Source organism: Pelodiscus sinensis, chromosome 6 (assembly GCF_049634645.1).
Source record: "Pelodiscus sinensis isolate JC-2024 chromosome 6, ASM4963464v1, whole genome shotgun sequence".
Taxonomy (NCBI): domain Eukaryota; kingdom Metazoa; phylum Chordata; order Testudines; family Trionychidae; genus Pelodiscus; species Pelodiscus sinensis.
In genome coordinates this window covers 67,822,859-67,894,947 of record NC_134716.1, presented here as the reverse complement: position 1 = coordinate 67,894,947, position 72,089 = coordinate 67,822,859, and the positions used below count along the sequence as shown (strand labels likewise).

Genomic DNA, 72,089 nt, shown 5'->3' with positions numbered 1-72,089 from the left:
CAACTAAAGTTGCAAATGAAGCCCGGGATTTAAATTTCCCGGGCTTCATTTGCATCTTGCCGGGTGCCGCCATTTTTAAATGTTCGCTAGTTCGGACTCCGTGCCCGCGGCTACACGCGGCACGAACTAGGTAGTTCGGATTAAGCGGGCACGGAGTCCGAACTAGCGGACATTTAAAAATGGCGGCACCGGGCAAGATGCAAATGAAGCCCAGGAAATTCAAATCCTGGGCTTCATTTGCAACTTCAGTTGCCTACATTAACCATCCTAGTTCGAACTAGGGTGGTAGTGTAGACATACCCCAAGAGAGGCTTTCACTGCCTAATTGCACTTCTACCTGGCAAGCCCAGGCCAGTAACATGAAAGAGAACCTTATCTTTGGAGACGACCCTCAGTAACCAACCATCCATGTAAGCACAGATGTAAATACCCATTTTTCCTCCAGTCATGCATTAGCAAACACATGTAGAACTATTAGGAGTTCTGTAGCTCCTTGCAGATTTATATGGGCATAAGCTTTTGTGGGTGAAAACCCACTTCATCAGATGCATGCCAATTCCTTCCCCCTTCCCCTTCCCCTTTCCCTTTCCCTTTCCCTTTCTCTTTCCCTTTCCCTTTCCTTTTCCCTTTCCTGATACAGGCTAAGATGGTACCCTCTGATACTTGTCACATGTAGGACTGAGGACAGGACAGAAGTGAGTCTTGTATATTAATAATGTTGCCTTGCCACTATAAATCTTAAATTTTGCGAGAACTGGGGGAATCACCACATATAAATAGGCATTTGCAAGATCAAGAGCAGCAAAACAGGCATAGTGAAGAGCAATGTGGGGAGCATAGTAGCCAGAATAATCATGGGGAATCTCATTCATTGGGTATATTTTTTGAGATCACGAAGATTGAGAATAAGTCTCACACCTCCCATGGACTCAAGGATCAGAATCTCTTTCCTAAATGATGATGAGGGATCTTCTCTGAAGGCCCCAGAGTACAGAGTCAGGACCTGCTGAAGAAGAAGGTCCCTGAAAAATACCTGGGGTGGGGAGGAAGTATTCTGGTAATGTAAATATATTTTCATACTTCCATGGAAAATGAAAATACATTATTTTACCAAGATCAAGTTCATAGAAAATTTAGGGAATAGAATTCATACATTTTTCACTTCAAACACAAGCTACCTTGCTGCTTTTATATATGTGTGTGTGTGTGTGTGTGTGTGTGTGTGTGTGTGTGTGTGTGTGTGTGTGTGAAATATAGTAGCTGTTGAATTTGGAAAATGCAAGTATTATTTAAATAAAATTCAAGAATTATAGTAGCACATAGGCAGCTGCAGTCTGAAAAATAGGACTTTATGAAACAGAAGGAAAAGGTAGTTTGTGTGACATAGATTTTTGGTCCCAAGGTGATGGCAGCATAATGGGATTTTCTTGGGGTCATTTCAAGCAATTACAAGAGTACACATGCTTCCAAACAGCATCTTACAAGAGAGTCTACTGTTTGATTTACTGCAAATGTGGCATCTGTCTAGGTTTCACTTCTACAGTCCAGGGTTGCTTATCCGCAGTCATAAACTTTTAGCTTTTTCCAACATTGCTACAATTCTATAATAATCAGTGACTGCACATTTCTTTTCACTGTGACCACTAACTGAAGCTAGATATCAGGGCCAGATTCTACTCTCTGAAGTGAAAGACTCATTGTAGAATAACAAATACTCAACCATTGTTCTCTTGTAGGAGGACAGTTTTGTTGGTGGTAGTGGTGTTGGTGATCTTAACTTAAAGTTAATTGTAGATGTGGAACTTGGCTTAAAAATGAATCTTTGATTTTAATTGATTATGTTATAATTTTTTACTATTTCTTAAATCAGTTAGACAAAGGAATTAGGATTACTACTACTTTGTCTTTCCACATCACACAGCCATCGTTACAGTTGGATAAAGTCATTTGTTTTGTAACTACAATAAATATTTTATAGATAACATTTTGTAATGTCTACATTTTAAAAAAATGAAACTTACATCAAAGCAAATAATCAGCTAAATCGCAAATATTTTACATAGGCAAAACTTTCATTGAAATTCAAAAGTAAAGATTTTAGCATTTGTCCCAATGACTTTTGCCTCACACCACTAGGGTGCGTCTAGACTACATGGCTCCATCGACGGAGCCATGTAGTCTAGACGCACCCCTAGTGAGATTTTTCAAGTACTGTTGTTCCCATTTTGGAGATAAGAAAAAAGAGACACACAACAATTCAGTGAATTGCTCAAGGTCAATAGACAATCTTCCTCATAACAATGTTACTCATCTCAATAACATATCCGAGAAAGCTGAAAAAGCTAAAATAATACCATTCATCTCATACTCAGGCATAATTTATCCTGCAAATACCTGGAAATATCTGAAGAATCATAGCAAATTTTAATTTATAAAAATCAGATTTGATCAAACTTTGTGGTTTAACCCATCATGATTTTTCATCTCTGTATCCTCACTTAGTTTTACTGATTTTAAAGACAGACAGGACCACTAGATGATCTAGCTTGATAGACCATAATATTTCATCAAGTGACTTTGCATCAGGGCTGTAAATTCTGTCTGGGCTAGAACATCTCCCTCTGAAAGACATCTAATCTTGCTCCATCTGTTTTGGCACTTTAGTCTGCTATTCATGACAGAACCAAGTTTTACAATTCATCTGTGCCCAGTCTTTGGGCAAGGTAAGCAGGCAGTTGCCTTGGGTCCTGCGCCTTCAGGGCTCTGAGCTGTGCTGAGCCTAATTACAAGGGGCTGAATCTGGAGTTGAGACTAGACAAGCTGGTCACCTGTGTTGCCGGGGGGCTGCCGCCGCTGCTCATCTCGCTGGGCTTCACTCAGGAGATCTCCCTCAGTACCTGCCTGGCCAGCCTGTCCCCCTGCCACTGCCCCAGCTGGGGTTCTCCTCACCTCTTTAGGGTTACCAGATTATTTCAAAAACATACTGGACACACTTGATCTCAGATGGGGGAAGAGGAGGTGGCCAGGAGGGGAGTGGTGCTGTCCTGGAGAGGTCAAGGGGAGTGGGGCTGGCCTGGGGAGATCGGGGGAGGGGGACAGTGGGGCTGGTCCAGGCGCACACAGATCCCGGGGTGCTGCCCGTCCCACGCATGGGACGGCCCTGGGGATTCCATCCTGCTCTGGCCCCACCTCCACTCCCCTCCTCTCTACTGCATAGTTGCATACTGCCTGGCTCATGCAGTGTGAACGTGTCTACCAGACAGGCAGTATGCAACTACATACTGGTACTCATGATAATAATAAAACTTAATTAGAAAATACCGGACAGAAAATACAGCTTTAGGCTGTATTTGCTCCTAGTGAGCTGGGATGCGGCCCCGAGCACTTGCCTTTCTCCCCGTCTGCCGTAGACCGTGTTTTATCTGTATGGAGGGGAGAATCACACAGGTCAGCAAAGAATCTGACTTGGCCAGTGTGTTGTGGAATACATCCAGTGAACAACTTGTGCTTCCTGGGCTGGACTCTGTAACCCCTCAATTGGGTTTGACTTAAACTAGAGCATCCACTGCCTTGGGCCCTGCAAACTCTTTGGCCAGGCCTGAATTCATCTGAAATTTCTGTTCCATATAGAGAAATCTAATCTGATGATGATGGTTCTTCTATAAACCAGAAGAAGGGGAAGCACCTCATATAAAGAGGCATTATCTGATTCTGCAGTGATAGTAGTATCTGTTAGTTGAATGATGGAATGTTTGATGATTAACAGTCATCAGAAAAATGACTCTGATACCTGAAGACCTGACAAGGTGATTGTTGATATATGCAGAGTGCAGGAGACATGGAGGCTTGGTAGAATCTGAACACTAAAGGCACAACTCTAACTCGTAGTGTTTAGATGTGCAACTATTGCATGCCTGTGATGGGCATGCTGATGTTATTCTGGTTTTGTCCCCAGGGGTCTATTCTACACTAGTGACTTGTGTAACCCTTCTGCCAGGTAGGCCTGGCAGTAACCAGGGCTGGGTTCAATATCTTGGGGTCAATCTCACAAAGAACCGGCTCGAGCCCCCACCCAGTGATCTGGGAAATTCACACACCCCTGGGTGCCTCTGAGAGGCAATGCTTCCCCACTCGCAAGCACATAGTGTGAGTGTAGGAAAAGAACATTTAATGAAACAGAGAGAGAATTCATACGGCATTAGCTTGGGGAAAACACCACAAACAGAGTTCATATCCCAAACATGAGCCAAGCCCCCACCCCAGCCAAGATTCGCCCGAAGTCCACCGACTCCCCAAAAGTCTCTGTCCCCACAAGTCTCTGTGCCACCAAGAGTCCCAAAGTTCACCCGCAGGGTTTCACCTCCCAACCTGGGTAGAAATGGGGGTGGGGAGATAGATAGGGGGCACCTTATACAAAACTCCGCCACGCTTCACCAGCTGTCTCGTCCCACACCTCTGGACGCTCCGCTGGGCACCTGTCGCCGCTTCTCGCCTGCAGCCGCTCCACACCATGCCGCTGGTCGCCGCTCCTCGCCTGCCGCTGCTCCACGCCACGCCGCTGGTCGCCGCTCCTCGCCTGCCGCCGCTCCACACCACACCGCTGATGGCCGCTCCTCATCCGCCGTCGCTCCACGCCACACCGCTGATGGCTGCTCTTCGCCTGCCGCCGCGCCACGCCAGGCCACTGGTCGCCGCCACTTTACTGGCTGCAGTAGGTCTGGCTCTCAGCCAAACCAGTGATTTCAGCTCAGTGATTTCAACTCTCAGCCAAACCAGTGATTTCAGCTCTCAAATGAATCCAGCTTTCACTGGACTAGCAAACAAAAAGACTCCTCAGGGAGTCTGCTTTAGGTCTGTCCTTAAAACAAAGGGGGAAAGGTGCAGGCTGGGCCAGTCTTATAGCTCACACCTGGTAGGTGTGAAGCAGGCTGACTCAAGTTCTTTAACCCTTTCCCCCAGCTCTATCCACTCAACTCTGGAAGGGGGGAGGCTTGTTCTTCCGAGACCTCTTACCATGATGGTGGTGTCTCTCCTGCAAGCACTGGTGGCATGTTTTACAATTCCCACATTTAGGGGTAGCATGATTAGTTACCCCCACAACAGTCCCAAATTATATACAATTCTCCACATTCCATTCCAACACTGACCCTCCATCAGCCCTGGCTGAATGGGATTTACATAGCCACACCTTGGATTCTCTCCTGAGTAGTATTTACAAGTCAACAGTTAACAGTTAATTACCTTGTAGAGCTAAACAACTGTAGTGGGTACACCCACCCCACCTTTTAGCTGGCTGACAGCAAGTAGCAGTTCAGCCCCTGCTTACACTTGGAAGGCTTATTCTCCATGCCTGAGAGCTGCCATTTTCAGTTTGAAGGTAGGACATGTGCTGGTTATTAGCATTTATGCTCCGCATGGTGCAAGGCCTGATACTGAAAAAGATTATTTTATGCCGTGTTACATGACACTATATCTAGTTCTTCTTCCCATCTCATCTTAGGAGATATAAATGCAAAACTTGACCATGATAGAATTGGATTTGAACTGAAACCACACAGCTTACTTGAAATAGAGAGCAGAGAGTTGTTTGCATCCATATGTGGTCTATTTTTAATGGCTACTTGGTTTCAGCACAAGAATTACCATATGTGTATATTTTGATATCCATCAAGTGATTACATGGTCTTAGATCACATTCTAGCTTGGAAACCCTTGAATAAACTAATGTATGTTGTACATACATTAAGAATGCTGATCTTGCTGCAGAATCTGATCATGTACTCCTAATAGCAACAATGATGTTCCACTTAATAATGTTCCAGAGACTTTATTTTATCAAAATGCTTCAGTGCTGATGACCACAAAGTGATTGCTAATAGTTATGTGGTAGTGATTTCCAACTAATATTTATATGAGATGACTAATTGTCTACTATGGAGTGTTGCACTTCCTCAGAGCTGCTGAGGAACAAACCTGGACAAACAATACTGCTGATGCAGTATTGCTTTTGGGGTTGTTTACTGGTACAGATTCTTAAGAGTAAAGTGATACTCACACCCAGACATCACATTCATGCTGGCATTTTGGAGGCAGGCTGCAAGTGCGGTGTAGATAACTTTTGATTTCACTGGTGGCTGGAGTGCTGGCCTCAGCTTCCTGGAGACTCGACAGTGATGTTCCTTGGGAGATCCCTCCAGATATGCAGGAGGCTTTACTTCCTCCGGGCCAGTTCCAGGTTTCTGAAGTAATGTTACATCTTGTCCAAGAGGAGAGGAAGTTTTTAAGGCTACTTCTCAGTTAATTTATCTGCTTGAAGGGTATTTGTCTGCCTTAAAAGGTCACAGATCCCAAACTTCCTTTTTGGTTGGGTATTTCTCATTCACACCTCACATGCATTCCATGGGTTACATGCATATTCATAAGCAATATGGTTTCTAAGCAAAGTTGGAGCCTCATGGTCTTGAATATGAAAAATTGCATTGTACTACAAGTAACATATCAAAGGCATGATAAAAAGCTTAAGAAATTATAACTTTTGTTATAGAAATCCAAGGTCAGGGAAGAAGGGAGAAGCAGAGGAGTATGTCTGGTCAGCTAGACACCAGTGAAGAGAAAGGACGGAGGCCGTGTTCGACTGGTTACATGGAGGAAGATAACTTCATTTTGAGATTCTAAGCACAGAGAATAACTGGGACTAAATAGAATGCAAACATTAACATTAGATAACCTATGAGACCATCAAAATATCACAAAGAAATGAAGAGATGCAGTTCAGAATGGATGTACTAGAAGCTGCAAGTCAGTGAAGAGAAGAAGAAATGGAAAACAGACAAAATGTCATGAACATGCAGTAAAGAGCAGTACAAGCAGTAAAGTAGTAAGTGATCCAGTGATAAAGTAGTATGGGAAGAAAATTGATCATGAGACCAACCACAAATGAAGATGGAAGATGCAATTATGAGTGATTTAAAAAGCCTAAATCCTCCCCTACTGACTCTTGCTGAAAGACGACTTGCAAGGGACCATTCAAGATGGAAGTCCATTCTATACACCATCACAGCCACATCATAGCTATATGAATCTGCTGAAATAGTCTAGTCTTCCTACAACACTTATCACATCAAGAATTTCCTATTCAATCTTCTTGTGCCACAAGCTGGCTGATCTAGAACATGTAAGAAATGCTAGTGGCTTTCTGGAGTGGAATCTTATAAAGAAGCCTTAGCAGAAGCCAGCGAGTCAAAGAAAGGGACAACAGAATTCATTACATTGTATTAATACAATAAGTCACATGTGTTATCTCAGAAATCACAGCAGTGGTACAAAACCAATTCCCTCCTCATGCTATATGCCACCCGTTTTTGTGAGGCATCCTACTATTCTTGCTGTGGTTCTGTTTCTTGACACTTGTAAACTCTGATTTGGTTTGGTAGCAATGTATTTTCTCGACGACTATGATGAGTTAAAATCAAGTATTTTATAACAACTGATGGTCAGTAAGAATGTGATAATGTACAGATTTAAACAGTTAACCAATAAGCCTGGGCAGCAGTGCAGGGGGGGAACAGAAGGGAGCCAGTGCTTGTGGGGATCCAGCTTTTAAATAGGCTCCTGGTGAGCACTGGTTCCCAGGGAACCACTTGCAGCCCCTCCCTCACTCTGCTGCCTCTAATACAGAGGCAGAAGCACAGGGGTGAGGGGCAAGTGGGAGCCCCCCAGGGAGGTACCAGCTCCAGGGGACCCACCTCCGTCCTCCCTCATGTAAATGTGTAACCGCAGAAAATTTCAGCGCTTACACATTTACCCAAAAACCCGCATTTCAACATCCATAATTATCAGTTTCTCTATCTCTATTGGGATTAATCTTTCTGTTTCATTTTACAAGTGGACTACCATGAAGTTAAACATGCACCACAAGATCATACAAAGCTGATAGTTAACGTTTCTTTTTTGTATATTCATTTAACTGATTTTGGTATCCTAGTACATTTTTGATTACTGGTCCACCACTTGGAAATTGTGGCAAATCCATGTGATAAACGTAATGTCTCTAATAGAAGACTGAGCACTTCTGATTTGCCAAAAGGAATAAACACCTTCTGCCTATAGAATTTTTTTATTTCAGTGTGTATCTTTGAGTATTGATAGTGTGTCATACTTCGTGTCCTTTGTATTTTTAACAGAGGTTCCAAAGACCCAGAGGGACTCATTCGTGTTTAGTAAAAGATCTAAATTAGCAGGCACAAATCAGCATGGTAGATCTTTGTGTGCCCTCAATTCTGTAAAACTTTTATAGTGACAGCACTTTCTAAAAGATTTTTGTTGCTCATTTTTGATATTGGATGAGTTTCATCCATCTCTAGTGAGAACTGACATGTCCCATTTTCCAGTAATAAAAAAACAAATATCCTCACCAATCATATGCATAACTGAACACTGGACTTCCTTTACACGGCCAGTTAATGATTCTGGAAGGACAACCCTTTATTTCATCTACAGAACATGAACAGAACGGACAACCGCAAACTTCCCCAACCTTGCTCTTGACGAACCACTTCTAGGGATGAAGAGCAATTCATGCCGCTTCGGTTTTTTGGTTGAAACTGCTACCAAGCTTTCTAATTTTGCTGGTGCTTTTGTGATGTTGACTATGAACCAGACCACTCATATATTTGTATTTGTTCAGAGCCAACAATCTGTTGGTGATAAAATATATTTGACTCTTCCAACCTACGACATTCTTAAATAAATATTTAATATGCTTCATCCAATAAGAAAATAAATAAACCAAACAGACTAGTCTGCCTCATCCTAAATAAATCTCTTGTAGTTCTAAAATTTTGAAATGGATCATTTGACTCAATATTAGCTCATTCTCATGGAGCCAAGAAATGTGACCTAATACCCACTAATTAAAATACTTTCCATTATGAGATTATCCTGTTTAGCTCTGCTTGATCAGTCCCTTTCTATAACCAAACACTTATTACCTTATATATGTCACTTTGCAATGCCTGGTTTCCAAGGTTATATTTATAATAAGGCTGACATTGCACTAGAAATGCTGCTCTAATCGAAAGGATGTATTTTTCATTTTCCCAGAGAAAGTCTTTACAGATCATTTGGCAAATCCCTGAAATAATGAAGAAGCATTTAATGTAGTTAGGTTTTTTTTAAAGTGAGGCATTGCAAACTCTTATTCAGCTGAAATAGATTTATACCAGTCACTAAAGGGTTATTATGAAGTAGCAAGGCAAAACTTTAATAAACAGCCTGATGTTGCAGTAGTCTTTACTCAGCCTAAATTCTAACAGATTTCAATGGGACTATAAAAAGAGCAAAACCAAGAATAAAATACATAGTAAAATAAAAGTGAAGAAGTGACTGAAGAACGCAAGTCATTGTGGGAGGATATTGCATAGAGGGGGCAAAGGAGAGGAGAACAGTATAAGAATTAACTAATGAAATAAAGTATGTGGTTTTTGGGGGAGGCTTTTTGTTTGTTTGTTTTGCAAAGAACAAGAGATCAGAGACAGAAAGCGAGAGAGCATATGTGGCCTTATTCTGATCTCCTCTCTTTTTTACCCTCCTTGGTCTGACACCCTCAGGACCTGACCCGGTCCCAAATGAGGGAATTTGCTGGACCAGGGAAAGACCCCTGCCATTTCCTCCTCTCTGCTGCTGGCTTTTTCTGGCCCATGTTCAGTCTTGTTGCTTCTGGGCTCAGGTTCTGGCTTGACCCCAGTCCCACTGCCACTGTCCTGGCTGGGACTCCCCAAGGCCATGTTATGCTTAAAAGAAACATACAGGATCTTTTTCAGGGGAATAAAGGCAACATGCTGCATTTATTGATAATATAACAAAATAGCATATGCATTCACACACACACACACACGTCCTGTTGATGTAATAGTTCCCAGTCTGTTGCTCAGCCCCACCTATTGGCCAGATAGGTCAAGTACGAGGAAGGAAATGGGTTCTTGTCAGTCCAGACTGATGCTCCACAGTCGTAGCAGGATGGAACCCGAACACCCATACAAGACACCCCATCCTTTGTAGGATTTTCCTTCCATGCGAATTTCCTTCCATGCATTTTGCCTTCTCAGGCCTTAATCAGTCACTCAGCATCACAATCAGTCTTTCTATGACATATGTTTTGTTTTTTCAGCCATCTGCTAGCAGTATGCTGATGACCCCTCATGGACGTTGTCTTCTGGTGAAAGTTACTATCAGTTCCCTATCAGAGGGTGCTTGTCACTAACTTCAGGGCTCATCAATCTGCCTTGGTCCAGTCTGCATCTTCATTGTACTTTAGCTTAGTTGATAATTATTTGGTGTTTCTGAGTCTCGGCCCTTCCTCTGACCATCTGGGCATGCGATGGCCTTCACACTTATCTCTCCTAAAACATTCTCTCTCTCATTCACACAAGCAATACATGTACATAATTGCAGCATGGAACAAAGGGTACTTTTAGTCACTTTAACAAAGTTACAAAGTCTTTCAACATTTAACTTCTTTCTATCTATTACAAGGCTTTATCTAATGCTGACATCTCTATGTATTACAATATTCCATCCCTTCACTTTAACATCAGAACATACTAACATCAAACAGAGCTGGAGCTAAGTTAACAAAGCTGCCTGGCCAGTCTGAGTCCTACATCTTTTGTTTAAGTCTCTTAAAATACAATCCTAACATTATGCTATAACATATATTCATTATAACTAACTAACTTAATTATTATGTACAAGCCAGAGTTCCCCGGCTGCCACCAGCCACAGCCAGTGTGGCCAGAGCTCCCTAACCACTGAAGCCAAAGATTCATGGCCACTGCCAGCCCACTGCCCCACCCACCCTTCCGCCATGGGGCTCTCACTGAGTTGCTGCTGTCCTCCCCACCCCCTATCCACTGTGCTCCCAGCTCCACCCACCAGACCTCCTTGACCCTGTTCTCAGTAGTCCTGGAACATCCATGACCCTTCCAGAACATGGATATTGCCAGACCAGAGAGTCCTGGTTTAGGAAGGTACAACCTGTACTTCAACAGAATTATTCCTGAATTATACTGGTAGGATATCAAAACAAAGTCATTTATTTACCTAAAATAATCATCAAATTTTATAAGCTAAATTGTGTGACCTTTTTTGCTGAATCACATGAATAGTATCATTGGCCTGAATCGAACTTGGAATAAGAGTTCACCAGTGAGAGTCAGGCTTGCACAATTAAACCTTAAGGATCTACCTTAGAGTTCTGTATGCAAACACCATAACATCTAAACATATTTTTAAAATTAACTAGACTTGAGTCATACTTATGCCAAATATATTTGAAAACATATACTGAGGTTTTATATCTTATCATATGTATTTTGCATATCACTGCTCAATTATTAAATTTGTGTGTGGAAAAACTTTTTAAAAAATGTACTAGAAATGTGAAAAAATTAATGTGAAATCCGGCTCCAAATGAAGTCAATGCAAAATTTCCATTTACTATATTCACCTTGAAGAGTTGAATGTTTGTCTACAAAAGTAGCTAATGTCAGCAGGATTTGCTTTCCTGAAGACAGAGATTTTCCAAAGGGAGAAACAGATGGCCCCATGCACTGAAAAGAATGTCAGTGGCTAGCTAGTTGAACACTTGTAAAAAGGGTCTTTGGCATTCACTGAAGCATGGTGCTTTGTAAGGACATTAAAGAAAGATCCTCCTTTTACTGGTATTATGATGCTTCAGTGGAAGAATACTAAAGAAGTTGTGAGGCTGGTCACAGTGCAGAAACTGGCCTTCAGATACAAAAACCTATGCTCTTCTGCACTATTGCACAGCAGAACTAAAATAACTCTCCAAGCTCATTGAAAACAAATTAGGTATTCAAAGTTTGACAATGATGAGTAAAGTGTGTCCACCTCTCTGACAAGTGCTGCCAACGAAATCCTGATGAACCATTTGGTGTGATATTCACAGCCTCTGAACACAGAGGTCTGACCAATCTCAGAATGAATTCTATCAGCTCTTCATCATTAGTCCTTTCTCCTTGCAAGTCACATCAAGACTTTCATCTCTTGCTCAAGTTGTAATGATGAAAGTGCTTTCGCGTAAGAAGTAGCAATTAGAACAAAGGTGTGTTTGGGCTGAAACAAAATGGAATTCTCGCCACCTTCCACCAGCTGCCTGGAGAAACTCAGGAGATTCATGTTGATTGACAAGAATAACAGCATTATAGTGCATTATTAAAAATATGAGAAGATTATGAGGAAAAGCCAGTCAGAACTATTCATTGTTATAAACACAGGAATAAGAGAAAAATCACACAATGTCTCTATTCATGTTTACAGTATTCTTGCCATTTAATGCTGGTGAAATCTGATGAATATTTTAACATCTGTACCGTGTTCACAAAATATCAATAAGTATAAATTGCAAGGAAAGAGTAAAAGCACGTGTATTTTCTTTCTTTCTTTCTCTCTCTGTGACAATAGGAACACACACAGATTTTTAGGACACTGTTAACCTATACATATAGGGTTGATAGCAAGGATGGTCTTGGAGATAGGACACACAGATCAGGATTATTTTGCCCATAAATCACCAACAGCCAATAAGACCTTGAGAAAGTCACTGAATTTGCCCCATGATTTAGTTTTGTATTAATTCATAGATCCCAAGGCCAGGCAGAACCATTCTGATCATCTTCTCTGATTTCCTGTATAACACAGGAACTTCCACAAAATATTTCATGGAATATATCAATTTCCTCATCTGTAGAATGGGAATAATGTGTTCTCTACATCTCAGGATAAAATCCATTAAAGTAAAGATTACGAGGCAATCAGAGACTTTAGTGATAAAGGCCATATAAGATGGTAGATACTCAGATGTGTAAGAGTTTCTAGGAGCTGGTCTCTAGCATAGACTAAATGCTGTAATTTCTCCATATATATTACTAGAGCTCTATGAAGAACTCTTGAAAGATCAAAAAATGCCATGAAAAATAAAATAAAGAGAATGTGAGCCTTGGCATACATAACACTATCACAATTTTATTTATTTCACGACTTTTAAATATTGTCAGATATTTTAAAGTGCAGTTGCTAACTTATGACAAAAGTATTTTTAATCTACTTTTTTCATAGGTTAAAAAAAAAGATGTCTTGCAATGGCAAAGTTAAGTCACAAAGTGGAACAGCCACCTTGGGATTTTATTTTATTTTTATTTTCAGTTGGACACTTTTAAATTCTAGGGACCTAGTCAACCTCCATAGGGTAAGAGTAACTCAGCTAAACATATTTTTCAACATGATCTATTTTCCAGTCTTGGCTGGGCCTTTGGCACCTCCATGAAGTGGTTAGATTTTCTTACGTGAAAGGCATCCAGCAACCTCCTCAGAGAATAATGTTGAGTAGTGGTAAATATTTTTGAAAATCTGGTCACTACTTACTTACTGCAAGCTGTCACCTAAGAATGGCATTCTCAAGGAGGACTCAAGATTTGTAATGCTGAATACTCAGCTGCCTGATGTAGTTCACAATCTTGAGACGGGAACCCAGGATCTTTATATGATACATGGGGAGAGTTAGGCACTTGAAGGGATTCCCAAAAACCAGCATCAAGAGCTTTCTAATTTAGCCAGTAGGAAATGCCAAGAAGTGGGGTGTGATCTAAGGTGCACTCCTGTTAGAAAAGAGACCATGTTCAATTGGTTCTCCCCTTTAAAGAGGGCTCGTATTGTCACCTTCTTCACCTTGAGCCATTTTGTGTGGGGTTAACTGTGCACAGAGTACATGGCCCAGATCAGGCCTAAATGCAAGATGTCTGGGAAAGATTTAGTTTGCAAATTCTGTGAGGCTTAGACATGCATTAGGCATCAAACTGCGGGTTTTGGTCTCCTGAGGGACTTAAATGGTGGAAACTTATGTGCCCTGGGATTTTAGGCACCTACAGGTTAAGAAGTTAAGAAGAAGATTTGTGAATACGAGTGGTATCTAAACAGGCCCACTGACAGGGGGGAGGAAAAGAGGACAATTGCCCTGGGGTCCAGTAATTCAAAAGGGCCCAGGGTCCTCAGGATGCTGCCACTGTGGCAGCAGCATCACCCAGAACCCTTTAAATCAATGTGGGAGTGCTATGCAGAAAGCTCTGGGCAGCTCTAAGAGGGAGAGGGCATGGTCCAGGCAGCCCTGAGGAATGGCTGCCCCAACCCTGCCCCTTCCTCCTGAGGTGCTACGCCTTTCGAGAGTGCAGAGCCAAGGCTCCCTCGCCTTTCCCATGGGCACAGCAAGGCTATCAGCTCCTCTGCATCTAAATGTTGAATATAGCATCCAGCTACCACTTTAGTTGTCTAAGTTTCCCTTGTGAATTCCACTCTGTGTTCCTAACACTCTAAAGCACATACTCTGACATGGTCACTGCAGCTACTATATATTAAACTGATACCAGTGCTCATCTTTAATGTACAAGCCATGTAATGTATAATTAATACAATATTGTCACAGTCTCCAAAATTTCAGTACTTTAAATAAGAAGTGGTCTATTACCTAAAAAAAGAGAACGGTATCCTGTCAGCACCTCATGTACTTTACCTGGTATTAAGAAATTAATTTTGATCACTCAAGTTTTTTATATTTAAACTATATAATTCATTCTTTAATGGGCTAGAACAAACACATTGATTTAAAACTTTTATCCCTTCCTCCGATATACAGTAGTTGTGCTCAATTTTAAATTAGTTTTAAATTTTATTTTACAGTATTGTTAAGGCTTTCTTAATTTTTTTACCCTCACTCCACACATTTATCCATGACATAATCAGCATGCTTCTAGTCGCCAAGTCCAGATTTTTAAATGCTTTTACTGCTCTGAATTTAAATAGAATAATTACTAGCTATTGTCAGCAACAGATTCTTTTATTATATAAAGTGGGACAAATTCTAGTTCAAGTTACACACATATAAAAATGGAGTAGCACAACCAAAGCAAAGGGAAATACAAGCATGAATTTGGTGTATCAGTATAAGAACCATATCTGGCTAGATATATTTTTTTAAAAACATGCTTAAGAGAAATCAAGATTCTCTCTTAAATGTTTAAAAAGCCCTTGGGGTATGTTGAAATTATATTCCTTGGAATCTAATAAATCTGTTTTTGACACTGGGTAAATATACGGTAGCATGTGACTATATTTACAGTTATGGCTTACTACAGCACTTGCCATCTATATTTACGAACAAGACTCATTTCTTGTTTAATTCACTTAAGGCAATTCACTTAGGGTGTGTCTAGACTACATGTCTCCTTCGACGGAGGCATGTAGATTAGCCAGATCGGAAGAGGGAAATGAAGCCGCGATTAAAATAATCGCGGCTTCATTTAAATTTAAATGGCTGCCCCGATCTGCCGATCAGCTGTTTGTCGGCAGATCGGGGGAGTCTGGACGCGATGCCCCGACAAAGAAGCCTTTCTTCATCGACACAGGTAAACCTGGTTTCACGAGGCTTACCTGTGTCGATGAAGAAAGGCTTCTTTGTCGGGGCATCGCGTCCAGACTCCCCCGATCTGCCGACAAACAGCTGATCGGCAGATCGGGGCAGCCATTTAAATTTAAATGAAGCCGCGATTATTTTAATCGCGGCTTCATTTCCCTCTTCCGATCTCGCTAATCTACATGCCTCCGTCGAAGGAGGCATGTAGTCTAGACACACCCTTAGGGTATGTCTACACAGCAACATTATTTCAAAATACAGTAAACTTCCGATACTCCGGCACCTTTAGGACTCAGGGGGTGCCGGATTATCAGATTTGCCAGGACTATCGGAAGGGGGGGGCTATGAGGGGTCTGAAGTGGGATGCTTCCCCAGACTCCTCATAGCCCCCCCTTCCGATAGTCCGGCTCTGCCCCAGGTGACCCCGATTCAGCCGCTGCTGGTCAGTTTCAGCAGCGGCTGAATTGGGGACGCCTGCAGCAGAGCGGCTGGAGTACTGTCGGGTTGGTACGGTAGCGCCGACCCTTGGCGCAGCAAGACCGACCTGGCAGCACCCCAGGTGCTCTTGGGGATGCCTGGGGCAGAGCAGCTGGGTTACTGCCGGTTTGGTCCCACAGCGCCGCTCCTCGGTGCCACTGGACCAACCCGACCGCACCCCAGATACTCTGCCCCAGGTGTCCCCAAGTCAGCCGCTGCTGATACTGATCAGTGGCTGACTCCAGGAAGCCTGAGGCAGAGCAGCTCTGCCTCGGGCTTCCTGGAGTCAGCCGCTGATCAGTTTCAGCAATGGCTGACTTGGGGACACCTGGGGCAGATCAGCTGGGGCACTGCCGGGTTGGTCTGGTAGCGCCAACCCTTGGCGCTGTGAGACCAACCCGGCAGCATTCCAGCTGCTCTGTCCCAGGTGTACCCAAGTCAGCCGCTGCTGAAACTGACCAGCGGCTGACTCCAGGAAGCCCGGGGCAGAGCAGCTCTGCCTCGGGCTTCCTGGAGTCAGCCGCTGATCAGTTTCAGCAACGGCTGACTTGGGGACGCCTGGGGCAGAGCAGCTGGGGCGCTGCCGGGTTGGTCCAGTAGTGCCGCTCCTCGGCGCTGTGGGACCAACCCGGCAGCCCCCCAGCTGCTCTGCCCCAGGCGTCCTGATTCAGACACTGCTGAAATTGATCAGGGGCTGATTCCCGGAAGCCCGGGGCATAGCTGCTCTGCCTCGGGCTTCCTGGAGTCAGCCTCTGGTCAGTTTCAGCAGCGGCTGAATCGGGGACAGCTGGGGTGCTGCCGGGTTGGTCCCGCAGCCCCAAGGGGCAGCGCTACAGGACCAACCCGGCAGCACTCCAGCTGCTCTGCCCCTGGCTTCCCTGATTCAGTTGCTGGTCAGTTTTAGCAGTGGCTGAATCGGGGAAGCTGAGGGCAGGGCAGCTCCAATGGTCTGGCTGCCCGAAGCACTTCCGGGTTCCTGATGGTGCCGGACCATCAGAAGTGCCGGACCATCAGAGTTTTACTGTAACTAGTGCTATTCTGAAATAACTTACTTCTCGTCTACATAGCAGGCAGTTATTTCAAAATAATGTTGAAATACCGTCAAGCTGGAGGACTTTTTACTCTAACTCCTGTAACCCTCATTTTATGAGGAGTAAGTGAAGTCAGAGGAAGAGTGTTCTATTTCAAAATAAGTGCTGTGTAGACGTTCCCAATTTTGAAATAAGCTACACAATTAACACAGCAGGGCTTAACTCGAAATAACCTATGTTAATTGAGCTATATAGGTGCACCCTTAGATTCTAGATTGAACAGAGATCTAGTTTTGAGCTAAAATATATTTAACACGTTACAGTTGAAGTGCAACTTATTTTTCTCTTGTATAATTACACAGCTGCTAACAAAGATTCCTTAGGAAAGGGAACCAGCATATTGATTTAATTCCCCTCTTAATATAGCTCTAACAGGATATCGTTTGTCTGTCAAACACATTCTATATTAATGTTGTCAGAAGCAAATGACTTGTTAAAAGCATTGCCTTTGTCAACAAAGGGTTTTCCGGACACATATAAGGGAGCTTTAAGATATTGTTAAGTAATTTTTCTTATTTTACATTGAATATAACTCAAGTTTTCCATATTTCTTGTATCAGTCTTACTTCCTCCCTTATTCACTTGCTTAGCGGGACCAGATCTACCATTTTTTTTAGTTTTATAACTGGCATAAATCCATATTTAATTTAATCAGGAGGAACAGTTGTATTTCAATGTACCTTTTTGCCCATAAATGCCATGATAAAGAAAAATGGAAAGTGTCTATAGACTCCAGTGCAAGCCAAATGATTTCATCTGCAGTCTCTCTCCCTCACACATGTATGCCGGTGTGTGCGCGTGCGCTCACACACACACACACACACACACACACGCACACACAGAGCTTCTACTGTATTAGAGAAATACCACCCAACCTCCTGCTTTCCAGCAGATAGAGAGCTACAGATTCATAAGAATGGAGGTGGCCAACTAAGGATTGAGGCATGCAAGAAACATGGCTAACATTTTGGTTTGTCCCTTCCTATAAAGTGGTAAACTGTCACTACACAGAGGCATCCAGTAACTTTTCTTACTTCTCTACCCAAGCTGATGATGCATCAGGTATGTGGAATTTCATTCTCAGCACATGATTAACAAACCGATATAGTCAACCCATAGAGAAGATAGAAAATAGTAACAAAAATGATTAAGGGGCTTGATGGATAAATTTGGGAAGAAGAATTAAAATACTAAATGCACTTGGACAAATATTAACTATGAAGGTTATGAAGAGTGTAAATATTAGATACAAGTAAAAGGTGGGGGGGGAAAGGGGATATTTAGCATGGTAGCAAACCTACATTAGGTATGTAGGGATGATATATTAAGAAATAGAAAGTTCTGGCTAAATTTCAGAGACAAACGAGAAGTATGACTGGCAATAGTTAGTAAAGATTTGTTAAAAATCAAATGATTGTGCCACTATAATCATTAAACAGCAGAAACCTATACAATACACCCAATATGGCAAGCTTATAAACATGTTTCATGTTTATGCTCTAAAAGATGGGGAAAATCTGGGGACAAAAAACTGAATACCTTCAGAAGGCCACAAAACCATTGCAAGTAGTTCAGAGCCCAAGAGAACCCAAGGAAAGAGAACCAGCTAGGTGTGGTCTTTTATACTCCATGTTATGCAGATGTCACAGATGCATACCCATATTTGTTCTGGTTCCCCAATTACCAGTTACGGTTAATGGTGGGGGCTGGAGCAGCTCCCTGCTCACCATGGAGCTGCTTCAGCCCCATGGGGCCCACTGAAGAAGAAGGACACTCCAGGATGTAAAGAGCAGCCCCCGTCCATGGCAGGCCTGGCCTGGCACACTGCAGCAGGGACGCTGCAGCCCAACTGCCCTTATTTCACCTGTAGCATTCTGGGTGTTCATAATAAGTATGTAAAATCCTGTTTAGTTAGTTAACCTATTCAACAGGGATGGGGGGGGGGGGGGGGTGGCAGTGCTCCTAGAAGGCTCTCCTGAAGCTGGGCTGGAGTGACTTCCCTTCCCCATCGTGGATGAGGGCTACCCTGGTTGGTCACCCCACCGTTAACCATAACCGGTAAGCCTCATACATTAAGGGCGAGGCTTACTGGTTTACAGATAACACCCCTAGTCCATAATTAACCATAGTAATTTCTATTAAGCATTTGGATAAATTTTCTCAAATGATTTCCTAATGATTCTGAGAGTTAATATTTCCTATCTTTTCAGCTGGTGTCTAACAACCTAACTGTAAATAAATCCCCACATTCACCTCTTATGGATATTACAGTATCCTGTCCCTTTTGTAGTCTTTTGTTTACCTTCCATGACTGAAAGTGCAAAATTATGACCTATAGCTTTATTCCTTCAGGCCTGTACAGTTTGATGCTAAAGACTGAGTTTCATTTAACTTCTGCCAATAAGCCTCATACTCATACAAGAAATTCTTATCACAGCAAGCTTGATAACCTAATTACTTGTCTCCATGCATGCTTCAAATAATCATAACATCAAAGTCAGTCATATACTATATCATTACACTTATCTCAAACAGCAAATGCAGGAGAAGTAGGGAAAAGGTCATAGGTAAATAAGGATCAGGTTTAGGAGATACTTTGCTATTATGCCATAACTCCAGGGAGCAAGGAGAAGTTCTGGAGAAGTTCTGATAAAGCAATCACTGGAAAACCTTGCTTTTTATTTATGAAAACAAATGATGTCACTGCTGATTAGTGGAACTTAGCTAAAACTATATACACACTTTAGAGCTGAATCCTGCTATCATCAAGTTTTTTTCTTATCTCACTTTGCCATATTAGTGGACTAAGCATTTCTTTAAAATAAACTGAACAAACCAATTTTTACTGCTGCTGCTATCATTAATCATGTTCTCTTTGTTTTTCTTACCTCAGCCCAAGCCCTAAATTAAATAATGCTGCTATTCCCAGGATCACTATAATTTAACCAAACAAAAAAAATTCTTCTCTCTCATGAGTTCATTCTTGTTGGTCACATGCTTTTGGGCCCATCACTCATGCTAATATCCAAACAATTTAAAGCCCAGACCTAATGTGGGCCTATGTTAATAATCTCACCCAATAAACATAAAACATCACCTCAAAAACAAACAAGTCCTTTGGTAAAGACAAAAGGAGAGTCTGATTCTTTATGGGGACAAACTGTTGGAGAAAAGATGGATGCAAAGGAAGGACAGCTGTGATGTGTTTGGCTTGTTAGCTGGCAAATATAAAAGCTAGTGTCTGTGTCAGATATAAAATGCTACATGAGCATTGCTCTTGAGGCCACAACCCAGGCCCCTTGTTTGTCTGAAGTTGTACTAGAACTCAGGATGAGGGATCCATTACAGACAGATCTGGAGAAAGAAACCATTTTTAGTACATATTTAGATATCTGTATGACTGTAGCGGGTGAGTCCGATGCTGAGCTCTCCTGCCCCGAGTTTGGGCGGTGGCCCAGGGCCCTGCCTGCCTTATGTTCCCCGAAAACCTGTGCGTTCTCTGCTCCCTCGTCCCCTCTGAAGTATAATACTTGTGAGAGTAGCACTATGGGTGCCGCAGCAGCGTACTGGCCGACCCGGACAACTGCTTCGAAGGGAGGGGGAAAGGAGACCCAGGCCCTCCCTCACCACCGGGTCCCAGCCTGGGCCCTTAAGGTGTAGGGGTTTACAACTCCCTACCTAGCTGACGGGGTGTCCCCCTGAAACTCATCAGCCCATGGGCACCAAAATGGCCCTGCCCCGGGCTACTTCCTTCTCCTCCCACTGTCCGGCGTCTCCGGATCTCTAACACATATTCCTACTGGGCTCCTTGCCGGACTGTCCCGTGTGGCTGCCGAAATCTGTTCCGAGCCTCACTCCTCTCAGGTCTGCTCCGGCTTGTCCTCTCCAGACACTCCTTAGGAAGTTCCTCCCAAATCACGGGCCCCCTGTCCTTGCCAGCCGAGTGTCCTTTTGAAAGGACCCACCGGCTTTGGTGCCACCCCTCGCCAGCATCCTGATGTGGTCAGGCATCCTGACGTGGGCTGGTGTTGCCCCCTGAGCGCCCCACCCCTTCTCCTCCACCCCTGCTTGCAGGCTGGTGGCAGGGCTTCTCCCGCTGGCCCGTCGCCGGCGGCAGCACAGGGTTTCCCCTGTTTCCCTGAAAAGCGGCGGGGGGTTCGCCACTCACCATGCCACTCCTCGCTGACCCTCCTCTCCCCGCCAGATACAGTGCAAGTCCCGGCAGACCCGTCACAATGATATTTGACTTTTTATAGCATATTATGAGTAGTAAAATACAACAAAAATCAATATGGTACTGTCGAGGGGCCAGCCCCCTCAACGGTCTGGAAGCCCTAAAGTCGGGATATGTGCCTGCTTTCCACAGGGCAAAGATGGCCCTGCAGGCTCAGTCCAAAGTACAGTCCCCTCTGTTAGGGTAAATACCGCCTTGAAGGCCTCGTCAGAAACACACTCCCCTTTCTCAAGGTCACAATGGCCTAGCGGCCAAACTGCCTGCTTGGCGGGGATGCCTCCAAAACGTGCTGAGCTCCTGGAGGACAATCCTCCACCCTGGGCCACTTCCTACCATTCCTGGCACATGTTTAGGTCTTGAGGCGTCGCTTGGCGAGTCAGACCCTTGCAGATGTCTTGCCTGGCAGAGGCAGCTGCTGCTGCTGCTGCTGCTGCTGCTAGGGTTGCCAAGTGTCCAGTTTTGAACCAGACAGTCCAGTAATTGAGCTTTCTGTTTGGGAAACAAATTGAGAAAATATAAATGAGAAAATATAAATGTCAGATTTTCTAAATAAGGTGTAATATAGATTGTGATGTAATGTCAAGTGTGTCCGGTATTTTTGTTGAATCCATCTATCAACCCTAGCTGCTGCTGCTGGGGCTGATCAGGAGTTCCACCCTGAGCCCCTTCACCTCTGGCGGTCCACCCTTACTGAGTGGCTCCCTGGGCTTTTATACCCGGTCTCTCTCTCGATCATGCCCATCAGGGCTGTAGGGGTGGTGCCTTCTCGGCCAGCTGCACCACAGCAAATCCCTGCTCCTCAGTGTGGGGTGGATACACCCCGTCGCAGGTACATATAAACTAGATTAAAAACAGGCTAATTGATAGATGCCATTGTAAAAAGGAAATCATTACTGAGCAGATGTGCTTCTAGCAGACTCCTGCAGAGATTGGCTCTTGGTACTACGCTATTTAGCATTTTTCTCAATCACTTGAAGGTAACAGAGATTGTGACTGATGAAGTTTGCAGATGATTCAGGTTAGGAGAGCTGTAAAGAATGACATGAATCATTGGTAAACTTGGCACAGGTGAGCAATTCATTTTTTAATATGGCAAAATGTAGGAACAAAGACTATATGTGTGGGAACAAAGAATGTAGGACATGCTCTGAAGGTGGGAGAGTCTATTCTGGGAAGCAATTATTCTGAAAAGACTTTGGGATCATGGAGGACAAGCGGCTGTATTTGAGTTCCCAAATGGCCAAAAGGGCTTATATGAACACTCGATGCATTAACAGAAGACTACTAAGTAGGTGTATAAAAGTTATATTTAGAGCCCTGCATGTATATAAAAATATTGACCCATATCTGATCTACTTACTCTGAAAATAACATGCATTCAAAATGCAGGCTGCTCCCCCCCTTCACGTGTATTTGTGTCCACATCCATGCCTCAGCAACAGCAAGCAGTCTCATCTGTGTGGGTGAATGCGTATCCCAGGACTGCTTGTCCCATTCTGCCCTGCCAGGCACTCCTACTAGGGAATGGGACAAGCATCCTGCCCTGAACATGCTCCTCCACAGGATTGCCCCAACCATGCTCCTTGTTGATCACCAAGCAGGGCACTACTGCTATACTGTTCTGGTATCCACAGTTTAAAAAAGACATTGATAAATAGGAGAGAGTTCTAAAAGGATCCATGAGAATGATTAAAAGAACGGGAAACATGCCTTACAGTGCAAGATTAAAGGCTCTCAATCTTTTTAAAGAAACAAAATGAAGGTTAAGTGGAGACTTGATTCCAGTCTGAAAGTGCCTACATGTCTACTAGACAGTGATAGCAAGATCCAATGGCTAGAAGTTGAAGTTGGACAAATTCAGACTAGAAATAGGGCACAACTGTTTACAATTGATGGCAGTTAAACCCTAGATCCATTTACCAATCAATCGTAGTGGATTATCTATCATGGAAAATCTTCAAATTAAGCTTGGATGTTTTTCTAAAGATATGCTCTATTTCAAACAAGAGTTACTTCCTGTGATGTACCGGGCCGTGTCTGGGCACAGGGCGAATTGCTCAACTTTGGGGCTCCTTACAGCCCCCAGACTGGTGACCTCTCCAAACAGGCCACAAACCAGTCACACAGAGCGCTTCAGCAGCCTGCCTGAAGCCTCAAGAGCAAACCCCTCCGACACCCCAGCAATATCCGTGCCCCAGATGGCCATGGGCCTCATATACAGGTGGGAGGGTCTTAGAACCCAATCCCATCTACCCTGAATGAGTTCTGTCTGGTTCCAAGAAACCAGCCACAGATCCCTCAATTTACCCTCTGGACCTTACCCACAAATCACACTGAGCCAATCGTTTAGAATCTATCCTCTAAAGGTTTTTTATCACAAGAAAGAAAAGCATGAGAGGATGTTGTTAAAGCATCATACATTACATGCATCAAATCTCCCAGTTCTCGATGCAGGCTCTAGCAGAGATGTTACAGCTGCTGGCTTAAGAGTCCTTGTTGCACATCCTAGAATCAGGATGGCTCCACAGTTCTTTCCGACTCTTCGATCCCTGCATTGCTGCCTCTGGGATGAAGTGCTGAGCTAAGAACCAAAGATGGAGTCAACCACATGGACCTTTATACATCCTTCCTGGTCTCTTCTTGGCTGCAGCAGGTCACCTGGCCAGCGGCCTAACCCTGTGTTCCCTGCTGGCAGCCCTCAGGTGTCAGCCCTCATTCTTTAGGTGTGTCCTTGGCCCATTGAGTGCCATTGTCCCACAGGGCCTCGCTAATTAGCATGTCCATAGGCCGGGCTCTGCCCAATGCTCAACCACATGCAGAGAAATATTCAGTACCCACACAGATTACAGATTTCTAACTACACACACAGACATTATACAATCAGATGACTAGCGTACACAGGATTAGCAGATAGTAAGCTTCTATTCAACACCCCACATGGCCCCCTTTTATACCATTTTTGGGGCCAACACCCCCACCTATGGGTGCAGCAGCGATCTGGCTGCTTCCCTCAAATTCAGTAACATGACACTTCCAAGAAATCCTTTAGCCTATATGCTATGCAGGAGGTCTGTCTAGATGATCATAAAGGTTCCATCTCCCTTTATATTCTATGAGTCACAATTAAAAAGCTTTGGATTTTGTTTTTGCACATAGCCTCTTCTCCTGGATATATAAATGGTTGGATTGGGGTATAAATGGGGTAAACTGGGATATGTAGCTCCACTGAAAATTAAATGCTTCATGTAACCAGGTTGATTTCACTGGAATTTCATTTAGAAAAATATAAAAAATTTCAGATAGTATGAAAGCATCCTACTTGGACATTTTTTTAATTAAACACTTCAGTTTCTCATTGTGGAATGCCTTTCATTTTTTTCTAATTCTATGTAACAGGTAACCCAAAATAGAAATTGAACAAAACATTATTGATTTTTTAAACAAATGTTTGAATGATCCCATTTTTTTTGCCAAATCATTTGAACAAATCATTGAAATATTTATTTCAAAGAATACAAAAAAATAATTTCAATGGGGTAAAGGTGTGGCAGGAGTTGGATTTTCCTTCATAGAATACCATTTTTTTCTGTTTTCCTCTGATTTGGAACAAAGCCAAATTTACTAACTCAAAATTCTTGGCAAATAGGAATTTCCATCCTATGCACAACTTTAGCTGAAATACTTTATCCTTTTTCATGATATTGTTTGATGTTGGTGCTCAGTATGAATTGAAATGAACACACAGAGTGGGGCTTTATAGGTATGTTTAAACTACATCCCTCTTTCGAAAGAGGGATGTAAATTAGACATATCAAAATTGCAAATGATGCCAGGATTTGAATTTCCCATGTTTCATTTGCATAATCACATAATCTCCTCATTTTTTGAGGAGTACAGGATCTTTCAAAAAAGGCTTTTCTTTTTTAAAGAACTGTGTCTAGACCGCAGTTTCACTTTTGAAATAGTGTTTTTTGAAAAAACACTGTGATGCAATTATGCAAATGAAGTGCAGGAAATTCAAATCCTGGCTTCATTTGCAATTTCAATATGTCTAATTTACAGTCCTCTTCCAAAAGAGGGATGTAGTCTAGAAATAGCCTAAGACGGGAGCTACTGAACCCTCAGGCTGTACTTTCCAAAGGCATTGTTATGGTTTGTATACCAAGATATCTGGGCTGCCTGGACATTTCAATATCTACCCATAATAAATAATATATGCACACTATTTTGTGATAGGCATGGTATGTAAGATCGAACCTTCCTTTATAGTATACTACATAGTTTTTAATTGAAAGGATATTCTATCAGAAGTCAGCAGTGGTTTGTAAAAGGTTAAAAAAATGTTGATGCATATGATATAATGTATTATCGATTGCATGATGTCTGTCTGTATCTATAATCTATAACTGGTTACCTGAGGTGTTTGTACACTAAAGCAAGAAGCCTGGGCAACAAACAGGAAGAACAGGAGGCCCTGGCCCAGTGCAAGAAATATTATTTAACTGGGATAACAGACACTTGGTGGGATGACTCACATGACTGGAGCGATGTCATGGAAGGGTATAGACTGTTCAGGAAGAACAGGCAGGGGAGAAAAGGAGGAGGAGTTGCACTATATGTAAGAGAGCACTATGATTGCTCTGAACTCCAGTATAAAGAGGGAGAAAAACCTGTTGAGAGTCTATGGGTTAAGTTTACAGGAGCAAACAACAGCAGTGATGTTGTGGTTGGTGTCTGCTACAGGCCACCGAATCAGGTAGATGAGGCTTTCTTCGGACAACTGAGCGAAGCTTCCAGATCGCAGGCCCTGGTTCTCGTGGGGGACTTTAATTACCCTGACATCTGTTTGGAAACCAATATGGCAGTACACAGGCTATCTAGGAAGTTTTTGGAGAATGTTGGGGATAACTTCTTGACACAAGTGCTGAAGGATCCGACCAGGGGCCGTGCGCAGCTTGACCTTCTGCTCACAAACAGGGAGGAACTAATAGGGGAAGTAGAGGTGGGTGACAACCACGAAAGCAATGATCATGAGATGGTAGATTTCAGGATCCTGACCAAAGGAAGAAAAGAGAATAGTAAAATACACACCTTGGACTTCAAAAAAGCAGATTTTGACTCCCTGAGAGACCTCATGGGCAGAATCCTCTGAGATGCTAACATGAAGGGGAAAGGAGTCCAGGACAGCAGGCAGTATTTTAAAGACGCATTATTGAAGACACAGAAAGAAACCATCCCGATGTGTAGCAAGAGAGGCAAACATGGTAGGAGACTGGATTGTCTTACAGGGGAAATCCTTGGTGAACTTAAGCACAAAAAGGAAGCTTACAAAAAGTGGAAACTTGGACAAATGACCAGGGAGAGGTTAAAATTTATAGCTCGAGAATGCTGGGGGGTTATCAGGAAGGCAAAAGCGCAAATGGAATTGCGACTGGCTAAGGATGTGAAGGATAACAAAAAATGTTTCTACAGGCATGTTAAGAAGAAGGTGATCAGAGCGGGTGTGGGGCCCCTACTGGATGAAGGAGGTAACCTAGTGACAGATGATGTGGGGAAATCTGAAGTACTCAATGTTTTCTTTGCCTCTGTATTCACAGACAAGGTGGGCTCCCAGACTACTGCGCTAAGTGACACAAGATGGGATGAAGATGGACAGCCCTTGAAGGGTAAAGAACAGGTTAGGAACTATTTAGAAAAGCTAAACGTACACAAATCCATGGGTCCGGACTTAATGCATCCGAGGGTACTGAGGGAGTTGGCAAATGTCATTGAGGAGCCTTTGGTCATTACCTTTGAAAAGTCATGCAGATCAGGAGAAATCCCAGATGATTGGAAAAAGGCAAATGTAGTGCCCATCTTCAAAAAAGGGAAGAAGGATGATCCAGGGAACTATAGGCCAGTCAGTTTTTACCTCGGTTCCTGGAAAAATCATGAAAGGGATCCTTAAGGAATCCATTTTGAGGCACTTGGAAGAGAGGAAAGTGATTAGGAATAGTCAGCATGGATTCACAAAGGGCAAGGCGTGCCTGACCAATCTGATTAGCTTCTATGATGACGTAACTGGCTCTGTGGACATGAGAAAGTTAGTGGATGTGATATATCTTGACTTTATCAAGGCTTTTGATACGGTCTCCCACAATATTCTTGCCAGTAAGTTAAGGGAATGTGGATTGGATAAATGGACAGTAAGATGGATAGAAAGATGGCTAGAAGGCCGGGCCCAGCGGGTAGTGATCCATGGCTCGATGTCAGGATGGCAGCCGGTTTCTAAAGGAGTGCCCCAAGGTTCGGTTCTAGGACCAGTTTTGTTCAATATCTTTATTAATGACCTGAATGAGGAGATGTATTGCACCCTCAGTAAGTTTGCGGATGACACTGAGCTAGGGGGAGAGGTAGATACGCTGGAGGGCAGAGATAGGGTCCAGACTGACTTAGACAAATTGGAGGATTGGGCCACAAGAAATCTGATGAGGTTCAACAAGGACAAGTGCAGAGTCCTGCACTTGGGACAGAAGAATCCCAAGCATAGTTACAAGCTGAGGACCAACCAGTTAAGTAGTAGTTCTGCAGAAAAGGACCTGGGGTTACAGTGCATGAGAAGCTGGATATGAGTCAACAGTGTGCCCTTGTAGCCAAGAAGGCTAAAGGCATATTAGGTTGCATTAAGAAGAGCATTGCCAGCAGATCCAGAGATGTCATTATGCCCCTTTATTCGGCTTTCGTGAGGCCACATCTGGAGTATTGTGTCCAGTTCTGGGCCCCCCACTACAAAAAGGATGTGGATGCACTGGAATAGGTTATCTAGGGAAGTAGTGGAGTCTCCATCCCTAGAGGTGTTTAAGTCTTGGCTTGACAAAGCCCTGGCCGGGTTGATTTAGTTGGGATTGGTCCTGCCTAGAGCAGGGGGCTGGACTTGATGACCTTCTGAGGTCTCATCCAGCTCTGTGGTTCTATGATTCTATGATAATCCAAATGAAAGCTCCATTTTCTTTTGTGAACATAATTTTGACCATACTATTCCTTCTCTGTTGTCTTTTTCCTTCCATCTGGATTCCTGGCCATGTTCATAAATGTAGAACAATCTAGGATTGTTAACTTGGAGTGTGTCCTTTTCAAATAGAAGCAGACTTGGACTATGAGTTAGCCAATGCCCAGAGGAAACTATTCTTTCAGATGAGCTGATAAGCACTAGGCCACCTGTCAGGGATCTTGAAGTCAGCAAGGGTGGTCACCTGACAAAGGACAATAAAAAGAGGGCCACAGCTGACATGGAATTTGTCAGCTAGGGTGTGATTTTTTACAAAAAATCCTGATACTTATATCAGTACAAATGTGGTTATATCAACACAAAAAAGCTTGAACAACTATAGTTATTCCCTTTCCCTTCTAGGAACAAGCTATGGTATAAGCCACCCTTATAACAACATAACTGCATTCACATAAAAGGAGGAGATTGCACTACTTTATTATGGTCTGGTTTATATATTCCTATGGTTTACATGTACACATTTTCTATGCAGACTAGCCCTAAAGTGAAAATAGATTCCTGTTCACTTTAAAATTTAACTAGGCTTGGCAGAATTTGATATTAATTTTTATAACTTTGACAGATAGCTATGTTTAAGCATTTTTCCTAATTTTTAAATATTAATTTTTTTAACAGTTGTGCAAAATGTTGTGGGGGGTCACACAATAATTAAATGACAGTGGACACAAATATTCAAAAAGTTAAAGCTTACAATGGTAAAAACACCAAACTGTCACCACTGTGACAGGTTCAGGGAGACCCGCACTTGGGATAGACTCACCCCTCCCATGCTGCCGGGGGCTGGGAGAGCCCGACAGTGGCAAGCCATAGTGGAGGCGCAGCTGGGATGGGGCCTCAGGCGCATGGCCTACCCGAGGGAAAGGAAGGAGCGGAGTAGGGGACGGGGCATGGTGGAGTGTCAGGATACTCCTGACATAGGATGTCAGGCTGTCCCCAGCAGCAGTGGGCACTTTCAAAAGGGATGCCCACCATGGCAAGAGGGGGAGACGTCCTCCAAGCTGGCACAGGGGAGAAGCGGTGTGGATCAAGGGCCGCTCAGCACCAGCGCCAGAGAGAGCTCCAGGGCGCAGGATGAGGGCTCTATGCAGCCGAAGGGGCGAGGAGACACTCCACTCCTGGTAGGGCCAAGGACGAGGAGAGTAGCAGAGAGGGATGAGTTGGAGGGTAAGAAGCAGCCCAGGGCAGGGTGTTATTGGCGCCCATGGGCTGGCGTGTTTTGGGGAGCATCCCCACCAGCCGTGTAGAGGGATTGGACCACTTAAAGGCCCTGGACAGGGACCCAGAGGAGAGGGTGTTCCCAGGTTCCCCTAATCTCCCCTCCCCCCACACACTCAATACTCCAAACAGAGAGCAGTCAAGGGGGACATGCCCCAAAGGCGATCAGACCAGGAAGCCAGCCATGCTAGGAAGTCGAGCAGCGACACTGCGGACGTTTGGTCCCTGTGGGCACACTAGCTATATGGGGGCGGAAAGGTAGGCAGATGGGGGGGGGGGAAGAGGGAGTCCCGGAGTGGGGACTTTGACAGAATGCACCCCCTATCACACAACCATATTATTAAAATTTGAGCCTTAAATCAAGCCTCAAGTAGCATTTTTCTCACATTGCATACATGTAAAGTATGAGTATATGTCTATGTATGTGTTTAGTAAAACTGATGTTTATTGACCTTTATCAATAACAATGTAATCCTTCTGTGCCTAACCTTAACACAATGTTGAATTTTGAAAGTTTTTCATTGCATGCTGGCTTTACAGAAGGCAGAGAAGCAGGAGAGAGGCAAATAAGAACATATCACACAGCTTATTCCTAAATAGGAGTTCTCTTTGCCATCTACATTAAAATGTATTATGGAAGGCAAGGTAGAGACTTGCCTCCCCTGTTTTCAATCAGATATATGATCTTTATCTGCTACTGTTGTAAATTGACTTTGAGTGTATCTCTGTGCCAGTTCTCACCTATTCACTTTCAGATGTCACAAGTAGAAACTATTATACAAGTATCTACTTGCCACAAGAAGTTTAGATAACTCAGTAAGAGGGCAACATTGTATTTTGAGGACAATATGTATTCAATACATGGAATATGAAATAGAATTGCAGTTCAATATTCTTTTCCTTCAGGCTGTTATTGGTAAATTTTGTCTCAGGACTGACTTACTGATCCCTATTTATAATAAAGATCTAAGCTGGTTACAAATTGCAAATATGAATAAAATTGTTTTCCGCATTTTTACATTGTGTATTATCGTAGCAAAATCTAAAATCAAGTCTAGCTAGGTTTCTTTTTAGCTATTTCAATAGTGGCATATGTAGTTCCACATTTAAGGAAGGTTTCATTAAATGGAATCACTCAGGGCTGAAACTGAAGACAAGGTGTACCAGAAGCCATCCAAGCTGCTTCTTTGTTCTCCAGGACTGAAGAATTCATTTAATAAAACTAGATGTTATGATTGCTGAGAGACTTGAAAACATGAACTGAATGTAACTGAGGCAATGAAATCTGCCTGAAATTCCAAAGTGAAAAACTTGCCCTGAGGGATGAATTGCCCCTTTGGCCGCAATGGTTGTTCACTCAGATGCCCAATGAAGGTAGCTAACAATGCTGGTATTTAATGTATTTCATTGATCAAACCATACATGAAAGGAGAAGAAGAATGTGCAGATCTGAATAATACCTGTCTTCTGAGAACAGCAATACTTTGAGCACCAGTTCCCCACCCCACCTCCATCCCCTTTCAGGTCCAAGGACCTTAGAAGATCTCAGTAGGACTTCTGACCTCCCCTTTTAGCAAGAGGAACCAAGCCCAAGAAGTCCATCAGAGTATTTCACGTCCATCCTAAGGGGACCTAAGCCCAAGGAACACAGTGGAGATAATAAAGCACACAATTGTGTTATTAATATCATGGGTTGTGTTGATCTTATTTTGTGGGCAGAGATTGTATGGGTACCACTACTTTTTCCTCTTCCATTTGAGCTCTTACATAACTGTTCTACCTTGTTTGTTTCTGATTTTTTTTACTGTTTAATAAAACACATTTCAATGTATTAAGATGTGAGGTGATGAGGAACTGGCATTAATAAAAATGAGACTATTTCCACTGGGTCATACTCTAATCCTAATAGTAGCTACTGACGATTCTCATAGGTAGAACATCACTTCTTGATGCTATTTGTCAGCTCAAAAGACAGACTGTGTATGAATATCCATATCTGGTATATGCTTTATACAAAATGCAGCATGTAACCTTTCACTGAAAATCTTGTAATCTGCTGAATGTGTATATTCTATGTATGGGCATATATCATTCTTGTATGTGAAGTTACAAATATAAAAGGTACACCTGCTTATTAATCATGCCCTAAGGAAATTCTATATAAGGGAGAGGGTGCAAACAATGTAGGTCTTAAGATGGCTTTTTAAACTGCCTCCTCACCCTAGAATATCTAGAAAAGAAAAGAACTGTACAAGGAGGTGAAGGATGATGGCCTGGCCCAGGTCAAAGAAAAAGATCAGCTCTGGCTTGTGACTAACTGCACATGAAATAAGAACTAGGGTGAGGAATATGATTTGTAACAACTTCTCTCAGACTATTAGACTTAGCTGATGAATTTTGTTTTATATCTGCTTAGTAACTAACTTTGATCTGTCCATTTTCATTTGCAATCATTCAAATCCTACTTTTTATACTTAATAATGTTAATTTGTTTATTATCAAACCCAGTATAAATAATTCTTAGCAGGGGGGAGGGGCAACAATTATGCATCTCTCTCTAACATTGATAAAGAGGGCAAACTTTATGAGCTTTTTATGTGTGAAACTTTTATACAGAATAAGAAGGATTTATTTGGGAATTTGGTCCTATTTAGGGCTGTACTCCTGGGTGCTAATAAGTCTTGATAACTGAGCCCTCCCAGAGCTGAGCTATTATCATTATGAGCTAACATTCATAGGTGCTACACTAGCACTCCGCTAGTTCGAATTTGAATCGAACTAGCGGAGCGCTTAGTTCGAACTAGGAAAACCTCATTTTACGAGGATTAAGCCTAGTTCGGACTTCCCAGTTCGAATTAAGGGGTGTGTAGCCCCTTAATTTGAACTAGTGGGAGGCTAGTCCTCCCCAGGTTTCCCTTGTGGCCACTCTGGCTAACACCAGGGAAACTCTATGCCCCCCTCCTGGCCCCGGACCCCTTAAAGGGGCACGGGCTGGCTACGGTACTCGTGCCAGGTGCAAGCCTGCCAGCACCCAGCCAGCAGACCCTGCACCTGGCACGACACAGAGCCACCCACCCGATGTCCCCCAGCCCACCCCTTCTTCCCGGGACCAGGCTGGCAGCTCCCGGGAGCTTGCCCGGGACTGCAAGAGGCGGGCACCTTCCTGGGCTAGTGCGGACATCGTGGACCTCGTCCACGATCTCCGCACTAGGCACAGGAAAGTGGCCGTCTAGGGCAGGAGAGCTGCCAGCCTGGCCACCCAGGACCAGGTGTGCATGAAAATCAAGGGGGTCCACTGAGACCCCCGACCCTGAGCCCTGAGCTTACAATGGCCATCCTGGGTCAGACCAAAGGTCCATTTAGCCCAGTAGCCTGTCTGCCGACAGCGGCCAACCCTAGGGACCCTGGAGGGGATGGACCGAAGACAGTGACCAAGCCATTTGTCTCGTGCCATCCCTCTCCAGCCTTCCACAAACTTTGGGCAGGGACACCACTCCTACCCCCTGGCTAAGACTACTCCATGGACCCAACCTCCATGACTTGATCTCACTTCCCTTTAAACTCTGTTCTAGTTCTAGCCTTCACAGCCTCCTGCAGCAAGGAGTTCCACAGGTTGACTCTTTGCTTTGTGAAGAACAACTTTCTCTTACTAGTTTGAAGCTTGCTACCCATTCCTTTCCTTTGGTGTCCTCTAGTCCTTCTTTATGGGAACTCATGAAGAACTTTTCTGTATGCACCCTCTCCACCCAACCCCTGCTTTTAGAGACCTCTATCCTGTCCCCGCTCCATCTCCTCTTTTCTAAGCTGAACAGTCCCAGTCTCTGTAGCCTCTCTTCATCTGGGACCTGTTCCCAACCCCTGATCATGTTAGTTGCCCTCCCCTCTTCCAGCCTTTCTCTTCCCCCCTCCCACCTCCTTTTCCCAGTCTCCCCCAGTTTTGTTCAATAAAGACAGAGTCAATGTTGGAAGAAACGTTTTCTTTATTTTGTACATCAGGAAGGGGGGCTAGGGAAGGGTAAGTGGAAGGAGGTGAGGGAGGAATGGGGTACGAGCCCCCGATGGGGAGGACTGGGCTGGCTCTGCGGGCTTCTGGGGGTGGAAGCTCTCCTGCAGCCCCCCAATTGTCCCCTCTCCCCAGATGGCAGCCTGAGGCAAGTGCAGCCGGTCTGATGGCCGAGTGCTGTAATGTGCCCAGTGTGGGCACTCCAGGCACTCCAAGCCAGGACTGGTTTTCAAGCGGGGCACCCCTTAGAACTGTCTGTCCAGGGTGGGGGTCGGGTCCCTTTAAGTGCAGCCCTCGGCTAGCCTGAGACAGCATCTCCACGCTCTAAGTCCTCCTCTGATGCCCTGCCGGCACTGCTTCCGGCCATCCTTAAGCCCTGTTCAGGGTCCACTCAATGTGGACTTGCTAGTTCGAATTAGCAAAACGCTAATTCGAACTAGTTTTTAGTTCTAGACGCGTTAGTTCGAATTAGCTTAGTTCGAATTAACTAATTCGAACTAAGTTAGTTCGAACTAACTCTGTAGTGTAGACATACCCTGTGTTACTCTGCTGGGGGAAACCAACGTTGTGCTTTTGCTGGGGGAGACCAAAGCTTCTGGCTCAGCAAGACACGATGGTGGGGTGCCGCAGAGGGAAGGTAAGTGGGCTCAGTGGTAGTACAGCACACCCAGTGACAGTCTTAAGGAGATCTCAGTGATCCAACCTATCACTCTATAATATTTCTTTCTTCTCTTTTTTAAAAATATCAGCAATGGCACATAAAAACATGGGGTTTCAAACTTGTACTTTTGAGGGAATTTTATTTGTAAATTCTTAATAAACATTATTACTGAGCTACTTTTCTAAAAATAAACCAAGATGAAAGCTAAACATATTCAAACTACAAAGTTATCTATTTAGAATGACATCTTTTATCAATACCAATTTGCTTGTTCAGCATCAAGGGACAAATTGTTTGTTTGTATAAGTTCATTTAGTTAATTACCTAAATTATAAAAGGACATTGTCTTTATCTGATCAGTGTTATTTTTTTTAGATCTATACCCATTAAGACAATGGACTCTATATCATTCTTTCCTAACCTTTTCCAGTCTAAGGTACACTTTCTTCAGTAAAAGATTTATGCAGCATGTTGTCCCAGGTACTAACATTACTGAAACAAAACTTACTGTTTAAGAGAAATTTGTGTTAAGATAAATAAGAATTTTTTTCCTCACAAGTAACTTTTCCAGAATCATGAGTGGCATACCCCTTTGTGCCTCATGACATTTGGATTGGGAAAACTTTTCTATATATTATTCCTTCAAAGTAGAAGGACAAGATACATTGCCTTCATTGGCCATTAGATTAGACCTTGTATATCCCAATCTAATTCCCACTAAAGTATTCACATTAGACTGAAATAGGTCTATACTTGTGTATTAGTGGCCTATAAACTTGAAGAGTTCAGCTGAAACTTTAAAAGTAATTCAGGAAAACTTTTTCTCATAAAATACAACCAACTCCAGCTTGAATTTGCTATTTTAAATGTGCAATTTAATAATGCACTCAGATTCAAAGAGAGTCTGAAAGGTATTGAATATCTTGAAGAAAAGTAATACATAAAGAATGTTACAGTTCAGGGCAACTGCATCTGTAGTCCCCTTACCACCACTTGTGAGCACGTACTGTATGTTACCAGTTCTTCAGCTATCACTTCTCTTGGGCACAGACCAAGTTTCTTTTCCCCTTAGCCAGGGAATTTTCCAAGCTGTACAGTTCCCTTCTTACACTGTAAGGGCATGTCTATACCAAGAAATGATTTTGAAATAACTTATTTCAAAATAATAACTCCCAAAATAACTATTTCAAAATAGCATATCCACCCTAGAGGGAAGCCTTGAAATTAGCATGTTGATATTAAGGAGCCTGCCTCAGGCTCTCCGGACTTAGAGCTCCAGGAAGCACTGGGGAGTAATTACTTTGAATGACTCTGGGGAATAGTTAGTTAAAATACTACCACTATTTTGAAATATGTATTTTCAAATAAGCATTAGTCTTCATGGGAAGCAGGAGTTATTATTTAGAAATAACCAGCCCCTTATTTCAAAATAATGGGCTTGGTAGTGTGAACATTCCACTTGTTATTTTGAAACAAGGGGAGTTATTTTGAAATAACTTTCTCGTGTATACCAGGGCTAATATTTGCAGCAAGCTGCACTCCCTGAACAGGCCAGGATTTGTGCTTTGCTTTCCTACTGATGTCATATGAATAGCATATGAATAGCCGGCGTGTTACTCCGTTCGACAGCTGTTTCAAAAGTGAAAGTGCACACTGAGATGCGTTAGTTCGAACCAAACCCCTTGGTTCAAACTAACGCGTCCCGGCATGCACTTTCACTTTCAAAACAGCTGTTGAGCAGAGTAACGCAGCGGCGAGATCATGCTAATCAAGTGCGGGATTTTTAAATCCCTGCTTCATTAGCAATTTTGGTTGCCTACATTTGCATCCCTAGTTCGAACTAGGGAGCAAGTGTAGATATACCCTAAGGTTGCATCTAGACTGGCATGATTTTGCGCAAATACTTTTAACAGAACAGTTTTTCCGTTAAGTATTTGTGCAAGAGAGCGTCTATACTGGCATGGGCCTTTGTGCAAAAGATTTGCTTTTGCGCAAAAGCATCAGTGCCAGTGTAGACGCTCTCTTGCGCAAGAAAGCTCCGATGGCCATTTTAGCCATCGGGCTTTCTTGCGCAAGAAATTAACTTGGCTGTCTACACTGGCCCTCTTGTGCAAGTACACTTGCGCAAGAGGGCTTATCCCTGAGCAGGAGCATCGGAGTATTTGCGCAAGAACCACTGATTTTGTACAGTACAAAGTTAGTGTTCTTGCGCAAATACTCGTGGCCAGTGTAGACAGGCGACAAGATTTTGCACAAAAGCAGCCACTTTTGTGCAAAATCTTGCCAGTCTAGTCGCACCCTAAGAGTTTAATAACGTTTTCAAGCTTATTAGAGGTCACCCAACAGTTTTATGGAGATTCAGTAAGCCTTCTGTTTCCAGGAAAGGTTGGGAACTCTTTTGGACTGAAGTATGTCCATTTGCTGGATCAGAAAGGCGATTGCTTTTACAACCTGAGTGAATTGTCCTAATCACCTACTGCTATTAAAAATTCCTGCAGAAGATGTGGTCCTCTTCCCGCATGAAGTTACATATTGTCCCTGGCCCACTATGATAGATAAACTCAATACAGTAAGGTCTCCCAAAGATACTGCAGAAAATTGCTGTATCTATTAGAAGAAACACTATATGCTCCCTGCCTTATCTGCCATGTAATTGATTCATATAAACATAACGCAGTAGCATCATAATTTAGCAGTCAATTTAATGTCATGTTGAAACAACAGCTTATTATAAACTAATTACTCCAGATAATGTTTATATCAAGCAAAAACCATTGTTGTTGCCGCTGGTCTCACAACAGTGGATGAAAAAAAATCAAGAGTGGTAAGCTGTAGATGCCCAGAGAAATCCAAAGTAGTTAAGAAAAGCTACAGACAGAAAGAGCTTTATTTGAGATCTTTCTGACACTGTAAAGTATTATTTCCCAGTACTGAAGTGCAAAGTTGTCAATGAGTAAAAGATAGTTGTCACAGTAAGAGTGTTATGTTCTTTTTATTTCTCAAGGCAATTTGGTTTAAAAAAAAAGAGCATGAGCTTGTAAGTCAAAAAGGCCAAAAACTATGCCCTAATCCTGCAAACTGCTCTGCATGGATGGACTCCTGAAGTCCACCTATTAATAATGTGCCCAATTCACAGGCCTTTTATGAGAATTAATTAATGTTGTTTATATTATAATTTGACCAAACAGCTATACTGGTACTAAGTATTATCTGACAAGTAAATGTACAGATACAGTAACGCTGAAATAAGCATCAGACTCATAATTAGAGACTGTTTAGGGAGGGAGAGGTAAAATGAATGTGGGAAAGATGAAACTTTTCACAGATATATAAATTCTGGAAAAGTTTTGTAGGTAAAGTCTCTTAGGCTGGAGGTGGAATCTGTGGTCACTTCCAGAGTGAAAGAGAGAGAAGAATTAAAAGCTCTGAATTTCAAACAAACGATCTTTTCAAACAAAAAAACCCACAAATATTTTGACCTAATTTTGCTAACCTGTTCAAAAGATGTTGGTTTGGGTCCAATGCAGGAAAAAAAACAAATTTTAAAACCTTAAAAGTCATAGTGAAATGAAATTATTGTCCTCTGACTTGCTCTACTCATTTTTTTTATTTTATAATTTCTTATCTGAACACTAGGAAAATGTTCTCATTTTGCTTCAAAATTTACTCAACATTTGAGGCCAAATTCAAAGGTGATCCTCTACACAGAATAAGAATTGTAGTGCTGCTTGAAATTCAATATAAAGCAGCCAAGAGGAATTCTTGTTGCTCTCTGCAAAGTACAGTTAAAAACAAATATTTTATTCCACAAACAAATAAGTAGCATATGTTAATAATGTTGACAAGGAGGGTCAGGAAAATCAATTCAGAAAAAAATAAGATCATTCTGAACACAGATCTGCTCAGTCTCCACCCATCAACCAACAGCCCAACTGCATTCTCAGAATTCAGTACATGTACTCATAAAGAAACAGGGCTGTTGATATGGAATGGGGGAGGAGAGGAAGGAGCAGCTGCTTTGGTGCCTGACAATTTAAAAGGGTCTGGAGCTCCCACCCACCACTACCATGGAAGTAGCCAGATCCTGAGCCTTTTAAATCACCACCAGACCCTGAGCAGTGGCAACATTGAAGGACTGGCTGGGGGAGGATAGGCACAGCTCACCACTTCTGACCAAATCCTTTTCCCTTCTGGGGGCCTGGAGATAACCCCCTCACCCCAAATCTGGCTCAGGAGCCTGGCAAATCTGTCAACAGCCTTGTCAAAAAGTTCTGGATACTTCAAAAGATTTTTAATTCAAGACCTGTGAATCCAACCCATGCCCTTTCTGGCTTGTGAGGGGTCATTAACAATTAGTGACAATCCTAATTCAAAGAAGTAATCTCCCCTTCCTTCTTCAAACATGTAATAGTCTGAACAAAACTGAAGAAATCCACCCTGGAAAATTCTGTTTAGCCAACTGCCATCTAGCATCAAACCACTACTTTTAAACTCTTTTCCTACCCTCTTTGTATTAACTTTTGTTCTCATCTTACTTTCAGTCACAATCCTGTATTGGTATCCATTAACACAAACCCCCCACATCCATGCAGAATTCTCCAAAAGGCTAAAAGGAATCTATATGAGAGTTTTAGCCACAATGCGACTGACTTCTTGAACATGCATGCACATCTCTGAGTAGAATAGGATTCTGGTTGTACAATACATATGGAACCAGGAGCATGACTGGGACATTAGAATTCAAGTTCTTGAGGGGAAGGGAATCTATCTTTATCTGTACTTTAAAATATTGTCTATACCTATGAAGCTCAATAATAAAAAAAAGTATGTACCTAGTGGCCTCAGTCATATTCAGAACTCCAGTTCCTGACATGATACCAAGACTAGTGCATAGGGGAGAAGTTGAAGATGTGATATATATGGATTTCAGTAAGACTTTTGGCATATCTTACTAAATATTGTCATATAGGAAACTAGGTAAATATGGTCTTGATGAGATTATACAAATGTGGTTAAAAGGCTATACTGAATTAGTAGTTATATGGTTTGCTGTGAAACTAGTATGGTGTATTTAGTGGATTACAAAGGATTCTGTCCTGGGTCAGGTACTGTTCAGTATGTTAACTAATAACTCTGAAGATGAAATAGAAAGTATGCCTGATGATACCAGACTGGGAAGGATGATGACACCAGGTAAGACTTTGGTGGACAGTATTAAAATTCAGAGTGATCTTGGTAAATTGAGAATTGGACTGAAATCACGCAAATTGAAATTCAGTAAAGATAAGTGCAAAGTACTTCACTTAGGCAGGAAAACTTAAATACACAAATATAAAATGGGGAGTAACTGGCTAGGATATGAGGTTCTAGTGGGATCATACATTTTAATATGAGTCAACGGTGTGATGCTCTTCTGAAAATATCTAACATTATTCTAGGGAATATTAATAGGAATATCATATGTAAGATAAAAGATGTAATTGTTCTGCTGTATTCAGTACTCGTGAATCAAGAGCTGGAATACTGTGTTCAGTTTTGGATGCCACTCTGTAAGAAATATGTGGACAAATTGAAGGGACGAGGAATCCTGTGGCACCTTATAGACTAACAGAAGTGTTGGAGCATAAGCTTTCATGGGCAAAGACCCACTTCGTCAGATGCAAGTGGGTCTTTGCCCACGAAAGTTTATGCTCCAACACTTCTGTTAGTCTATAAGGTGCCACAGGACTCCTTGCCACTTTTGCAGATTCAGACTAACACGTCTATCCCTCTGAAAATTGAAGGGAGAATCTAAAGGAGAAGAACACACATAATAAAAGGTTTAAAACCCACAACACTGTAAGAAAGGTTAAAAAAATAGCCCAGAGTTAAAAGAAGGCTGGAGGGAAGGGACAAAATGGGTGTGACTAGACTACAAGGTTTTTTTGAAAAAAAGTGACCTTTTTTTGAAAAAACTTCATCTGTATCTAGACTGCTGCCGTGTTCTTTTGAAATTAAATTGAAAGAATGCAGCAGTTTTTTCGACTGCGGTAAACCTCATTTTATGAGAAAATGCCTTTTTTTGAAAGTGCTCTTTTGAAAAAAGGTGTTCTTGAACGCAAACAGGGCTTTTTCGAAAGACAGCATCCAGACTGCCTGGGTGCTCTCTTTCGAAAAAGCGGCAGTCTAGACACTCTCTTTTGAAAGAGGCTTGTAGTCTAGACATAGAATATGTTAAAGGCAATATAAAGAGAATGATAAACAACTATTTTCCACATCTAATAAAAGAAGTAGGAAGAAAGATTTAGATACTAGGAAAAGCTTTGTAATTATAAGGCTAGTTCAGTGCTGAAATGGGTTGCTAGGTTTTTAAGGGCAGATTAGACTAACTCTTGTCAAGAATGGTCTAAGTATACTTCATCTTGGTTCAGCATGAGAGACCGGGGTGGACTAAATGACCTCTTGATCTCTTCCAACTCTACATTTCTGTGATAGTACCTACTTGTCCCTCTACAGAGATGATTCAAAGCCATCAAAGACAATGGGATTGTTTCCATTGCCTTCAATGGGTTTTGTATGAGACCTCAGTCTAGTACAAAACAGGCAGATAAATATGTTCCTTCAGCATTTTTCCCATCTGGCAGCAATAATAACACAGAATTTGTTTTTCTATATTTATGTTAATCACTGAGGCTGTGTCTACACTGCACCCCTTTTCCGGAAAAGGGATGCAGATGAGACAAGTCGGAATTGCAAATGAAGCGGGGGATTTAAATATCCCCTGCTTCATTTGTATAAACATGGCTGCCGCTTTTTTCCGGCTCGGGGCTTTGCCGGAAAAAAGCACCAGTCTAGACGGGGATCTTTCGGAAAATAAAGCCTTTTCCGAAAGGTCCCTTATTCCTCTTAAAATCAGGAATAAGGGACCTTTCAGAAAAGGCTTTATTTTCCGAAAGATCCCCGTCTAGACTGGCGCTTTTTTCCGGCAAAGCCCCGAGCCGGAAAAAAGCGGCAGCCATGTTTATACAAATAAAGCGGGGGATATTTAAATCCTCTGCTTCATTTGCAATTCCGACTTGTCTCATCTGCATCCCTTTTCCAGAAAAGGGGTGCAGTGTAGACACAGCCTGAGTGTATTTCCTGTACCTTTTATACTAAAGGAGTAGTAAGATGTTAAGTATAAGGTCACTGCTTTAATTCATTTTGCCACATGGTCTATCAGTTGGAAAAGCTCTGCACAGTTAAAAGCAGATTAAAATGCATAATGGAAAACTATTGTTCCAAATGCCATATGAAAAGCTATGACCCGACTCTGTCCAGTTAATTAGCCTTCTAATATTGTATTTTTATGTACCTTATGCTTATATTGCTGATTTAGGTTTCAATTATAATTTAATCGACTGAATGACCTGGATATAGATTTGATACTGATGATTAAGAATAGTTCCAACAATTGCAAGTGATCATTATACATGCACAATTTTGGGCCATCTTATAATACCTTATAACTGGAAACACTGAAGAAACTGTTGAACATTCTGCCAATTTCATAAATGGAGATGTCTCTTCTCTTCTCTTCTCTTCTTCTTTTTTTTTTTTTTTGACTAGTAGAAGATGAGATATTTTGTATAGTTTTATTATTGTGGAGTAAAAAGCTAGCATGGGAATAATAATAAATAAATATAATGATCCAAATCCAAAATATTATCCAAATTATTAATAATAAACCAAAAATATTAATAAGAAAACTTTGTATTTATATAGTGCTTTACATGCTCCAAAGTATTTAACAAACATTAATTAAATGTACTAGCAAAATGACACTGAATATAAACTGCAGCAGGTCATATCTTTGGGTTCATTAGAGCATACTTATGCGAACTCACTGGCACAAAGCTTCCATGAACACAATAGCTCCAGCTACAGGAGACTCTTCATTATGAGGGAAAGCCTGGAGTACTGCTGAATTATTTCCCCCAATCCATGTGTACAACATGCAGAATCACAATTGGAAAAGGAGGGTCTGACTACAATACAGTTGTGCCCTGGTAATCCTTGGCTATTATGTTGCCCTTTGGGAATCATAGTTATCTGGTTCTTTGAAACTGATCTAATTTGCATCTGGGAACTAGATCGGCATAAAGAGATGCTAAGATCAGGGAAAGCGACGAGGAGTCCTGTGGCACCTTATAGACTAACTGAAGTGTAGGAGCATAAGCTTTCATGGGCAAAGACCCACTTCGTCAGATGCATGTGATTTTGCAGATTCAGACTAACACGGCTACCCCTCTGATACTTAAGTTCAGGGAGACAGTATATCTGGCTTCAAGCCATTTTATGACCCCTTCTGTTAAAGAGCAAAGGCCCCATGACAGGTCCTAAAATTTTGGGCATAGAATTGTTGGCCTGGAAAATGAAAATCCTAGAATGCCAGAGTCTTTCACAATAATGTAAATCTATTAAAGACCTTACCACCTTTACAGGAAGGCATTGCTTAGTCATTGTCAAATTATGTGCTCTTTGGCAACAAAATAGAATTATATATGAGTATTATTTGGCAGTTATAACCAGAACTCTTCAAAATTTGAGAGAGCCCTAAATAAGGACAACAAATGCCATTTATTTGCTTATATCTGCACTGCACGCTAGAGGGGTAACACAAAAGTGCTGGGCTTGATGAAGGCCCTCACTCCAGCTTCACCCCCTCCTCTGCCTGCAGCAAGCCCTGTCCACAGAAACAGATTCCTAACTCTGGGCCAGATCAACCTATCCTCTTGGATTTTCCACAAGATGGAGATTCTGGAGGAGGAAATCTCTTCAAAGATCCCCTTGTAGATTTCCTTCTCTAATGGTCTATCAAGGAAATGTAAGGATTGCTCCCCACACAGAAGAGATCCTAAAGACCATTATTTCTTGTGGAGGAGGTCTGGCTTCTGTGTTGCAGTGAGACTCCATTAGTGTGGCTGCTTCTACCGATGGCTCTTGATTGCTCCTGAGGTTCCCTAGTAAAATTGGAAGGGGAGGGCCTTTAAGAGAAGAAAATCTGTTCTCCACTCAAATTTCATGGGATTTAGGAAGAGGATAATACAAATACATCCTGGCTGCAGCTCACTCACTTCTTGCCCCTCAATTTCTAATTTCTGCTCCTTTCCATTTTGTGTACTCTAGGCTTACAGCACACAGGCTAAGGGAAGTGCTGGGGAATGGTGATGGAAAGGGAATTAGTCTGCAAAAAGACAATAATCTGTGTACATGCCTAGAGGGGACAATACCCTAGGTCTAATTTTTTACAACAAAGGGGAAAAAGTGGCATGTATAAAAAAAGTTGAGAATTTCCCTTAGAACTGCCTCAAGCATATGCTGAATGTTATCACTGTACAGTTGCAAGGGAACATCATCAGCTTGATCTAATACTGCCTCTACAATTACTTGCTACACTGCAGAATAAATAGTCAACTGAATCGTTTTGGGATGTTAGGTGTATGTATTTTCTTTATCAATACATTTTTTTGTTATAATTCTTTTATTAGAAGAAAAATCAATGAAAATAAGCAGAATCGTTAAAAGGAAATAAACAGTATCACACAGTAAAGCTGGTGATAAGACAAGGAAGCAAAATATCAATCTATCAAAAGTGTTTGTTAAATTTAGAGTAACACTTACATAATAGGTATATTGCAGATTTCTCTGTGATGTTTGTTGGTTTTCCTTTTGTACGGTAGGATAAAAGAATCTAAACCTTTATTTTAATCTTTTTTGAAAGAAAGCAAGCAAGCAAGCAAGAAAGAAAAGAACCACCCATAGGACTCCATGCAATACTTCTGTGGGTCTTGAAGAAAACCCAGAGCCTATTATTCATATAATGGGTCCGATTTTTTAAACAAAGAGGAAACATACAGAATTAATTCAGTAAAAACTTTGATTCAAAACAATTTCCACTGGAAATTTCCATGGAAAATTTGTAGTTTTCTATAGAAAAAAATTCAAAGAGGAAATCAAAGATTTATTTTACTAGAAATGTCATTTTCTGTTTTGGCTTCTATTTATAAAAACAAATGTTTAAAAAATATTTAGATTTCAATTGTTTTCCTTCAAGTTATTGAAATGTTAGCAAATGTCAAATTACTTTTGCTAAACATTTATATTTCAACACAAAAAATTGCAAAAATGTTGACAAGCTCTAGTACATACTGTGCATGTTTAGGTAATCTTAATTATCTGGGGTTTGGGGTTTTTTTAGTTAACAAAATAAAAGTGACATGAATTCCAATACAGTTTATTAAGTGCCGTAATTTTAAGTATATGTTTTAGGATAGATTGAACATTTGCTTACAGCCCTGCTATTAGTGAAGTGCAAAATGGGACACACGCAATGGGATCCACAATAAGCATTCAGGCTGCAGCAGAAGGTGAGAGTAGGTGGGATAAGCCATACCTATTCAAAAGAAATCATGTCATAATAGTCCCATAAGAGTGAGGGGTTCAGAGCCCAAGCCACAACTTCAAGTGCTGTTTACACAACTAATTTTAGAGCACTAGCATGAATCTCATTGTCCTGAATCTGTCAGCCAGCACTGGAAGGCTCACTGCTGTGGACTATGCAGATATGCCCATTGTAGAGGTAAATTCTCAAAAGTGAAAACAAAGCCTGAATAAAATGCAAACTTGTGGTGTTGAAAGGTGGTTTGCAAGCCTCAGCCCAGAGATGTTGTTCTCCAGGGTACCCAGGCAACTGATTCACTGATGGTTCCTGCTTGATATCCTGAGTTGTAATTATAGCCTCCTTGCTCTTTGGGCCTGCTCTCTGATGTTTGGCCACTGATTGTGCCCTGGTTCTGGCTAACTAAACAACTTTTCACCTCTTCCTTGGTTTTTTACAGCCACAGTTATTCCACCAGTAGAGAAAGGCATTCGGGACTAGGCAGTTACATTCCCTTAGAAAGTTCTCCCAGTGAGGATTTTGATAGATGAAGCATCCTACATGGATCTTCATCGCATGAAGGGATGCAGAGTCCTCCTATCTAGCCTACCTCTTCAGGTTGGTTTGCCTATCTATGCAGCAACAGTACATTTTCACTGGTTTTAAAGCATGTTTTCAACCCAGCCACTGCATTTGTAGTCACTTATGTGTTCTCTCGTGTAACAACTGAACAACAACATTCAGCCTTACTTAGCTAAACCCCAAATTAAGTTTCATAGACACACATTGGGAAATAGAATCATCCAAACACTTAGACAAGCCCTACACCTGAATTTTTTTTGCAGAAATGAAGTTATATCGTAACCTTCCACTTTATGTATAATTTGTAGAGGACACATAATTTTGATTTTTTTTCCAATTGCAGAAATTTAGGGCCCAATTTTTCTACCCTCACTCAAATGAAGTACCTTAGCATGGGATTTGTCACAAGGGATACTACACAAAGGTAGTAAAATTGGGGCCCGTATTAGCTTGTCATACATAAGCAAGAAGTACAGTGATAGTGACTATGAAATGCTAAGGGAGATAAGAGAGGCTATCAAAATAAAGAACTCAGTAGTAGTGGGGGGATTTTAATTATCCCCATACTGACTGGTACATGTCACCTCAGAATGAATTGCAGAGACAAAATTTCTTGATACCTTAAACGATTGCTCTTTGGAGCAGCTGGTACAGGAACCCACAAGTACGCAATTCTCGAGTTAGTCCTGAGTGGAGTGCAGGAGGTAACTATAACAGGACCTCTTGTAAATAGTGACCATAATATAATAACATTTAACATTCCTGTGGTGGGAAGAACACGTTAGCAGTCCAACACTGTGGCATTTAATTTCATAAAGGGGAACTATGCAGAAATGAGGAGTTTAGTTAAACAGAAATTAAAATATACAGTGACTAAAGTAAAATCCCTGGAAGCTGCATGGACACTGTTCAAAGAAACCATAATAGAGGCCCAACTTAAATGTATACCCCACATTAAAAAACACAGTAGAAGAACTAAAAAAGAGCCACCGTGGCTTACCAACCACGTAAAAGAAGCCGAGAGAGATAAAAAGACATCTTTTAAAAAGTGGAAGTTAAATCCTAGTGAGGTAAATAGAAAGGAGCATAAACACTGCCAAATTAAGTGTAAAAATGTAATAAGAAAAGCCAAAAAGGAGTTTGAAGAACAGCTAGGTAAAAACTCAAAAGGTAATAACAAAATATTTTTTAACTACATCAGAAACAGGAAGCCTGCTAAACAACCAGTGGGGCCTATGGACGATCGAGATACAAAAGGAGCACTTAAAGACGATAAAGTAATTGGGGAGAAACTAAATGAATTCTTTGCTTCATTGGCAGAGGATGTTAGGGAGATTCCCAAACCTTACCTGTCCTTTGTAAGTGACAAATCTGAGGACTTCACACAGATTGAAGTGTCACTAGAGGAGGTTTTGGAATTAATTGATGAACTTAACAGTAACAAGTCACCAGGACCAGATGGCATTCACCCAAGAGTTCTGAAGAAATTCAAATGTGAAATTGTGGAACTATTAACTATGTTTTGTAATCTATCCTTTAAATCAGCTTCTGTACCCAATGACTGGAAGATAGCTAATATAATGCCAATATTTAAAAAGGGCTCTAGAGGCGATCCCGGCAATTGCAGACCGGTAAGTCTAATGTCAGTACTGGGCAAATTAGTTGAAACAGCAGTAAAGAATAAAATTGTCAGACACATAGAAGAACATAATTTGTTGGGCAAAAGTCAACATGGTTTCTGTAAAGGGAAATCATGTCTTACTAATCTATTAGAGTTCTTTGAAAGGGTCAACAAACATGTGGACACGGGGGATCCAGTAGCTATAGTGTACTTAGATTTCCAGAAAGCCTTTGACAAGGTCCCTCACCAAAGGATCTTATATAAATTAAGTTGTCATGGGATAAGAGGGAAGATCCTTTCATGGACTGAGAACTGGTTAAAAGACAGGAAACAAAGGGTAGGAATAAATGGTAAATTTTTAGATGGAAAGGGGTAACTAGTGGTGTCCCCCAAGGGTCAGTCTTAAGACCAATCTTATTCAACTTATTCATAAATGATGTGGAGAAAGGGGTAAACAGTGAGGTGGCGAAGTTTGCAGATGATACTAAATTGCTCAAGGTATTTAAGACCAAAGCAGACTATGAAGAACTTCAAAAAGATCTCACAAAACTAAGTGACTGGACAACAAAATGGCAAATGAAATTTAATGTGGATAAATGTAAAGTAATGCACATTGGAAAAAATAACACCAACTATACATACAATAATGTATGTATAATTTAGCTACAACTAATCAGGAAAGAGATCTTGGAGTCGTGGATAGTTCTCTGAAGACATCCACACAATGTGCAGTCAAAAAAGCAAACAGGATGTTAGGAATAATTAAAAAAGGGATAGAGAATAAGACGGAGAATATCTTATTGCCCTTATATAAATCCATGGTACACCCATATCTTGAACACAGTGTACAGATGTGGTCTCCTCATCTCTAAAAAGATATACTGGCATTAGAAAAGCTTCAGAAAAGGGCAACTAAAATGATTAGGGGTTTGGAACGGGTCCCATATGAGGAGAGATTAAAAAGACTGGGACTTTTCAGCTTGGAAAAGAGGAGACTAAGGGGGGATATGATAGAGGTATTTAAAATCATGAGTGGTGTGGAGAAAGTGAATAAGGAAAAATTATTTACTTGTTCCCATAATATAAGAACTGGGGGCCACCAAATGAAATTAATGGGCAACAGGTTTAAAACAAATAAAAGGAAGTTCTTCTTTGCACAGCGCATAGTCAATCTGTGGAACTCCTTGCCTGAGGAAATTGTGAAGTCTAGGACTATAACATGGTTTAAAAGAGAACTGGATAAATTCATGGAGGTTAAGTCCATTAATGGCTATTAGCCAGTATGGGTAATGAAAGGTGTCCCTAGCTTCTGTTTGTCAGAGGGTGGAGATGGATGGCAGGATAGAGATCGCTTGATCATTACCTGTTTGGTTCACTCCCTCTGGGACACCTGGCATTGGCCACTGTCAGCAGACAGGATACAGGGCTGGCTGGATCTTTGGTCTTAGCCAGTATGGCCATTCTTATGTTCTTGTGTTCTTATGTACAGTAATTCTTCAAAGGGAATTGCTGATATTACAATAGCTAAGTGTTTAGCTTCATCTACTCACATGTTGGCATACTAATTATCAACACTATCAAGACACCTTTACTTTTTAAACTAAAGATAGAAGGTTGCCACAGAGTCCACCATCTCAGTTGCTACATAACTGATTCTTTCCCTTGCTTTGTTTAGCTCCATGTTTACTAAAAACCAGTAATCTCTGTGAAAATGTCTTCAATAAAATCAGTAATTCCATTAAACAAGGCTCTACATCCAGTGATGTACATTCCTTGAGACACTAGGAATATAATAAATAAAAGATGTATGCATTCATACCGATGAATGTAAAGTTCAAAAATATTATCCTCCAGGGGTTTTGTTTACTGTTTAAGCCCTGGCATTTGTTGTATGGCATTTTATTTTGATTGTTATGGAAATCTAATTATTATTCCATTAGGTTTAAACCTAATATTTAAAGCTGAAGGCTACCTTCAGTTTCAATGACTGCAAAATATCATGAGCAGTTTCACATGATGCCAGGTGACTAATATTAATTACGACAACTTATGCTAACCTTGGATTACATTGTGGCAGAACCTCACGGCTAAATTTATCACAACTAGAGAAAGTTATTTTGAGCAGTCATCTCCTTCTAGATCAGGGGTAGGCAAAAGGGCCCCTGCAGGCTGGATCTGGCCTGCCAAGAAGATTGATTCGGCCTGTGGAGGTCCTGCCACTCCCCTGCCCACAGACCAATCAGGACCTAGGGATGGGGGAGCTAGCGGCACTTAGAGTTAACCCTGGCAGTTAACTGTAAGCATTGCATGCCAGAGGGCAGGGAGTGAGAGACTTTGTGCTCCCCCCACCCCCAGATCAATCAGGACCTGGGGGTAGTGGGAGACATGCAAAGTCTCTTCCCACTCTGCCGCTGCCCTGCAAGAAGTGCACAGCACACACTCCTTGCAGGATAGGGACAGGGCAGGAGGAGACTTTGTGGGCTCCCCTTGCCCCCATATCCTGATTGGTCTGGGGTGGAAGGAGCACACAACGTCTCCTCCTGCCCTGCAAGGGGCTCAGGACCTAGAGTCAACCGCAAGCTGCTGCTCAACTAGCAGGTAACTCTAAGTGCAGTGCTCCCTTGTAGGACGGGGGTAGATTTCATGTGCTTCCCTCACCCCCAAACCCTGATTGACCTGGGGGTAGGGGAGGAGTGCACAAAATCTCCTCCCACAGCCAGAGGCATGAACACCTAGAAGGAATGGCTAGCTGTTCAGAACAGCTGGCCATTCTCTCTTGGGGGTCAGGGGCAAAGACTTCACATGCTCCCCCACCCACAGACCACTCAGGGTCTGTGGGCAGAGAAGCACGGAAGTGTCTTGGACCCTCCCTTTCCACCTGAGGCTCCTCCTCTTCTGGGGTGGCCTGGAGTCACTTCAAAAATTTCTGAAGTGGTCCCTGGTCAAAAATTATTGCCCATCCTGTTCTAGATAGTCTTTGTTATTGGTATTACCTGTGTGGCTCTTTGATGTACTGCAGCACAGCACAGGACATTTTGGATCAGAACAGTATCTGCCATAGGGCTGTATTCTTTTAGGTTATGTCTACACAGCAGGGTAATAGTCAAATTAAGATACGCAACTTCAGCTATGTCAATTGCGCAGCTGAAGTTGAAATAGCTTAATTCGGCCTTTGGCGCTGTCTACACAGCAGGAAGTTGAAGGAAGAATACTCTTTCTTCAACTTCCCTTACTGCTCATGAAATGAGGGTTACAGAAGTCAGAGTAAGAACTCCTCTATCTCGACATTATTTCAAAATAATGGCTTGCTGAATAGATGTGTATTTTCTTATTTCGAAATAACATCAGTTATTCTGAAATAACACTGCTGTGTAGATGTACCCTTTGTTACATTAGTTTTAGCTGGATGTAACTTCACCGACTTTGATGGACTGTGACGGGGTGGGACAACCCCGCCACTCATGCGAGCCAAACGGAGCAGCCAGGGGGCAGGCAACAGGCGCGGCAGGCCCGAGCGAGGGCGGAGGGACGCGTCATCGCGCGGCGCCTGGGCGCGCCGGTGATGACGTCATAAGCGCGACGCCAGGGAAGGCGGAGGGGAGGGAGAGGATAAGAGGAGCAGGAGCGGCCGGGGTAAGGGGGCCGGAGCCAGTGGGGTCAGGAAGCGAGGAGAGAGGGGAGGAGATCGCGGAACCCGGACAAGGGGGAAGCGGAGGAGGCAGGGAGCCCGCTGAGGCCAGCGGGTGACCGGCACGGCTAAGGGCCGGCGGAGTGGAGCAGGACCCAGGGCGGGCTGTGGAACCCGTGAGCAGGTGTGTTTGGGGTACTAGCCCCCCCTGCTACCGCTGAGAGGCACTCTCTCAGTGTCAGGGCCCTGGGTAGGGGTCCGGAGAGAGGGTGGGCCTGGACCCCCCACTCCGCCAGGAGATTCGGAACCAGGGGGTGCGTTGTGCGCAGCCTAGGTGCAAGCGGGAAGGGCGGCGGCCTGGGCCGGCTACCCCGTCACATGGACTTACTCTAGAGGCATCAGCAGAAGAGTTGGGAGCATGTGGTTCTCCATCCTGCTCCCTTAGGGTATGTCTACATTACAAAGTTAATTCGAAACAACAGCAGTTATTTCAATTTAACCTTAATAGTGTCTACACAGGCAAACCACTCTTTCAAAATAAATTCAAAATAGTGGAGCCCTTATTTTGAATTTGGTAAACCTCATTCTATGAGGAGTAATGCCAAATTTGAAATAACTATTTCGAATTAAGTCCTATTCGAAATAGGAGGCCTCCAGCCCTTCCCAGGGAGCCCTGGTGGCCACTCTGGGCACAACCAGGAAAGCTTACTCTCCTCTCCCCCAGACCCAGAGACATTAAAGGGGTAGACCGTGGCCACAGTGCCTGTGCCAGCTCCAAGCCTGCCAGCCCAGAGTCAGCAGTGGCCACTGGGGCCCCTGAGCCAGTAGCCCCAAAACATGAGCCAGCAAGCCACTGGCAGCCAGCACTCCACCGCTCCTCAGGAGCAGTCTGTCAGCTCCCAGAAGCCTGAAAGGGGCTGGAGAAGGTGGGCACCTTCCTGGTCCAGGGTGGAGATCATAGACATTCAGGTTTGGGGGGGATGCCCCCAATGTCCATGATCTCCGCACTAGACAGAGGAATTCGGCCGTCTATGGCAGGATAGCTGCCAGCCTGGCCACCAAAGGCCACATGCAAACCCAGGAGCAGGTTAGCATGAAAGTCAGGTTGGTCCGGTGAGACTTCCAACCCTGAGCCCTGAGCTTCCCCTCTCCCTCCTTCCCCTTGCTTCCCCCTTCCAGCTCCTCCTCTCAGGTTTCCCCTTCCCCTCTTCCACTCTCTCTCTTCCCCTCTCCCATCTCCTTTTCCCAGTCTCCCCAGAGGTTCAACTCCCCCCCCCCCAGTTTTGTTCAATAAACCCAGTTTCTATTTTTGAACATACATGTCTTTTATTTGACATGAGGAAGGGGGGCTAGGGAGGAGTAAATGGAAGGTTATGAGGGAGGAATGGGGCAGGAGCCCCCGGTGGGGAGGACCAGGGAGGCTCTGAAGGCTTTGAACAAGTGTGAACAAGTTTTCTCCCTCCTCCTTATGACACCCTTTTAGATATCTGAAAACTGCTATCCTGTCCCCCCCCCCCTGAAAATTACTCTGAAAATAAAGATTAGAACAAATATTTACCGTACAATAAAAAGGAGAATTAGAAAAGTAGAAGTGGTAACTTTAGAGTAACCAAATTCCTATTCAATTCTGGAAATGTAGTGAAAATGCTGACAAACAATAACAAATAAGCTCTATTTATGTCTTTTTCACCTGTATATCTGCATGTTATGAAAGCATCACATCGTTTTGCCCAGGGCTATATTAGTTACACCTCCTCTTTGGAACCCAGTGAAGAGTAGGGGCCTGTTATGAAAAATTCAATTTACAAAACTGTGGACAGATAGTCAAGTTGTAGTCTGACTCTGATAGATAATTCTGAGCTAAACTACAACTAAAATTGTATATTCCACGGCCTTTGACCCTTGTCTCAATGTGTAAGGCAAGAGGTTTGCTCCTGAACAAGCATGACAAACAGCACAGTCAGCAGTGTGCAAGTAAGTATACTGACCTTTCACTTGTTTCTAAACTATCAATATGGAATTAAAGAAGTTTTTTCCAGTGTGATCAGTCTTAGCATGCTGTGAATTTTTCATTTTTCTTTCTATAAAACAAAAAAACAGTGATCAATATATTTGTTTTTAAAAGTTTACAGTAGTGTAAAAAATGGAGCACTGGTTGGCACAAGGAATTACCAGTGAAATACAGAGACTTGCCCCCAAGTTGCCAGTTGAAATATAATTTAGACTAGTGGAACCTTTCTGCTGAGCTTGAGCTTCATTACTCAACTTAACTCTGTTTCTGTCAAGGTCAGGGTCACCCCTCACCAGTGCATAGCCTGAACAATTCCTATGCCTTTCCATGAATATAATAACTACAGCTACTTTGATAGGTACTAGTATGTGCACCTAAAACACATTCCAACCAAAGCAAAAAAAGCCCCAAAACTCAGTAGTTAGAATTATGGGTAAATATGGTAATTCATGTAAGTGAAGCTGATCAGAACTGGATTTTCCCTTCTTAGCAATACAAGCATAGAGCATTGCACCCCTCTAGATCTTCTAATCCTGGGGCTTTCTGGAATTCTCTCCAAGATCTTTTCCACTAAGCTTATCCAGGACACCTCTTGGAGAATATTTAATTCAGTGCTCTGGGATCCAAAACTTCAGTTCAGTTCAAATTCGTCATTCAGATTATTTTATTAGGTATGTTCTATGCCCACCCTGGCAAGAGATTTAGATACAGGGGTAATACCACCAATCCAAACCATGTCTCACACTATAGCTTATATAATTTTTTTCTAGACACTAAGGTCTAAACCTGTTGAATCTAAGACCATGACCAGACTACCAGCATGGGGAGCCAGGTCTCTGCTCATGCTCCAGACCCACAAAGCATCAGGATGGGGGTTCTCAGGCTCAGAGACTTGCCACGGGGAGAACTCCTGAACTTTGCCACAGGCCTGATCAAAGTAAGCCAGAGGCCAGATCTCCACCTCTGACATAAGGGATGGATTTGTAGCAACAGGGCTCCCAAGCTGCCGTGGTGCAATACACAACATACAGATTCCTATTTTGTAAGTAGACCACCTTTCCACAATGTGGAAGGCTTTCCAAGAGAGGAAAAGCGATTTTTCTAAGGTTATTCAAATATTTATTGATCATCTGGGATGCTTCACAGACATTAATGTTGACTGGCAAGGAAGGTGCATGATGTACATCTTTTTAAGAACACCAAACTGTCAGAAAGCTACAAGCATAGTCTTCCCCACCAATCAGTGACTTACCATTGGCAATGTTGAAATGTCTGTTGTGATCCTCAAGGACCCAGATCCATTGCTTCTCTAGTTTGTGAAGCTCTACACTGGCCACCTCAATAGCACCAGGGAAAGACTGAACTGAGCAGGTGCAGGAGAACAGTTAAATGCACTTCAGAAGCTTGAAGGTCACTGATGTTTACTCACTAGATTGAATCTCAGTGAAAAGGAACATCAATAGCAGGTCTGCTGTGTTGTGCATAATAACTGTGAAGAAAAGGGGAAATGTTGCCAAAGGGATGGGGAACAGAGGTGGACCAGCTGTTTGCTGAGTTTAATAGCCAGGCATAAGGACTATTAGAAGAGCTCAGCATGCATGCTTTGAAAGAACACTTTACTGGGAGCTCACAAGAAGTTATTGTGGCATATTCATGTGTCATGGTATACTGTGTTGAACCTTTTCCTGCATTTGGGATTCTCTTAGGAGCTGTGTGGTGCGTGGTTTATGAATACAAACACTGTCAGTGCACCTACTAATTTTGTGGTGCTTACTGTACATTTATGATTATTACACTGCATTTGTCACTGATTTTATGAGTGTGTCATAGCACAGCGTAACAAGCAAGTAGGTGCTTTCTGAATGGCTGGGCACTCTACAGCATGAGATATGAACTTTTGAAGATAATTATTTTCCAAATGGAATTTTGTCCAGTAACAAATCCAGTGCAGAGAAAAATCTGTGCAATATAACAGCAAATACACCCCCCAAAAAAGGATAAATTAATTAGGGATGTGATAGTATAGTCGATTAACTGATTAACCAATAAGCAAAAGCTTGCCAGTAAATTTTTTAGCAAGCTGGCCTGCAGCCCAGCTCTGTCCCAGGTTACACTGGATCCCAGACCTACCTCCACTGTGGCTTTGCATTTAAAGTGTATTAAGAGCTGGGCGGACAGGCAGCCTGGCTCAGTTCCGACTCGTGCCGGATCAAGGAGCACTGACTGCTGGCCTCACCTCCTGGGGACTACAAAATAGTCAAGTAACCAATAAGAATTCATGAGGTTAATTGACTATTCAATTAACTGATATTTACCAACCCTAAAATTAATGGAACACAACTTAAGGGTAATGAAAATTCATGTCAATTTTACCTTGATATATACTGACCTGTGAAAACCATCATTACTGTAGGTGAAGTTGTGGTTGTCTTAATTTTCCCAAAGCTGAAATGCTGGGATAAATATAAAACCCTTGATACCATCTTTTTCCTTCTGGAAAGGGCAGACAGGAAAAGTCCGCTGTCCAGGGTGCCTGCAGTTTCACTGTTTGGCCTGTAGCTCATAGCCTGATTCAGCAGAGACTTGTGGGATCTCAGTGGACAAATCATCCCAAGGCCTTTTCTTTTGCCTCTGCATGTGGTGAAGTGTTCCATGAGTGTGGAAGGGTAACCCACCCCTGTAGCCAGATAGGAACCCCCCCTGCAACATCCATCTTGCTTGCCCCTTTTAAGTGCCTCAAAGTGCACAGGACATAAAGAGCAATAAAATCAGCATAGTCTTTGATGCCTTGACAGAGGCCCGGATATGCTGGCTGCTATGACCCTGGATAACTGTAAACACAGATACGAGAGGGTGATCAAGCCAATAAGCTGACCTAGAGGCTGCGAGAACTGCCCTTGACTGGCACCTATATTGATACAATCACACAGCCATCCCTGGAAGGGGAATTTCCCGCTGAGAAAAGAATGCCCAGTACTCCCAATTCAGTTATCTCTCTTACAAGTGTAAATTAAGTTCACAACTCCCTTGTAAGAACTGGCATTACAAAGACGGACCAGCATAATTTGGCACCACAGATAAGAAAGAGAATATGTGACCCCACGGGTATAAAGATGGGTCCAGCAGCACACACACTCTGAGTGTCAATCTACCATCTACCTGCTGGTTGGGTTAGGTAATTGCCTCCCGAGGTCCACATGGGGATGCCCAGCCTCATATTCTGGCCTGACACGCTGGAATCGAGGGACACAGAAGGGGATAAAAATTGTACCTGTATGTGTCCTTTTGTTTTAGTGCATGCATAGAATAGAACTCTTTAAAGATTAAGCTGTCACTTGGTACCGTTATTTTCTATCTTCTTTTCTTTTCCTTTGTAACCATTGTAAGATCTGTATTTGCTAGCAGTTAAGAAATAAAGCAATAGCCACTGTAACCCACATGCTTTAGAAACCTCTTTAATAAACCTGTAACTGTTTAAGCTTTAACCTGACTCCTCCTGTTGCTGTAACAGAGCCAAACACAATTAAAAGAACTCCAGCCGGTCATGGGGGCAGATGCAGTGAGTGCTGGGAATTTGGGGTCTGTTGCCTCCACGGGACAGACCCTTGGGGCATCCGTCAGCCTTCCTTAGGCTGCTTGCTGCGGAGGGACCTTGTGTCCTAGCAGTCAAAGACTCGGATGTAATAAGCTCTCCCTGCAGACTCTTGGGGCACCCCATCAGCCTCCAATAGGTTGCCCGCTGCGAAGGGATCCCGGTCCTAGCAGTTGAAGACTCGGGTGTATAACACACACACACACACACCACACACTGCCCTGGCCATTGGCTGACAACCCCTCAAGGCAGCAGCAGCTGCAGATACACACACAAACGAACACACACAGAGTTTCCATTGCCAATATAGTCATAATGGAAAATGGAAATTAAGTTACAAAACTCCCCTCCCTGGCTCTTCTAAAATTTTAAATAAGACACATATTGACACTTCTGCTTGTGCATGCATGTGCACAGCACCACCCTCAGCACCAGCCATGGTGAGTATGGCTGGCCAGAGGTAAGGGAAATAAGGAGGAAACTGCTTGTTTGCATGAAACTATGAGTATAGTTCTATGAGTGGTTTTAAATACCAGTACTATTTTCAGCAGGCAATGATGATTTTAGTTGCCATCTCACTGCTGAGAAGCACAGATTGCACAGCTGCTGCTGGCATCCCAAAGCCACCAAGCACAGTATGGTGCCTGCTGAAGTTATTGCTGACTCGCATGGGAAAGCATCCTGTCTCAGCGAGAGAAATAAGACTGCAATCCCTAGAAACATTCAGGGAAGGATTTTCAGAGTACCTCCATGGAAGTTTCACTGAGATCTCTCAGGAAGATTCAGGGGACATCCCTGTGTTTGTAACAAGCTAGAGATCTGCTAGGTATGCTAGCCAAGCTGGACAATCAGGAAAGGGCATTTCAAAAATGCGTAGGATTCAGAGGGAAGGGGAGCCTTCTGATCTCTGGGCAGTGGAGTTCACAATTGTGACTAGAGTGGTCATTGTTGGGCATTGTGGGACAGATGCTGGAGGATTGTTAGGGGCTATGTCTACACTGCCGGGAAAAGTTGGAAAAAGATACGCGAATTGCAAACTGCAATTCATGTACCTTTTTCCGCTTTTTTTCCAAAAGAGGCTTTTCCGAAATTTGGCCCATCAACATGGGGCCAAATTTCAGACAAAACTTCTCTTTTGGAACATCCCTTATTCCTCTCACCAAGAGGAACACAGGGATGCCGAAAGAACACATCCGCTTTTTTGGAAACTGTTCCGAAAAAGCATGTGTTCCTTGAATGCATCAGAGCTTTTCTGGGATAGCTCTGCAGTCTAGACATAGCCTGGGTCAAAATAAGTAACGGGGTGTCTACACACTTGGTGTGTCAACTTCAGTACATTGACAATGGTTCAGTGCTGTTTAGGGAGGTGATGTTACTGTAAGTGTCTTCGCCAAAGGATCAATGCCCACAAAACAGATATTAGACTGGATCACAAAGAAAAAACAGTTTCTTGCCATTTCAACCAGAAAGGACATTGTCTCAATGACTTAATTACCTGCATCCTGCTTCAAAGACCTTTTAAATCTGCACTTGAAAGGGAATCTTCTGAACTGTCATTCATGCTAAAATTCGACACTTTACGCGTGGGTCTCAACAAACATTCTAGTTATTTTACCCATTACAAAGATAGCTTCCCCAATTATCACCTCTAATATCATTAGCTCACAGACATTTACCTCCCCCCCCCCCCCCCCCGCATCTCCCTTCTGTTCTGATATTTGATTTGTCCTTTTCATATGTGTTCATTTTTTTAAATTGTATCCTTTGGTATATATGGTTGTGACAATTTTCTTCCACTATTTGATCTGAGGAAGTGGGTCTGGCCCACGAAAGCTCATCATCTAATAAACCATCTTGTTAGTCTTTAAAGTGCTACATAGTCCTGTATTTTGTTTCTTACTGTGACACATTGGTGGGAGACAGGCCCACTGATGGGAAGAAGGAGAAAGCAGACAACTTACCCCACGGCCTGGTGATTCAAACAGGTGCTGCTGCCACTACTGTGACTCTAGTAGTGGCCAGAGTCCCAGTGGCCAGAGTCACTGTCCAAGCCCCAAATGACATGCTGCAGAACCCTGGTTGGCATGCCCCAGATGGTGTTAAGGGAGTGGGTGCTGTCCAGGCAACACTGAAGGCCAGCTGTCCCACACTCCATCCCTTCTGCCTGAAGCTCCACCCCTTATGGGATCATGGAGCCTACCCCTCTCCCACTTTGCCCAAGGACCTGATGTGGGCTCACCTGGTGGAAGACAAATTTAAGCATCGACACATGCACAGCCACATGAATACAAGGAGGCTTATATTGACCTGACTTTGTAGTGTAGACCAAGCCTAACTAGTTTGGACATCATACGGTTTACGTAAGGGTCAATTTCTTATGTCCACATCTTATCAATATTTCAAGCTCAGCATCTCATGGTGTTCCCACTTATCTCAACTAACCCCAGAACAATGTCTCCAGCACTCAGCTTGTCACACCCTTGTTTATGGTTTAAACTTGAACACAAATCAAGCTATATGCAAATTTAGATCTTGCTGGGCAGGAGTTTGTCTACAGGGCTCACACTGGTAATGACTGAAAATTCTTACCATATAATTAATGTAGTTCTATGAAATAAGTTTAGTGAATTCGGTTCAGTTTCCAGGAGACAAGTTATAATCTTGTAGAAACCACAACTACAGCTGACATTAATCAGACCATTTGCTGGGCATGTTACCAGATGGGCTTGAAGGATTAAAAAAGCACTAAACTCAATTTAATTGAGAAAAAATGTTCCAGTATATTATGAAAGTCAGATAAGAAAGATCTTTCCACAAAAGATGGAGAAGGAAAGAATATGAGCGCGGTAGCTTTTTGCATTCCCCTTCTTTGTTGGGAAGGCTAGGAATAAGGCAAGACTGCATTTGAGAGACAAGTGAATAGTGGAGTCTGGATACAGCAGTAGGTTAGTACAAGTAAAATTAGACCACTGGGTATATAACTTGAAGTATAATTCACCGTTAATATATTTTTAAATAAAAAGAGTTTATCTTTCTAACAATATTGTCATACAACATGTAAGCTGAACAGAGGGAAGCTAATGGAGTACATCATAGGTAATGATCACATTTACATCATTCTTGCTGTTTATTATTCAGACACCTTCTGAAATGGATAAAGGCAACTGTCTTGCTGGAAGATGAAAAAAAAAGTTAGCAGAATCATTTCTGCAATTAGAATTGTATGATAATGGCATATTTGTGCCAGATTTAACAAGCTTTTTATGTCATGGCTGAGTCAGTGGCGATGTTACAGAAAGCATAATTCCCTGATCTGCCTTTTTAAAGAGGTTTTTTTATAGGGTGAAAAGGTATAGTAGTTGCAGCTAATTAGGTACAGCCACTGCTCACAAAGTATAGAGTGATTTGCTATTATTACTACTGCTGTCTCCCTGTAAATTGCACCTGCTGTATACAGTAATAATCTCTTTGCTCTACCTCTTTTGTAGTTTTGGGACACAGTATAAAATTCAGAATTATCAGTTATTTTGTTTCACTGCTCCAGAACCTAGAGAAGGTATTAGAGCCATTCTAGGATACTCACATGTGAAATGAGAGGCAGAGGGAGCAAAATGGCTAGGAAATTAATGAAGCGGAATAATCCGAGGGCTGTCCACAAGTGGATGAGCAGTAAGAAAGCATATTCTATTAGCTTTCCTATATTTGTCTTATTGCTCGATCCCCTCCTCAGCACTGTAGAGAAACGTGGACTATCTTGACTGACTATAGCAATACATCCAAGAAACTGAGTACTTTTAAGGTCAGTTTTATTCAGCCACACATCTATAAAATAAAAGAAATAGGAAAATGTTAGTGCTTAATAGAAAAAAATCGAACAAAATGAAGATCACAACTAATTGCATTGCATACAAAGATTATTAGGAAAAGGCCCATTGAAAATATATATAAATTAATTCCTAAAATGTATCTCCTCTTCTATAATTCTGGCTTACAGCTGAAAACATGCTTCAATGGAGCAGAGAAACCATTACCTTTTGTAACACATTCTTATGGGATTGAAACAACATAATAGAGAAAGACAGGATGTATTTAAAAGTGTATGCATAAAAGCAGTTTCACTCATTTGTGCACATTTTTAAAGGGCATGTTTATTAGAAAGTCAGCTATTTATTCTGCTGCGTGTATAAAATCAAATTTTCAATGGGCCTCAAAATGTGTATTTGCATGCATAAAACAGGTAATTACACATTAACTGCCAGTTTCTCACATGGAATTACCCATTTTCCATGAGCAAATGTGTCATTTTTATAGACTCATTGAAAATTTGTAATTATATCCATTTGAGACACATTTTGCTGAGACAATTAAGAGGTTACACAAAAGAAAGAGTCTTGTATCTAATCAATCTTTCATAAGCAACACTTCCCTTCCCCCCATCCACAACCTACAGTACTTTCCACTTCTGTCTCCTTTTTGTCTGCCTCCTTTCTCATCTTTCCAAGGGAGCTCTCATTTCTTTTTGACTGTATACTCTACTGAAAAGCCAATATAAACAAAACACAGATGTCTGTGACAGATGGCACACCAAATAGCAAGAAATCATATTTTTTATATATTAGTATTATTGAAGATTACTGGACACACTTTCCTTCAGTACATTGTATAGGGATTTTAAAGCTATTGTTAAGAGAAACTGAAACATTGTCTAACAATAAAATCAGAAGATACAGAGCTACTGTAGGGTTGGTGGTAAAAATGCTACCCTAACTTGAAAGATCTATATTTGTTTGAGATAAAAAAAAAAGCTCTTTTAATGAAGATTCCATTACAAGCAAGTACTTTGTGAAGAGAGCAGTATATGCAAGTTCAAAAGAGTTCTCAAAATTAAGCGATAATCACCTGTTTAGTCAAGGTAAGCACAGATATGCATAACAGTGAACAAAACTGCAAGAGATTAAAGCACTGCCATGGTAGAATACCTGTCCAAGAGTGTGTTTATGCAAATGCAACCTATGATTTCATAGCTCATAAGTGAATGCAAGCTTACACTGATCTACTTCAAAGATATCTTAGACTAAAATTGTCAGGCCCGAGGAACACAATGAGGGGTGGTTTGCAGCTGCTCACTAATACAAGAACCCAGAACTCCAACACACTACAATGTCAGGATCAAACAAGAACTCTGACAACCAGAGTCAGGCAGAAATCTAAGAATCAGACCATCACATTTTCTTTCTTCCGCTTCAAGGGATTTGACTGACTTAGTGGATTCTGGGGAGTCGTGTACTTAGGGTTCTTTTTTCTTATACTTTGCTAAAAATAAAAATGAAATCAAACATCTCATTTAAGACATTTCGGCACTTTTTGCTATTAACTTGTTTCTTTCAGATATTATACTGCAGACTATTATTTTGGAAAAAGTAAATTATTGTCATATGAGACAAAAGGCAAAAGACTTGGGGTACTTGGAAATGCCACTTAGAGGTTAATAAAAAAGGCTGATTGCCATATGTAAGGTACATAGTGAAAGTCTGAGGATCATGGGACGTGCCCACAATAAGAAATCAGAGATAACAATTCTCAATAATGTTATCGCAGAGAAGTGTCTATAACCTCATTCAGAGCAGCATGAAAGACTGCTTTCCAAATAAAAGAATCTTTGATTCTGTGCCTTTTGCAGAAAGGAGATCATGATCCAATATCACCTGTTTTCAAAGGTGACCCTCAAAAAAGTTCAGAAGATTTGATCCACGAAAGCGTCACATCGCTCAGATTCTTATTGTAACTTCACATTAATCTGATGCATGGAAATTTCAACAGAATGAGGCTAAGGAATAAGGGAGCATAGCCTTGCCCTGGCTGCACTAGATCAGTATTTTGTTTGTGATTTCCCATCCATGACCTGCCATTGGCCTGTGTGGATTGTATTGCCATGGTATTTCCATGCCTCTGCTCCCTCTGAGATGATGGGCACCTCAAGTAGGCTATCAGAAACTATAATTGTTCCCAAGCACTTTCAGGAGAGGATGGAGAGGGAAAGTCCCTTGCACTTTCTACAGTACTTTTCATCAAACCTAAAGTTGCATGGCCAGAATTCAGAGAAATCCCAAACACATACAATTACCAACAAGACAAGCTCTGACTTTATTTTAAAATCACTTTAAAGGTTTATTCTGTAAATTCTAGGTTCTTGTTTTCCAAAGTTAGCATTTGAGTGATGCTGTAGGGCATTAAATAGCAATGTCCTCAAATGTTTAGATAGGACAAATTTCAAGTTTGTGGTAACAGCAAACTGGTGTGCTCTCTTTTTATTTTCTTAGACTGGAATACAAAATTATCAGGAGTCCCTAGATGGCATTAATGCCGATTGTTTTTATAAATTTCTTTAACTGATTCTAGACAGATCTTGAGAAACTTCTGAATCTCAGTTTTAGTGCACTTAGAATATGAGTCTATATTCTGCCATTTCTCTAATTTATTCACAGGGGACCTCCCAGAAAAGCAGTAGATCTATCTACCAACAGTACATATGCCTAACTTTACTACTCTCAAAACTGCAGTGGCTGACCAATCTGTTCAGAGGAGCTGTTATATTATTATTGCTATCATAGACCCCGAAAATGTATGAATGTGTTTACTTATATTGCAGTTTGACTAAGCATCCCAGTCAGGATGTGTCTACACTGCATCCTTAGCTCAAAATAAGCTACGCAATGTGAGTTATGCAAATTGCATAGCCTATTTTGAGTCAATTGCGAAATAGCTTGGCAATCTTAACTATACTCTAGTGGCCATTACTGAGACCCAAAAATCATTGGAAAAAGGAAGAGCTGAGTTTCTGAAGGGGTTAAGGAAATGGTCTAGAAAAAGTAAAGCAAGTATCTATTTATTTCATGTTTTTTTACTATAATAACTCAAATACACACCCAGGCACAAAGGACTATATTATATAGGGAACCCCTCCCCCATCAAAGGAGATGGGTTTGGACCTCACAGACTTTTACATCATAATGCTTAAAATTCTGTAATAATGGCAAATATCTGGAAATCACCAAGGCCTGTTAACTCCCACTAACTGTCAACATCAGTTTGTCATGACATTGTTTTCCATTGTGTAGGATCTGACTGGCTTGAGCTTTAAAAATGAGATCATGACAGTGGAAGCATCTATTTAAATCATTCATGTTCAAGATTAAGATCATGAATCTATTCTGAAGCTAGTCATTGTTTCTCATTTCTTTCCAGCATATACAAAACTGTAAAATCAGTTTTTGGGGTAAAAATTCAGATTTAAATTTAAAGCCAGATTACATCATGGGCTTTAAATGACATCACATTTAGAGCTGGAAGACAGTGAATTTCAATTGGAATTACATGAGAAATCATTTAATGTCACTTTCTAATAGATGAGCAGGTTTTCACTAAATTAATGCAAAGAAAAACATTCCCATTAAGACAGATTTTCTGTCCATTGAATGAGGTAAATCTCTTTTTCCTCATACACAGTTGAATGAAACCATCTCTGAATTGGGTACCACTAATGTTATAGGAAGGAATCCCTCACAACCAAAACGATGTGAAGCTGGTGTGGTGCTGGTATACAGTAATGGCTGAAGATTCACTGCAATTCTCCAGTGTCCCTTCATAGCCTCCTTCTGACCTGTCACAGAAAGAGGGCTATGCAGAAAGAAATAAAAAAAATCATTTATAGAGGAGTTAGAAGTAATGAGTTCCTGATCTGCCTTGGATGTTCAGCTCTAGAGTAATACAAAATAACTACAAGTTTATACAAGTGAGTTAATTTTAAGTGGGCCTGCCTGCAAATAATTTATTTGAAAGGGTTATTCTAGACTTTTTCTTTGTTTGTTTGTTTGTTTTACGCCAAAACAGATAACAGGAGGAGGAGTAGGGCTTCCGTGCCCCAGAGATGTATTTTGAGATTTTTTTGAGGCTGGAGGCTCATTTCATGGCAAGAAAACCTGCAGTATAATCAATTCAGAGCACATATGTGAATCCAGGGCACCCACAAAGGCAACAAAGCATCTATTTATTATCTGTGCTCTTTATTTCTATCTGTTCTGAAAAATGAAAGAGCACAGAGAGACAGGAAGGGGAATAAAAATGTTAGAAACTTGGGTGCACTTTTTAGATTTTTAAACATAATTACTAACCTTGATATGGTTAAAAGACATGCAAGAAAAGAACTTCAGTTCTATGGTGAAAATAAGAATTATAATACTATGAAATGAAAATATTATAAAATGCATGATATATAATAGTTTAGTGGCTTGGGTTACAAAACAAATATAGTATAGGTAAGTTTCATAATAAAACTATTCCCATAAAGTTGAATCAGCACATCTCTTGGATTTAAAGCTTCAGAATCAGAGCACATAAGGCAACAGTGCTTATCTGTAGCATTGAAACATTGTTATTTTGTATGTGATTTTCCTTCTCCATAACAGCCCTTTAATTTACCATTGATATCTTGCACATACCCACTGGCCTTAATCAACTGAAATGAAATAAGTTTAGGTAGTGAGTCAGCTTGATGTTTATTAGGCGTCTTTTTTTTTAGTCTTGCTTCCAATTCACGTTTGAGTATTACCTTCTCATTTACATTTATTGTAGTTAGCTAAGAAATGAACAGCTACAATCCCTCACAAATAAGCAAAATATTCTCTCTCAAACCAATCTGCTGAAGTTATTGAACCGTTTAGGTCAGATTCACATCTGATGTAGTGCCTCTCAAAATCACTGAACTATACCAGAGATAAAACTGGCCAGTCTAACCTAGAACTACCATCTTGACTCCTGCTGATTTCACTGGGAATTTCACCTGAGTAAGTACTACTTGGCCTCTTAAAGGAATATTTGAGCTGCAGCCACCAGTTGGCAGATTACATAAATCTCCAGATATAACATCATTTGAACCAGAAAGTATTTAGAACAATTCCATATAACAGCAGGGAAAATGTCCAGTTATGATTAACAACTTTCTGGCTCAGATTCCTTGCTGGAGTGAGTGGAAATTGTGCAGTTTCATCTTGCCCTGTTACACTGATGTTTATTACATTCGAATTTTTTCCCCAAGCAGCCACTGTGTTATTACTCCTTTCATCTTAAATTCATTTTCTGTTACTGCTGTGTTAATCTGCTTTTTTTCCTCCACATTTTAGCTCCCTTAGAGTGATATTTTCTATTTCTTACTTTTAAGTGGTGACCTCCTCAGTGGGCAAACCCCTCACTCCCACATCTACTGATGTGTTTGGGAGGCAGCAGTGCTCATCGGCTGTGCACATGCATGCAGAGCAGAATTAAGGCACCCCCAATGGGCAGCCCACCTTGTCTATATGCTGTGGAGCACTCTTGTGCTGAGAGTCTCAACATGTTAATGTGAAAGGGTTCTTCTCGTGAAGCAAAGCCAATGGATTCACAATCATGCAGATTCCCCTGGGGCTGCTACTGCTTTTAGCATTTTCTAGAGGCCACAGAATGATTCTGTTGATTCTTTCCCTTCAGGCCATGTACTGTAGTAGCCTTTCCCCACTTCATATTCCTGCAAACTTCCCCAATACAGAGCCTGTTCTCTTAGCCTTTGAGCAGGAAACAAGATTTGGCCCTCATGTCTTTCCACTTGTTCTATATAATAATTAGCCATCTAAATGGCCTGGAAATCCTTTCATTCCTTTTCAGTTTTACTTCCCTTGTTTCTAAATTATTTGTATTACTTTTCTAGTGTAACTGGACATTCTACTGCCATTAAAAAGACAGAATTATTATTATAAATGTTAAAAAGGCAAGGAAATCAAATTACATTTAATACTGTGGATAGAAAAATCTCCATATACCTCCCTTCCCCCACACACACTTCACCAATCTGTAATCCTCCACAGAGGGCAATTGCCAGATAGAAATCTCATCCTAATAGAACTGAACACAGCAGTCCTATTTTTGGAATGTTATAACTCAGCAGTTTTCATTCGCATTGGACTAAGACCTCATATGGCAGATTTGAGTTTCTGATATATTTAACCAATGGAATTATGCAGAAAGTTTAGCACATGCTACACAACTAGTGGCTTTCTCTGCATATTAGTCCAATCTCAAATCCTTTCTCCAAGAACAAATGGAAATCTGGACTGTCACAACCTTCAGCCCTGGTAAGAGATAAATTCTACTTGCTGTAATGCATTTCATTTCATAAGCACTAGATCAGCATGCACAGTCATAATGGGGAGAGCTTTGATAGAGTCTGGAAAGCAAACCCTATTTCAGCTTAGTTTAAAGTTTCTCTGTTAGGTAGCTAGGGAATTGATATAACCTGAAAAATTTAAAGTTAACTAGTTAGAGCTGCTATTTTCAATCTTCCTGAGACAACTGGTGTAACAGCATAGGGGTAAGCCACACGTAAAATGTTTCTTCTCACCTTTTGCACGGGTACTATTTCCAAGTGACAGACTTCTCAGCCTCTTCCCAGATTAGAACTCTCCTAGTCACTGTCCATTTAAATGGGAGCACCAAGCTATAGCATCTACTTTTCATAATACTTAGGGACCTACCAAATTAATGGCCATAAAAACAATACATCACAGACCATGAACTCTTGTCTCTTCCTCATCCTCCTGGTTTTTTATGTGCTTTCACCCCATTCTGTACCAATTTCATGGGAAAGATCCGTGTTTCTCAAATTATGGATCCTGACCCAAAAGGAGGTAACAGGGTGATCACAAGGTTATGGTGTATTGCCAAGGGCCTATGGTTCTTCCCTTAAGGGATTCGGAGGCAATAAGCATACAAATTGGGCGAAGGCTTAAAGATTTTACTAAGCAAATATTAGAGTAAAATACAATGGTTAATATTAGAATAAAATACAATGAAGCAAATCTCAAAATAAAATGCAATACTTACTAAAACAATACAATGCTTATTAAGCCTAAGCAAATTTCCGAATAAAATGCAATGCCTACGTCCCTTCTGCTGCCGGGAACCCCCTGAAGAAGGACAGCAGATGGACCACAGTGGCCAGTGCACAGCACCTTCTGAGGCTTTGGTCTATGCCGAGGTTCCAATGTTAGGAAAATCCCTGGCACTTATATACTGTTGGATCTACAGTAATCACCCCTGTTGTTTCGAAAACCTAACAAGATTGTTGATACATTATGTATTTTCCCACATCCAATAACTAGCTTGTTGATACTTTGCATATTTTCCCAGGCCAAATAATTAGCATTTTCAGGTAGGAAACATTCAGCAAAGATAGTTATGTGATCTTCCCAAGCCCCCCTGCACTTCCATACCAGGTGCATGGCTTTGGGATCTGTCCCAGAACTTGTTGAAAGTCAACAGTGTATACCTACACTGTAGCATCTTGAGCAAACAGCTAACTCTTTGAGAATAACAAAAGAATAATAAGGAGACAAAAGCACAAATGGCTGCCTAGAGCATCCAGGCCTATAAGAAAATGCAGGCACAAAAGGAACAATTGTCGTACACCACCTAATTTTCTTGACCTCACAATCGTCTTCCTCATTTCCACTGCATATGGGGGGGTGGGGATTGTAATAGTGCCACCCTCACTTCTGCGCTGCAATCAGAGCTGGGTAGGCAGAGAGTGGTGACTGCTGACTGAGGGCCCAGCTCTACAGGCAGCAGTGAAGTAGTAAGGTGGCAGTATCATCCCATCCCATCCTATCCCATCCTTCTGCATTGCTGCTGGCAGTAGCACTGCCTTCCAAGCTGGGCTCCCTGCCAATAGCTGCCACTGGCTAGCTACCCAGCTTTGAAGGCACCAGCAATATAAAAGTAAGGCTAACAATACTGCAACATTCCCCCCATAATTATGCAGCCCCTCTATAACTGTTTTTGGGCCAAGACCCTACAATCACAATACCATGAAATTTCACATAATTAGCTGAAATCATGACCATTTATGATTTTTAAAACCTTTTGACCATGAAATTCACCTAACTGGACCATGAATTTGGTAAGGCTCTGTCAATATCCTTCCACAGTTAGGCTGTGTCTAGACTTCATCCCTTTTCCGTAAAAGGGATGCAAATTAGACACATCACAATTGCAAATGAAGCAGGGATTTAAATCCTCCCTGCTTCATTTGCATAAACATGGCTGCCGCTTTTTCCAGCTCGGAGCTTTGCCGGAAAAAAGCACCAGTCTAGACGCGGTTCTTTAGGAAAATAAAGCCTTTTCCAAAAGATCCCTTATTCCTCTTAAAAAAAGGAATAAGGGATCTTTCGGAAAAGGCTTTATTTTCCGAAAGATCCCCACCTAGACTGGCGCTTTTTTCCAGCAAAGCTCCTAGCTGGAAAAAAGCGGCAGCCATGTTTATGCAAATGAAGCGGGGGGGATTTAATCCCCACTTCATTTGCAATTGCGATGTGTCTAATTTGCATCCCTTTTACGGAAAAGGGATGCAGTCTAGACACAGCCTTACAGTATGGCTGGGCTTCAGACCCCACTGCAGTCTGTAGCAGGGCTGACTGACTCTTGAGTACTTCCCTGGGCCAGAGATGGCACTACAGTGCCCTATATCAGTTCCTCATTCTGCTCAGGACTTCTTAAGAACACCACATATTCTAAAAGGAATTAGAGAAGTCCTCTGGCGATGGAGTCCAAACAAACTAGTCTCTTCTACCCAGATTACAACTGGATCCAGCTTCTTCTCTTCCTCCTCTGTAAAAGATGTAAGATCTGCCCTGACTTCTTTGCCTTCTCCCCACTACCTGTCAATCAAGCACTTCATTCTCCTCTTTCTAAAGCCATGTGGCCCAGCCCTCTTTCCTACTTCTGTGTTATAGTCAAACTAGTCTTGCTCCCTGCAGCACTCATCTACAGCTGCTTTCTCAGACCAACTGCAGCTTTGTAGGTTCCAGTTCTGACTGGAACACCCAGATCTGCTTAGTTGGGGTGTCAGTTTCCCACTTAAGCACTCTTTCCCAGTGACTGCTCCCAACAGTTGTTCCTTTCTCCTTTTATGCCTGGCTTGGCAGGTTTAGTCTCTTGACCTCATCATTATCCATCTGGAGAAGGGAGCTGATCTTTTCACAGCTAGGACTGAATCCCCACTTTTCCTTAACTGGGCCAACCACCCTTTGACACAGACACTCAGCAGTACACCCTCAACTGACAGGTCCCTATAGCTTTACTTCCCTCTGGGTGGAACCCATGGTTTTACTACTTTTTGGCTAAGTGTGCACTTTGCCCTAGGGCTGTGATTCCCAGCTTGAGCAGACTTATTCTAGCTCTAATCAAGCTAGTGGGCTAAAAGTAGCTGCTATAATATGGGCAGCAGTGACCAGACACACAGACTGCCCATCTCAAATGCCTACCCATGGAATGTACATGGGCTTGTAAGGTATATGGTCAGTCCCTTCCATTGCTTATGTTAATACAGCTGCACTACCACTTTTAGCACACTAAAAACTAGTATATCTACTTTAGTGCTGAACCATACCCCTAGATGTAGCCTTAGCCTAGATCCTGCGGTGGTTGTTTCGTATGGTAGTAACCCAACAGGTCCAACACCTGGCATCTGCAAGACAATCCTTTTCAGTTTCCTCGCATAGGATTAACAGAGCTGAATACGGTTGAGTTCTTTTTTCTCCATTCCATGTAAGAAGAGAGCAGAAAGCTATATGCAGAGCCTCCTTTTGTGCACAAACTTATGAACAAGCACAGTGGTACAAGCACATGTTCCAAACAAGGATGGTGGTGTCAATTCTTGTGATTTCATTGCAAATATCTTTCAATATTTGTTGGTGGTGGGTCTTGGTTTTGGTTTAGGTTTTTAAGAGCCCAACTTCAGGAGACAAGTGATTAAATGAGATTCTTGGCTTTTTTCTCCTTTTTAAATTTTCTATCTTCACAGTTGCAGAGAAAAGTTTGGAAGTGTGGCTCAAGTGTACCCTCAAATCTTAGAAGCCAGAAAAGAGGAGAGGAGAAATGAAACATGTTTAACTTCTAAATTTCATAACTTTGAGACATTTCACACATGACATTTTGGTGTTGGTAATACAGAAGTGGGCTGGGTCTCACAAATAATTTTTCAGTGGAGCTATTCATATGTGCCACATTTCTTTATACAAAGAAGTGTTTGTAGAATCAGGCCACATGTTTTAAACATAGCATTCAAACACGGTTCATTATGTATTATGGTAAGGACCGAGGTATGTACCTGTGCGAAATGAACAGAACATTTTATTAAGTCAGAGTTGTCCTTAACAAGGTTCATGGGGAATAATTCTATCACAAATTTATTTTACTTTACTAAATCCTCCTCCAAATGGAAGATAAAAGTACCTTTATCTAGTCAAAATCTGCCAATACACTGGCTATTTTTGATACCAGATACATTTATTCATGCCCTATATATTTTATTCCCCTGCTCTCTCCTTTTTCCTCTTCTTATCTCCAATAACACATCTGAAATAGAAAGGGCTGGTAACAATTTGGTTCTTACTCAAAGGGATATTTAAGTGAAATATAGATACACAGTATATATTATGTATTTTAAACTGAGTTACCATCTCTGTATATCTGCCTTTCTTGACCATTTTTACAATCTGACCATAGCTTTAAGTATAAATTATTTTAAGTCTCTAAATTGAATGATATAAGCAGTTAGAACAAAAGTGCATGTGTTAACTGTGAACTCTTAGGTAACAAATAATTCTGTGACAGAATTCATGCCTATAAAATTAAGTTTGATTTCAACATTTAACCCTTACTAGTACTAACATTCCTCAAAATCTATCTAGTAATGGGAAAACTTCAGAAGTTTTGTATGATCAGTTCAGATGGGAATGGAAATCTCAAATGAAGCCCTAATTCATGCTTGTGACACTGACCCAAAGACCCTGCTTCAAAATGTTTAGGGCCAGAACTGACCATTGGATTATCTACACTGACTTCCTCTATATTACAGGCCCTTAAATTTCACCAGTGACCCCTGTACTGATCACAAACCCAATTATCCTCTAGTTTGCCTGCCAATCTATCTCTAAAGACTACTGCTTCCTCATTCTCAGTCACATTACTGGCTGTTCAGTTGTGACCTCATGCCTCTGCCCAGCCTTTTAGCAGAAGGCCTCAAAGTGCAATAGTAGTACATCTAACTCCAGATAAGAAGGCGGTGTGCCCAAATCACATTAAGGCTGTTGGTTGGTACCTTTGTCCCAGTGTGTCCCTTTGGTGACAGCTTCTCTTCCAAACACTGATGGGAAGGTGTGCCCAGAGCTTTCTCCCAGGACAATGGTGCCATCTAAGTAAGATGGAAACGTAACATGAGGAAAGACCTTCTGTTCCAGATCCACTTTCCTCTCCCAGAAAATCAGGAGGAAATGCAAGAAGAAAAGCAGCTGTAGGCAAAGTTGAGGAATAAGGAAGGGGCAATTCCATGGCTGTCAGCAAGTGCTATGCCCCTTGTCAAAGCCTGCCTCTCTCAGCCTCTTGGAAACAAGAGCAAAAGCAGAGTTATTTTTGCCTGGTTTCAAAGAAGAAACCTCCTGTGTATGAGGCCAATGTGATAAGTGCTACACTACAGAAACTGAGGGCCAGCTGGCTGCTGGTGCCAGGATGGAGAGCTCCACTTTGGCTGCCAGGAAGGCTGCATCAACAGGTTTGGGTGAGGGGCAGAAGGACCTGGCTGACCTTGACTGAAGCCATTGGAATAAAGTTCACAGACTGGTTGCTGTGACTAAGGAATAGCTCGAGCAAGATATTGGTAATTCAGTGGTAGACCAGATTCAATAGCCAACCAGTGTAGCGCCTCTCTATCTGTGGAACTCCGTGCAAGAGGATGCAGTGAAGTCTAGAACTTTAACAGGGTTCAAAAAGAGCTAGATAGATTCATGCAGGTTAGGTCCATCAATGCCTATTAGCCAGGATGAGTAGGAATAGTATCCCTAGCCTCTGTTTCTCTGGAGGTGGGTGACAGGGGAGGGATCACCTGATTGAAAAATATGGTTGAGGCAGAAACCAGATTTTAAGGATCTGCTGTTACCCAAATGTTGTATTACTTTTGA

At 42.0% G+C, this 72,089-nt stretch overlaps 1 long non-coding RNA gene across 1 annotated transcript; it reads right to left on the bottom strand.

Annotated features, from left to right (window-relative positions):
* Positions 1-23,661: 23,661 nt before the first annotated feature.
* LOC112544689 (uncharacterized) lies at positions 23,662-54,066 on the bottom strand. Its single transcript, XR_003088018.2, has 3 exons — positions 53,707-54,066; positions 52,432-52,524; positions 23,662-23,867 (listed from the first exon to the last, which is right to left on the bottom strand). It is a non-coding gene; the product is annotated as an uncharacterized LOC112544689 (long non-coding RNA).
* Between the last annotated feature and the right edge of the window lie 18,023 nt (positions 54,067-72,089).